Source organism: Vicia villosa, linkage group LG5 (genome assembly GCF_029867415.1).
Source record: "Vicia villosa cultivar HV-30 ecotype Madison, WI linkage group LG5, Vvil1.0, whole genome shotgun sequence".
NCBI classification, from domain to species: domain Eukaryota; kingdom Viridiplantae; phylum Streptophyta; class Magnoliopsida; order Fabales; family Fabaceae; genus Vicia; species Vicia villosa.
Window position 1 is genome coordinate 77,806,853 of NC_081184.1, and position 72,089 is coordinate 77,878,941.

General features: G+C 36.1%; 2 protein-coding genes and 1 long non-coding RNA gene across 8 annotated transcripts in view; 2 read left to right on the plus strand and 1 right to left on the minus strand.

Annotated features, from left to right (window-relative positions):
• The first annotated feature begins 32,443 nt into the window (after positions 1–32,443).
• LOC131601773 (proline-rich receptor-like protein kinase PERK8) lies at positions 32,444–58,432 on the plus strand. Of its 6 annotated transcripts, none has more exons than XM_058873666.1 (6): positions 32,444–32,579; positions 32,743–32,789; positions 34,691–34,757; positions 38,896–39,554; positions 39,653–39,779; positions 40,469–58,432. In XM_058873666.1, the coding sequence occupies exons 4-6, from the start codon at positions 38,896–38,898 to the stop codon at positions 40,781–40,783; spliced, it is 1,101 nt and encodes a 366-aa protein (XP_058729649.1). In that variant the 5' UTR covers positions 32,444–32,579; positions 32,743–32,789; positions 34,691–34,757; the 3' UTR covers positions 40,784–58,432. The 6 variants fall into 6 exon arrangements, 5 of the variants coding, with proteins under 5 accessions (XP_058729649.1, XP_058729647.1, XP_058729645.1 ...); XM_058873664.1 differs by lacking the exons at positions 38,896–39,554; positions 39,653–39,779 and adding exons at positions 34,969–37,247; positions 37,333–37,647 and having other exon boundaries at positions 40,469–40,660; XM_058873662.1 differs by lacking the exons at positions 38,896–39,554; positions 39,653–39,779; positions 40,469–58,432 and adding exons at positions 34,969–37,247; positions 37,333–37,647; positions 37,788–37,909.
• Positions 58,433–67,784: 9,352 nt separating this feature from the next.
• On the minus strand, positions 67,785–68,222 carry LOC131604877 (uncharacterized). Its single transcript, XM_058877292.1, has one exon. The coding sequence runs from the start codon at positions 68,220–68,222 to the stop codon at positions 67,785–67,787; it is 438 nt and encodes a 145-aa protein (XP_058733275.1).
• A 2,427-nt stretch (positions 68,223–70,649) lies between these two features.
• The window catches only part of LOC131606776 (uncharacterized), a 1,850-nt gene continuing 410 nt past the window's right edge, over positions 70,650–72,089 (plus strand). Inside the window, exons 1-2 of the long non-coding RNA XR_009285029.1 lie at positions 70,650–71,045; positions 71,309–71,980. This is a non-coding gene — a long non-coding RNA (uncharacterized LOC131606776). The remainder of the gene's footprint in view (positions 71,046–71,308; positions 71,981–72,089) is intronic.

A 72,089-nucleotide genomic window follows, 5' to 3' on the forward strand; every position in this document is an offset into this window, starting at 1 on the left:
TGACTTTCAAATGCTCAAAAACACACAAGAAGAAAGCATGCAGTCTCTTTCCTAAACAATGACTCTCAAACTAGGGTTTTGATCCTTTCAAGGTAAAATCAAGTTCTGACAATTCAAGTGGACCTCATAACCTCTCATATGCCTCAAAGGACCCTCATGCCAATTTTCAAGCTCTGGTTCAAAAGATTGCTCACCCAATGGCCCAAACGATCGATAATCGACTGGTTGACCTAAAAGTCAAACTTTGGTCAAACCACAGTCAAAACTTCTGGTTTTTGGTCAACATCCTCATCAGGAAGTATCATTCATCATTTGATCAAGGTTTGATCATGATTCATCAGGAAAAGATCATAAATCAACAATTTCGAGAGTTTCTAAATTAGGGTTTCATAGGAAAAGTCAACCGAACTTTGACCGGCCATAACTTTCACATGGAACATCAAAAATTTCCCATCCAAAGCTCATCTTGAAGAAAATTGAATTCTCTACAACTTTGTCTCTCACGTGCCAGGTCCAAAACTTCTTCATTTGGAAGATACAAGCCAATACATTAGAGGTCCCTCTAAAGGATCGCGAAAAAGCCATTTTTTCTCAAAGCTCATAACTTGGACATGGTAGACTCAATTGAGATGAAACCAAAAGGAGCCCTTAGAGGACTCCTTGAGCTTTCTAAAAAGTCCAAGAACACTGTCATATGATCAGTAGTAAAGGAGATACGAGGCTTAGAAGTTGGTCGAATTTCAGGAAATACACTAAACCTTAATTGGCCAATCTTGGACTTTTAAGTTAATGGGCCTATGTTTTGGACTTAAAACATGATTATGACTTCACAAAAGACCCATAAACTCATCCTCATATTTTTGTGACTATTATTTAATTTATTTAGATTTTTATTTCATAAAAAATCAAATTAATTAAGTAAAAAACACAAGAATCATGAAACAAATTAAGGAGGTTTATTTTCAAATCATATGGAGGCCCAAATAATGCCACAATAGGGTACAATTTTCGTTTGCATGGGCATGGGAAGAAAGATCCAACTTTAGAAAGAAAATACATGGTTTTTTTTATAAAATTTTCTTTCTCTCCATAACCTAAGGTCCAAGCCCACAAGTTGCCCTAATATGACCATATATATATATGCCTAACAAGCTCAGACTAGGGGAGGACGAAAAATCGTAGCCTCATAGAACTCTCCAAAGCTTCCAACTTCACTCAAAAAGTTAGAGCACGCAAGAATAATTCGGTGGCCGTTCTCCTTCGATTTTAAGCGTTGCAACACACTTCTGAGATCACCAGCACCCGTCCCCAGCCACTTGGAAAGATCGGAACGCGTTAGATCACCACTTTCGCGGCTGCACCATCCTGGTAATATGTTGATTTCTTAAGCTCTTTATTTAAGCATCATGGACTGATTACATATGCATAAACTTATTCATGAAGGCCTTTAGAGCCTGTTTGACGTGTTGCTCGCAAGATATAATGCAGGGATGTCGAATTGCCATTGTTAGGGCTTTCAAGGTCCTCTTCTTCGAACTGCCATGTAAAGGCGTTTTCAGACGATATAAACACCCCCATTGAAATCGCAGGCATCAAATTAGTGGGAATAGGTCCTTTGGATGCACTCATGTTTGTTTTTTTTGCAGGTTTAAATTCTGGAATTTATAGCTACTAAAACTATCGTAGCAATTTTGTAGCAATTTTGTGGCTGGTGTTTCGCAGGTTTAATGAAGAAGATGATGACCTAGCCATGACTTTCTGGGGATACGTGCGCGTGCGTGATTGGGCGATCAACGGTTGCTGAATCTCTCCCTACTTCTCATTGGTTACGCATGCAACATATGGGGCCCGATGGACTTTTCTTTGACTCCACCAATAATTATCTTGTTTCTACTTATTTAATGTCATCAAGTTCTCTAACAGATTAAACGTTTCAGTTCATCTGGCAATATGGACACGCCATTCCCTTCCATGACCTGGGTTCGATTCCCAGGTTTTCACAAAATTATTTTACAATTTATTTGTGTACAAATCAAATGCCACGCTCAAGAGGGAGACCACTGTGCACCGTCAATGTGAGGCCGTCAGATCCTTGTGCTATCAAATCCGACGCTCCAAAACGCACATCCACCATACACCACACAAGCCAACCACACTAAATTCCAGCTAAGTGCTTTTTTAATTCACTTATTTATTTTAATTACATAACCTATTTTTCTACTTATTTATTTCTTTTCTAAACCTTAACCTTTTATTTTTTTAAACCATATTTTATTTATTAAATAGATGTTTTCATAACCTTTAATTTTTAATCGAACTTTCGACTATATATATGTTTCATATAGTAATTTATTCATTTTAAATCCGTGGCTTTAAACCCTGATTTTACTTTAGACATTTTTAGCATGATAACTAATCACTGTCAAACGTTTTTAGCCTTATAAACTCTCTAGGTCACAATAAATTTTCTTTGGTAGGGTTTGTAAATCTTTTAGGGTTTGTTCAATCCCATTCATTTATTTTATTTGCTCTTTTGGATAAAATATGGTTTATACTTTAAGGAATTTTAATACACTAACGCATTTTTTTCTTTATGCCTAATTTTCAGGGTTAATCAGAGATCTTCAGACTGCGCGCCACGCCAATCAAAAAGCTAAGTTCTGACCCCTCTTTTATTATTATTTAAATTATTTTTATCTTTGATTTTAATTTTTGCCTTATGGTTTAAATTACTTTCAACTGTCAAAGAATTATTCATACACTTACCACTGTCCTTTTTCGTATTCTCAAATGATTGGGTTCGAGGAAGATCAAGGCTGAAGATTCGAGGAAGATCAAGGCTGAAGACTGCAATTTAATTTTATGTTTTAATTTCCCCCATCCCCTACAGGCGTTTATTGTAATAGCGTAGGAAATTTTATTTCTGCCTTTACTTTATTTTAACTGCGTGGTTAGTAATCTTAGGGAGTGCAAGCCTTTAACAGAAGTAGATAACTAACTACAAGATAAATATTATCTGAATACAATCACGTGATTGGTGCACACACCTCACCTTTAGGGTAATCTCCTCTGTTGCCTGCCTTTGTTGCCCGTTGCCTTATAATTCTGTTGCCTCTAATTGTACTAAATAGTCAAGTCCTCGATTCCGAGGATACCTAAAGCAAGGTTGCCTAATGAGATTAAAAATCGCCTAGTCCCTCGAAGTTGCCTCGCTAAAAGACGATTGTCCCAATTGCTAAGATATCCTCGCATGATGCCTAAGAAAATCAAATGACTATTATATCCTTCCCTTAGACTACCTGCCCTCTTTATGGCAAGGGACAGTCTTATGGCAAGCGATTGCTCGATGACCCTTTAAACATCCAATTGAAAGACTTCCTGCCCTCTCATGGTATGGATAGATCCTTTCGCCTGAAAAGCTAAAAGAACTTTTTTTCTAACTTAGGGTAGTTGCCATTAATTGCTTGCTCGAAATTCAAAACTCTTTTCCTACTCATTTTTCAAATACTTTCAAAACAAGGCTACGCTTATTTACAAGCTAAAGTCCTTAACGAATCTTTTTCTTATTCACACCCTACTTTTCAAACAAATCAAAACAAAGTGAGCTAAGCAATTAAGAGCCCATGGATAACCATGGATGCAAAGGGTGCCTTACACCTTCCCTTTGCATAACTTACCCCCCGAACTCAAAATCTTTTCAAAAGGTCTTTCCTGTTCTTTTAGCCTTTCCTAAAATTGGATAAAATAAAAGTCGGTGGCGACTCATGCTTAACCGCGACATTTCGATAAAAGTCAGTTCACCGTATTACAGAACTGGCGATTCTGCTGGGGATGCTTTCGAATAAAAGAGGGGTTACCTTAGAGCTAGGATCACTTTAAATTTGTTTGACTTGTTTGCTTTATCTTTAAAGGTTGTTTTGGGTATTCTACTGTGTGAAAGGTCCTACACCTGGATCTAATGTACCTTAGGTATGTGGCATGAGACCAGGGAGGCTGTACGACATGTATCGTTATGGTTGAACTGGTGGCCACCGTTAGTGCGACACTTTGGTTTGTCCTGATGGCCCTTGAATATGATCGAGGAGACATTTGGCTACCGCATGGTGTCACAAGCACTAATTCGCCCTTAGAACCTTAGTTGAATTTGACTTTGGCCTATAGGAAGTAGCGAGATAGCTGGCTTTGGATTCCTGACTGAAGCCGGTTGATACTCAATGCTACACTCGTTGAGATTGGACTATAGGGATGCTTTTGGCTGGCCGATCGAGTGCCATGTTGAGACAATGCCCGCGAGAAAGATCAGGGATATGAGCACCATAGAACCCGGTTACTATCCTAGGACAGGTTGAACCAACTTAACTTCAGTGGGGAGGGTACTTACCTACGGACTTCAAGCAAGCCTCTAAACCTAAGGACACTTGTGTGACTTGCTTGTGTGTGCTACTAACCCTTTCGTTTCCTTGCAGGTTTTTCTTGTAGGACTTGTTTGTCCTTATTACCTTACGTTTTGCCTGATGCATTGCATCCGCATAACATCATGACATCATAAGCATAACATGATTTAACTAACCCTTTCAAGGATCTTAGGGATTTAGGGCGCACAATTTCAGGTACCTCTAACAAAGGTTGATGTCCTAATCAAGGGGCAAGAGGATTTATTTTCATCTAGCCACATACCTTCCAATTCGGAGACTCAGTACCTATCAAGGGGCAAGAGGATTTATTTTCCTCTAGCCATATACTTTCAAATTCAAAAGTACAAGTATCCCGAATCAGAGGCGATGACCCACTCGATATGGTGAGCTTGATTCTCAAAAAAGGACGTTCAAAGACAAAATTCAGAATCCTTCAAACAAAAACGCAACCAACTCATTTTCTAATGCTGCTAACTAGATTCCTAAAGATCCTTGAAAACATTTCATTTGCATTCATAACATCCCATAACAGGTTTCCTATGATGGATTTCTCATTCTTCCTCGCTGTTTATTTCAGCATCATGAATCTTGAACAATCAGTTAAGGATCTCCAAGCTCAAAACACCGAGTTCCAAGCCTTGATTCTGAATTTGTCCAAGGGGCAAGAAGAGTTGAAAGCTATGCTGACTAAAAAGAAGAAGAAGAAGGGTAAGAAGACTCAGGTGAAAAAGCTTAGATCGATCTTGCAACTCAGGGATGCTGAACCCTCTGAAGACAGTGATGAGGATGAGCAAGATGATGATGCTAGTATCAAAACCGATGCAAAAAGTAACCATGATTATGCCAAACCCTCTGAAGAAGAAGAGGACTATCACCATGAGGATGAACATCCTGATGACAAATACAAGATGTTAGAAGAGCGTCTGAGAAGCGTGGATATTCAAAAGGTACCTGGGCTGGATTTTGAAGAGCTTGGACTCGTTCCTGGGGTCGTTATTCCTCCAAAATTCAAAACTCCCGCCTTTGCTAATTATGATGGAGTATCCTGTCATAAACTACACTTGAGGTCTTATGTGAGAAAGATCCAACCTCATACTAGAGACAAAAGACTGTGGATCCACTTCTTCCAAGAGAGTCTGTCTGGGACTCAACTCGAATGGTACTATCAACTGGAGGGTACCAACATCCACACATGGGAAGATCTGGCTACTGCTTTCTTCAGGAAATACGAATATAATTCTGACCTTGCACCAACTCGTATGCAACTACAAAGCATGTCTATGGGTTCTAACGAAAGTTTCAAGGAGTATGCTCAAAAATGGAGAGATCTAGCTGGAAGAGTCAAACCTTCCTTGGCTGACAGAGAAATGGTAGATATGTTCATGAATACCCTAACTGGCCCTTTCTATAGTCATTTGCTGGGAAGTTCATTATCTGGATTCACCGAGCTTATACTGACTGGGGAACGTGTTGAAAGCGGTATCCGAAGCGGTAAGATCCAAGTGGCTACATATTCTAATACCGCAAAGAAAGCGCACAATGAGAGGAATGAATCCAATACTGTGGGATCAGTCCTAGCCTCTAATCAAGTGCTGGTACGACAAAAGGGCAACCAGCGTAAACATGGCGCATCTAAAAGACAATTCACAAAGATCAACATAACTTTGGCTGAAGCGTTACAACAGTTGCTGAAAGCAGGGTTGATTACTTTAAAGGATCCTCCTCTGAAGCCTAATACCGCATCCCATCAATATAACCCTAATGCAAAGTGCGCTTATCACTCCGACAGCATTGGACATGACACTAATGATTGTTGGCCGCTGAAGAACAAAATCCAGGATATGATTGACGCTGGAGAAATTGAGTTCGACTCTCCTGCAACCATGCCTAATCACAACAAGAGTGCTAATACTGTGGATGGCTAGAAGGGTGGACTTTAAGATCATTAGTTTTACTTTCAGTTGCAATTTCTTTTTCTGTTTGTTTAAACATTCGACTTATGATAGACACTATTTGTTTAAATAATCATCATCAGTGCATTGCATATGCTTGTCTTGAATAAACTATTTCGCTATTATTCGTTTTAAACTGTATTCTTTACTTTGCATATGTTTTTATTCAACTCCTGCTAAGCTGTAAGCCTTTTAAGGGAGGATGACGAAAACGATACCGCAACCTCATACAGTATGATTTTGAACGGACTATGCTGACGATGTACAGGCATTGTTTCAATTCCTAAACAGTGGAGATATAAGGATGTTAATCCCTCGTCAACCCTTTTTGAGCCTAAGTTGTAGGAGTTTTCTTTCTTGAATAATTCAAAACCTTTGATTATAACCTGGGGCAGGGTAATTCTCAGTTAATTTGGCTGTGCATTCTATTTTAAGAGAATCATTCAGTACACCTTTCAACAAAGGTTTCAATCACAAGCGTTCATCCGCACACATCAAAGAAGTGTTGGAGATGTCAATCAAAAGTCAATGATGGTTCATCAATCATTAAGCAAGGCAGTCAATATCTTTCAAAAAAAAATGAAAAAACATATATACAAAGAAAAGCCTGCTAAGTCAAAAATCAAAAAGAAGACTTAGGCAAAAATCAAGGCATCCCGCTGACTGTAAGCTCGAAATAGACAGTTCAGGCAAAAGTTAGGGATATCAAAAAGATGAAAAGAGAAGTCAATGAATTCCTGAACAACACAATGTTGTGACTACCAAAAGGAAGAAGCGACTGCCATCTTAAAAGTTCTCTTTGCTTGTGAAACACCATCATTATCAAAAGTACAAATCCAAAAGTCTCTTGGAACTTGAATGCATAAGTTGAATTAACTGAGCTTAGGACTGAAGATCATCACGAAGAGGGGTGAGTACAAATAAACTTTGAGCCTTTATCCTTTGTTTCTTAAACCGTGAACCAAGCCACGTTATAACCCTTGAAAGTCCTAATTGAAGCATGGTTAGTTCGAAAGCATACTGTCATAACAAAGGTATCCCGACTCCTTAAAGTTTACCACAAATGCTAAGTTGATATCTCGTTCTACAAACCTCACGTTGTTACAAATATCATGTTTTTACAAATATCACGCTTTTACATCTCATGCTAATGTTTTTCAAAAAACTCAAGACAAACGTATGCATTGCATCTCATGAATTCATTATTAAACAATTTCTGCTACATAATTTCGAATGTTAGCAACAGAAAGAATTTGCTCAGGGTACAACTAATGACTGAAAGTTATCCCGACAAACAATATTACTCCAAGAAGCAATGTCTACAAGAGGCATGACACGTTTTTCCCAATCAATCTGGGGCAATCAAGTCAAGATTCTGAGAATCTCTCAAAAGCAAAAACAGTCAGGGGAGTCGTCCTAAGATTATGATTACTAGGTGCATGTTGCCCATAGTGCACATCTCATAAAGTCCTCGCAAGGCGAATCTTTCCAAAGTTCTTACTAACAGGGGCAAATCTATACAAGTCCAGTTTGACATCCTGATCAATACTCAGTGACGTGTCCTAATCAAATCCAGGAATAGTAGTTACTATAATACTGGGGGCAATGTTCAAGGCATCCATGCCTTCCCACAGCTCCGATTTCACAAGATCATATCCCCACAGAGCAATTCTCAAGAAGATATCTTCAAACATACTCGTCCCGACAAAGACATGACTCTCCAACAGAGTTTACATCTTCCACACTACCTCCTCCAACATGGTCTATTCATCTTCTATCCCCAGTCAGGGTACATCAAGGATCAATCATTCAAATTGCTTTCATCCCCAAGCAGAAATCATAAATCCCCAGCTACACATCTTTAAAACAAGATCAAATATCCAAGTCATAATGATACAGAGATTCATTTTCTCAGAATAACATCAGTCATACATCATATACATCACATGTATATTCATACATTGCATACATTACTTCATGATAAACATACAGGTTTCTCATTTATTTGGAGAGACTTCTCATATAATACATGCATCATGACATTGCATATTTCTAAACTTTGTTTTCAGGTTCCGCCTAGACAAGCATTCCTCTCAGATATAATCGAGCTGAAAACTTCATCAAATAACTTATCAACTATAACGTGCAAGCACTCTCTATCAGATATGGTCTAATGCATGACTCGTTCTGGTATTCTCAGTCAGATATGGTCTAATGTATGACTCGTTCTGGCATTATCCTTCAGATATGGTTTAATGAATAACTCGTTCTGACATCCTTCATCAGATATGGTCTAATGTATGACTCGTTCTGGCATTATCCTTTAGATATGGTTTAATGAATAACTCGTTCTGACATCCTCCATCAGATATGGTCTAATGTATGACTCGTTCTGGCATTATCCTTCAGATATGGTTTAATGAATAACTCGTTCTGACATCCTTCATCAGATATGGTCTAATGTATGACTCGTCCTGGTATTCTTCCTTAGATATGGTCTAATGTAGGACTCGTTCTGACACCCTCCAACAGATATGATCTAATATTCTCCTTCAGATATGGTTTAATACATGACTCGTTCTGACGTCCTTTATCATATATGGTCTAATGCATGACCCGTTATGGTATTCTATTTACAAGATCTAATTCTATCATCACGAACGGTGTAGACGCGATCATCTCTCCAAGATCTAATTCAGTTACTACGAATAGTGCTGACACGATCAACCTTCCAAGATATAGCTCTATCATCACAAACAAGGTAGACACAATTCAGAAACAATCCAAGATCTAATTCAGTTACTACGAACGGTGCTGAAACGATCGACATTCGAAGATCTAATTCTATCATCACGAACGGTGCTGACACGACCAATCTCCAACAATTACTTCTCAAATACCGTGGATTCAGTCTAACGTATGACTCATCCTAATTATATCCTTCAGATACAGTCTAACGTACGACGTATTCTGACTCTCAAGTCTATCAAGTCCATCTCCATCATACATCTTCTCCAAACACCTGGATGGCATCTTTAAGCCCATCTCTGACAAAAGTCCCTACTTCAGCTAGGGCAAATTTCTTGATATTCTAGTGTTCAATCATCTTCCACCTTCAGATTCCGACTGGCATACAAACCACTCTACATCTTCAGGTTTAAGAAAATTGAACAGGGGCAGCTGTCATACCCCAAAATTTGCCCAACATATTTATTCCATCTGACTTTCAAATGCTCAAAAACACACAAGAAGAAAGCATGCAGTCTCTCTCCTAAACAATGACTCTCAAACTAGGGTTTTGATCCTTTCAAGGTAAAATCAAGTTCTGACAATTCAAGTGGACCTCATAACCTCTCATATGCCTCAAAGGACCCTCATGCCAATTTTCAAGCTCTGGTTCAAAAGATTGCTCACCCAATGGCCCAAACGATCGATAATCGATTGGTTGACCTAAAAGTCAAACTTTGGTCAAACCACAGTCAAAACTTCTGGTTTTTGGTCAACATCCTCATCAGGAAGTATCATTCATCATTTGATCAAGGTTTGATCATGATTCATCAGGAAAAGATCATAAATCAACAATTTCGAGAGTTTCTAAATTAGGGTTTCATAGGAAAAGTCAACCGAACTTTGACCGGCCATAACTTTCACATGGAACATCAAAAATTTCCCATCCAAAGCTCATCTTGAAGAAAATTGAATTCTCTACAACTTTGTCTCTCACATGCCAGGTCCAAAACTTCTTCATTTGGAAGATACAAGCCAATACATTAGAGGTCCCTCTAAAGGATCGCGAAAAAGCCATTTTTTCTCAAAGCTCATAACTTGGACATGGTAGACTCAATTGAGATGAAACCAAAAGGAGCCCTTAGAGGACTCCTTGAGCTTTCTAAAAAGTCCAAGAACACTGTCATATGATCAGTAGTAAAGGAGATACGAGGCTTAGAAGTTGGTCGAATTTCAGGAAATACATTAAACCTTAATTGGCCAATCTTGGACTTTTAAGTTAATGGGCCTATGTTTTGGACTTAAAACATGATTATGACTTCACAAAAGACCCATAAACTCATCCTCATATTTTTGTGACTATTATTTAATTTATTTAGATTTTTATTTCATAAAAAATCAAATTAATTAAGTAAAAAACACAAGAATCATGAAACAAATTAAGGAGGTTTATTTTCAAATCATATGGAGGCCCAAATAATGCCACAATAGGGTACAATTTTCGTTTGCATGGGCATGGGAAGAAAGATCCAACTTTAGAAAGAAAATACATGGTTTTTTTTATAAAATTTTCTTTCTCTCCATAACCTAAGGTCCAAGCCCACAAGTTGCCCTAATATGACCATATATATATGCCTAACAAGCTCAGACTAGGGGAGGACGAAAAATCGCAGCCTCATAGAACTCTCCAAAGCTTCCAACTTCACTCAAAAAGTTAGAGCACGCAAGAATAATTCGGTGGCCGTTCTCCTTCGATTTTAAGCGTTGCAACACACTTCTGAGATCACCAGCACCCGTCCCCAGCCACTTGGAAAGATCGGAACGCGTTAGATCACCACTTTCGCGGCTGCACCATCCTGGTAATATGTTGATTTCTTAAGCTCTTTATTTAAGCATCATGGACTGATTACATATGCATAAACTTATTCATGAAGGCCTTTAGAGCCTGTTTGACGTGTTGCTCGCAAGATATAATGCAGGGATGTCGAATTGCCATTGTTAGGGCTTTCAAGGTCCTCTTCTTCGAACTGCCATGTAAAGGCGTTTTCAGACGATATAAACACCCCCATTGAAATCGCAGGCATCAAATTAGTGGGAATAGGTCCTTTGGATGCACTCATGTTTGTTTTTTTTGCAGGTTTAAATTCTGGAATTTATAGCTACTAAAACTATCGTAGCAATTTTGTAGCAATTTTGTGGCTGGTGTTTCGCAGGTTTAATGAAGAAGATGATGACCAAAGCATGACTTTCTGGGGATACGTGCGCGTGCGTGATTGGGCGATCAACGGTTGCTGAATCTCTCCCTACTTCTCATTGGTTACGCATGCAACATATGGGGCCCGATGGACTTTTCTTTGACTCCACCAATAATTATCTTATTTCTACTTATTTAATGTCATCAAGTTCTCTAACAGATTAAACGTTTCAGTTCATCTGGCAATATGGACACGCCATTCCCTTCCATGACCTGGGTTCGATTCCCAGGTTTTCACAAAATTATTTTACAATTTATTTGTGTACAAATCAAATGCCACGCTCAAGAGGGAGACCACTGTGCACCGTCAATGTGAGGCCCTCAGATCCTTGTGCTATCAAATCCGACGCTCCAAAACGCACATCCACCATACACCACACAAGCCAACCACACTAAATTCCAGCTAAGTGCTTTTTTAATTCACTTATTTATTTTAATTACATAACCTATTTTTCTACTTATTTATTTCTTTTCTAAACCTTAACCTTTTATTTTTTTTAAACCATATTTTATTTATTAAATAGATGTTTTCATAACCTTTAATTTTTAATCGAACTTTCGACTATATATATGTTTCATATAGTAATTTATTCATTTTAAATCCGTGGCTTTAAACCCTGATTTTACTTTAGACATTTTTAGCATGATAACTAATCACTGTCAAACGTTTTTAGCCTTATAAACTCTCTAGGTCACAATAAATTTTCTTTGGTAGGGTTTGTAAATCTTTTAGGGTTTGTTCAATCCCATTCATTTATTTTATTTGCTCTTTTGGATAAAATATGGTTTATACTTTAAGGAATTTTAATACACTAACGCATTTTTTTCTTTATGTCTAATTTTCAGGGTTAATCAGAGATCTTCAGACTGCGCGCCACGCCAATCAAAAAGCTAAGTTCTGACCCCTCTTTTATTATTATTTAAATTATTTTTATCTTTGATTTTAATTTTTGCCTTATGGTTTAAATTACTTTCAACTGTCAAAGAATTAAAGATCAAGGCTGAAGATTCGAGGAAGATCAAGGCTGAAGACTGCAATTTAATTTTATGTTTTAATTTCCCCCATCCCCTACAGACGTTTATTGTAATAGCGTAGGAAATTTTATTTCTGCCTTTACTTTATTTTAACTGCGTGGTTAGTAATCTTAGGGAGTGCAAGCCTTTAACAGAAGTAGATAACTAACTACAAGATAAATATTATCTGAATACAATCACATTGGTGCACACACCTCACCTTTAGGGTAATCTCCTCTGTTGCCTGCCTTTGTTGCCCGTTGCCTTATAATTCTGTTGCCTCTAATTGTACTAAATAGTCAAGTCCCTCGATTCCGAGGATACCTAAAGCAAGGTTGCCTAATGAGATTAAAAATCGCCTAGTCCCTCGAAGTTGCCTCGGTAAAAGACGATTGTCCCAATTGCTAAGGTATCCTCGCATGATGCCTAAGAAAATCAAATAACTATTATATCCTTCCCTTAGACTACCTGCCCTCTTTATGGCAAGGGACAGTCTTATGGCAAGCGATTGCTCGATGACCCTTTAAACATCCAATTGAAAGACTTCCTGCCCTCTCATGGTATGGATAGATCCTTTCGCCTGAAAAGCTAAAAGAACGTTTTTTCTAACTTAGGGTAGTTGCCATTAATTGCTTGCTCTAAATTCAAAACTCTTTTCCTACTCATTTTTCAAATACTTTCAAAACAAGGCTACGCTTATTTACAAGCTAAAGTCCTTAACGAATCTTTTTCTTATTCACACCCTACTTTTCAAACAAATCAAAACAAAGTGAGCTAAGCAATTAAGAGCCCATGGATAACCATGGATGCAAAGGGTGCCTTACACCTTCCCTTTGCATAACTTACCCCCCGAACTCAAAATCTTTTCAAAAGGTCTTTCCTGTTCTTTTAGCCTTTCCTAAAATTGGATAAAATAAAAGTCGGTGGCGACTCATGCTTAACCGCGACATTTCGATAAAAGTCAGTTCACCGTATTACAGGCGGTCCAGGCAAAAATTAGAGACATAAACAGAATAAAATACCCGTTGGACTGAAAACCCGAAAGGGCGGTCCAGGCAAAAGTTAGGGATTCATGGCAAGTAACTACATCAGACAAGACTTGATCGACAGCACTCATCTGTTTATCATGAAGTTCGACACTTTTCAACAGAAGCCTTTGCTCAGGAATTCCCAGTTGAGAGAGAGGATGGGGTCATTACGTTTCAATGTACCTTTTCCACAAAATTACCACTTTCCAAACTTTGTAATAATCCATGGGGTCTTGCCTTTTGCAGGCTACCATTCTATTAAAAAAGTTTGAGCCTTTACCCTTTATTTGGCAATCTTATTTCTTTCATATCTCTCAAAATGTCATTTATTGTTGATAGTAATTTTTGAAACAAAGAGAAAATTGATTTCAACAAGATCCTTTTGAAAATTATAAAAGAATTTTTTTACTTTGATTCATGAGTGCATTACAAGGAATGAATATGTTGATGTATTCATATGCAGAAGAATGTATTCCACTCAATGCATCTTTGGCCTGGTTTGAATATGGTTTAGAACTCAATTACTGTGTTCTCTCCACTTCAATGTTCTCTAGCCATCAAGAGATTGTTATAGCAGTTTCTGCTCTGGTGTTCAGCTTGAGACATGCTTGATTATGTCATTTTCGTACACCATATCTTCACCGTCAGTGGTACGACGATACATCTCTTTCTACCTCCAGTGGGACGTTGGTAGTTCACCTTCAGTGGAACGTTAGTGTATTTTGTTATCTTCATCGTCAGTGGTACGTCGATGTATTTCTCCTTCTACCTCCAGTGGGACGTTGGTAGTTTACCTCCAGTGGAACGTTGGTGTATTTTGTTATCTTCATCGTCAGTGGTACGTCGATGTATTTTTCTTCAATACCTTCAGTGGAACGTGGATATGTGTTATTGTTAGTGGTACGGCGATACATCTCTTTCTACCTCCAGTGGGACGTTGGTAGTTCACCTTCAGTGGAACGTTGGTGTATTTTGGTATCTTCATCGTCAGTGGTACGTCGATGTATTTCTCCTTCTACCTCCAGTGGGACGTTGGTAGTTCACCTTCAGTGGAACGTTGGTGTATTTTGTTATCTTCATCGTCAGTGGTACGTCGATGTATTTCTCTTTCTACCTCCAGTGGGACGTTGGTAGTTCACCTTCAGTGGAACGTTGGTGTATTTTATTATCTTCATCGTCAGTGGTACGTCGATGAATTATCTCTTTCCATATCGTCAGTGGTACGTCGATGAATTATCTCTTTCCATATTGTCAGTGGTACGTTGATGAATTATCTCTTTTCATGTCATCAGTGGTACGGTGGTATATTTCTCTTCATGCCTTCAGTGGAACGTTGGTATATGTTATCGTCAGTGGTACGGCGGTACATCTTTTCATATCGTCAGTGGTACGATGGTGTGATTTCTGTTAATGGAAGATTGGCATTCTAATTCAGGATGCATATTTTCTCATCCCTAGTGAAAGAGGATGTTCCCCTTTTCTCATCCCCAGTGAAAGAGGATGCTATAACCTCTCTGACGCGAAGTGTTTTCCCCAGAGAAGTTTCTTTTCCCACCAAAGTTCCGTCTCTCCAACAAAATCTTGTTTCCCCAGTGGAGCTTCTAAGACGTTTGTTTCCCCAGCGGAGTTATAGCAAGACATTTGTTTTCCCCAGTGGATCACTTGTTACTCCCCAGTGTTGTCATGCTTTATTATCATCACATGCATTCATTAACATTGCATTGCATCTTAGGATCAAAAACTGTGTTTTATATATTTAAGTCTCTTCGATTTTTGTCAAAACGAAGATTTCCAATCATCGTATCTCCATATCGAAGAAACTTAAATAGGGGCATCTGTCATACCCCAAATTTTGACCCTAAGATCATACATCAATTGCATTCAATCATCAATCAAGAGCACCATTGTGAAGCTTTATCTTTGATACTGTGATTATCTCTGAGGGGAATTATCGAGCATTTATAGCCTTTTTATTTGTTTATACTAACCAAAAATCAAAAATATATGTTTTGTCTCTTTTGTTTATATTTTACAGGTGAAAGATCGGGCAAAAATCAAAACAGTGCAAGAAAACAGTTTTTGAAAATTTGAAGGTGGAAATCGATTTACCCCTGTGGGAAATCGATTTCCTGTGCGCAAAATTTAAAAAAATATAAGGAGGGAAGCTTGACATCATTTTGGCACCTTTTTATTTGATCATTTTATCAATTTTCCACCTCATCAAAATTAACTCATTCATTAAACCCACTTTAACCTCATTTTACCATTTTTACCATTTAATTGCCACTTTAATCACCAATTAAACACAAGTTAATCACCAAACACAAAAAGACCAATTTGCCACTACTCTTGCTCCAATTCTATAAATAGAGCCCTCTACTCTCTCATTTCTCAAGCTTGGAGAGCCAAAAAATTGCTTGCAAATTCATTTCTCACCCTTTCCAAAACCCTCACCCAAAGTTCATTTTCATAAGATTAGTGAGGTTCACATTGAATCTTGCTAATTTTGAACTAAGCCTCCTACATTTCTCTCTTTTCTTTGATTGTTCATCTCCATATTTGAAGGATCTACACTTTGTGCTTGTTCTTGAAGCTACTTCAACACTTTAATTCAAGAATTGGTAAATTCCTCAATTCTAAGATGTAGATCTTTGTTGCTTGTGTTCAATGCATCTTTGATGCTATATTGGTGCTATTTGATGGTGATTTGATGGAAAATTCGTGCTCCAATGGATATGTGATCATAAGGTGTTTGTATGTTTGCCTAAATCAAGTTTCAAAGTTCATAATGCTGTTTTTTTGAAAACTGTGCGCAGGAAATCGATTTCCTACAGAGGGAAATCGATTTCCACTCTGTTTTTTGTGCCAGATCTGAACTCTGCACTCAGGAAATCGATTTTCTACAGAGGTAAATAGATTTCCAGTAAGGCAGAATGCTTATTTTTGTGGTTTTTGACTTGTTTTTGGTTCTAACTCATCTTCTACTCCTTTCTTTTGATATTTTCTTTGAATCACAAGTTAGAGGCCTAATTTCTCTCTAATTTCAATGGACTTAGGGCGTCGATAGGATAAGAATCCAAATCCGCAATATTAAGTGATTGAAATTTTGGATGAAAGGAGCTTTTAATGTGGTTCCATCTTTTACTTCTTTTTATTTTGGTCGATGAAAGTCTTAATGCCTTGAGAATTCTTATGGATTCTTGGTGAAGACTAGATCACTCACCTATTTTCTTTTCGTGCGGTATTGCTTTCGGAAGGCGATCTACATATCGTTCTTCTCGCATGCATTAGCACATAAATTTTTGACCGGCCTCGTTGTAGGGTGATTTCTACATAAATCACTTGGCGATCTGCTTAACATAGCGCAATATTTCGTGTCCCGAATAAAAAGATCCAACATGGAAGAGAATTGTATGCGGTTGATTTAAGACTTGTGGAGGTTTTTATCGTGTAGTCGCTATGATTTTATCAAGCTTCTGATAAACCCCATTGAATTTAAATCCGAGTACATCATTCACTCACCATAGATCTTCCTACTAACTTTGATAACATACTTGAAAAGTTTCAAGATGGTTATCTTTAACATCTAACAACTAACTTTAATTTCCGCACCTTTACTATACCGCTCTTTATATTTCTCGCTTTATCGCTTTATTTTATCATTTCATCATATTTACTTTCCGCCATTTTCTCTTTGTCCACTTGGACATATGTTTATGCTTCCGTTATTTTTCTTTTGTCCACTTGGACCATACTTTACTTTTTTTGCTAAAACACTAATAAATAACCGAAAATCTAAAAAATACATAAGGCTCTCTTTGGACTATCGGTTACTATCCCTAGCATTTTGGAGATTCGGACTTATGGACCTAGTACCTCTGGACCCATTCTATTACTACCCTGTGATTGTTCTGTCTGTCTGGCATTGTACTGTTGTATGTTTATGTGTGCAGGTATTTCCTTGAAAGTCCTTGATGGTTAATTCCAAGGCATTGATATAAGGATTTTACCAAAAAAACAGCCGTCACTCTGCCCGATTTTCGTCAGAATTTTAATGCGCTTAATGCAAAGTGGTGCTAAGACAATAAGTTCATCTGGATCCCCAAGTGTTAATGTGTTGGTATTGATAAATCTTAAGGATGGGAAAACTACATTGACTCTTAATGTCAAGTGTTGGCTTCTTATTTGGTTAGACCATTTCTTTCCTTAGCTTTTATTTTATGCACTAGGTTAGCCTCTTCATCTCCTCCTACTTCTTAGATTTTCAAAATCTTCTCCCTTTTTCCAAAATATTCTTATGTTTACAAACCTTTTCAAAACCTTTTCTCAAAAAATATCTTTCGCCCTTAGTGGCTTTTCTTCAAAAGTTTAGACACCGTTAATTGTCGAAACGAGTGGTTATACCCCACGATTTTGAAATTGATTGATAATAATGAGATCTTTTCCGCGTGAGAGAGCTAGTGGCATACTCGTTGATTTTATCCGAGTTGGAGCCCTTCTTTCATTTGCGATGCAAAGAACTTGTTTGTTCTCATGCTCAAGATCAATGGCTGAGTATTTCTCTCTAACGACAACAAAGTGTTTATTCGTTTTAAAAAACGTTTTTCCCAAAAGCGGAACTACATTAGCTGTGACTTCTCCATTGCACCGAGGAGGTATGTAGGCCCAAAGCTTAACGCTTTGCCGAGCTTATTTTAAAAATAAAACAAACCGTTTTTTAGCACACACACAACACAGATTTCCAAAAAGGTTCCCGTGGAGTACCACGGATATGAGGGGTGCTTTAAACCTTCCCCTCATATAATCAACACCCGAACCTGAGTTCTCTTTCTTGTTTTAAAAACAAAACTTTGGGTTTTACGTTCTTTTCCCTTTTCCTTTGAAAAAATAAAGCGCGGTGGCGATTTCAAACGGAATATTGATTCGAGTCGATCCCATGGCTTTGATGTCAGATTTTCCCCGCTACACAACCTCGAAAAATCCAGTTTTCTGCTGCAGAATCACATTTTTCTCAAGCTTTTGACTCATAAAAATGGAAACTTTCACGTTTCTCAACCAAATGCAAAAGTTTAAAGATCAAAGTTGCTTAGAATTTCACAAGGAATTCAACCATGTGCTCAAAACAAATTAATATTGTGTGTAGCTTTCACATTTTCGATAAAACCATAAATAAGCAAGTTTTTAAAAAGCTATTTTAAATGACAAATCAAGATCAAACAATGCCTAATTTAATAGGACTTTAAGTCACACCAATCATATGAATAATAAAGACTAAAAAATGAGCACAAATGATAGCCTAAACTATGAGTTTCAAGTTAAATATTTTCTTACCAAACAGGAAGAGATGGTAACCACTTTAAATGATGTTCCAGCAATAAAGGAAGGGTTCTATGAGCTTCCTTGAACCTCCCTGGTGTTATTGATGTGCTTACCTAGCTTTGAACTGCTCTCAATCTCTTTGCCCAACTCAACACGCAAATACAACGAATGAAAATGGAGGATGGTGGCGGAGATGTTACAGAGGTGGTGTAAGATTTTGGATAGCTTCTATATGGTGTATATGAAGTGTTTGGATGGTTGGTTTACAAAGAACTTGAGAGAAACTCAGAACTTGCAAGTTTGAGCTAAAAATGACAAAGTGGAGGAGTGACTTTTGAGATTTTTGCTTGGGTATTTTGAGGGTAGTGTTTATGATGTACAACTTCTAAACGATGATTAGAAGCTGCTGGAAAGCTTGGTTGACACCCAGAACTTATGGAACTCAAAATGACTTGAAAATGCAAAGTTGGAAAGAAGGAGAATTTCAAGTTGGGGGTCACTTGGAGGATTCTGGTGTGTTTGTTGCAAGAGGCAATGACCTCTATTTATAGGCACAAAATGTGGTTTGTGGAGGGAAAAATCAGATCACATGTCTTCATAATTTTCAAATTGTGTACTTTTGCTTCTTTGTGAAGAAATGTGAAAATTGTAGTTTCAATAGTACTTGGCAAGCTTTAATCACAACTTAGGGAAGCTTTTATGAGTTTTAGGTGGTTTCTTGTTGGGTTTTGGTTGCTTTTGGTGCATACGAAACAAGTTGGAAGCTTAAGTAGAATGGACTTTGTGATTAAAGTCACTTTTCCAAAATCGAAGTCATGGCTTTATGCTTGAAATGACATTATGCATTGGTTAAGACTTGAACCACTTGGTCCATAGCTCAAAATCAAGTATAACCTTATGAATTTTGTGTCTTGAACAAGTTATAGGAGCTATAAGAAAGGAATCTTTCATTTAAAAATGGTTTTGCTTCATAACTTCTTCATGTTTATGGAGTTTTTCAAGTGTTATGGAGCCTTCTTTGCAAAATCATATCACATAGCTCAAGCCATGGATTTTCATGCTATTGGTCTCTTTGGAAATCCCTTGATACATACTTCAAGTCACTTGTTAAAAGTTTTCTCAAAATCCTTTGGGATCAAGGAGAAAAATGGCCATAAAGTTAAGAAAAATCTAAATGAAAACAATTAAAATTTCTCCAAGTATTTTTGAAAATAATCTTCAAAATTCCATATCTCTCAAAATAATCATTTTTGATGAAAACTAGAGTGGAGACAAAGTTGTTTGTTTGATTAAGATCAACAACTTTCATGTTGGGATATTTTTGAGTATGTAGGCAAATTTTGAAGCTCCCAAAATTAGGTTAAAATCACTTAAAACCATAATTTTGACTTTTGTTGACTTTTTTATTCTTGATGAATTTTCTTGATTTCTATTGGTCAGATATCTTCTACAATCATATGATGATGATTTGAATCCTTAAAAGTTCATGGTTGACCATTTTTCTCAAAAGTCAAAGGTTGACCCACACAATTGAATTTTTCCAAATGAATTGTAGTTTTGTGGATTCAATATGAATCAAGGTATCCTCTTCAAATGAATGATGTCAATGGGTTATAATATTGATTTGGATGCCCTTGAATCATGGTTTGAGCCTTGGATCCATGTCCTGATTAAAAGTCAACCCTATAGTGGAATTAGGTCAAAACCCTAATTTGGGGCCTCAGGTGATCTTGAGAGTTGTTGATCTTGACTACTAGGAACCTCGTATGGTAGCTGTCATAAAGTCTGTGGACAACAAGGCCTGGAGAGCTGTGGAAAACGGATGGAAACATCCTGAGAAGGTTATGGAAGATGGAGCCACTGTTCTAATTCCTGAAGAACAATGGAGCAAAACTGAGGAAGAGCTAGCTTTGGGCAATTCCAAGGCACTAAATGCTTTGTTCAATGGAATTGACAAAAACATATCCAGACTTGTGCAGCACTGTGATCTAGCTAAAGAATTTTGGGATATTCTCAAAATAACTCATGAAGGCACATCCGAGGTGAAGATGTCTAAACTTCAAATGCTTACGACCAAGTTTGAAAATCTCAAGATGAAAGAGGATGAAACCATTCATGAGTTCTACATGAATCTCCTTGAGATTGCAAATCACTCAGGAGCCTTAGGAGAAAAAAATGTCTGAAGAAAAACTGGTCAGAAAGATCCTTAGATCACTGTCTAAGAGATTTGTTATGAAGGTGACTGCTATAGAAGAAGCTCAGAACATCAGCAACATGAAGCAGGACGAACTCATTGGTTCTTTACAAACCTTTGAGAGAGTATTTGTGATTCTGTTGAAAGAAGAATAAGAGCATAGCTTTTTTTTCCAACACAGAAGATAATTCAAGAGAAAGCAATGGTAGAAGTGATGAAAATTTATCAGAAGCCATAGCCATGCTTGGAAAACAATTCAACATGTTCATTAAAAGGGTTAATCAGAAGTCCAGACCCAATGTCAAGAACACTTCCAATGACATCAGCAAGACCTATGATCCTAGCAGAAGATTAAGAGCTGAAGAGAAGCCCAATCAAGGAAAAGGGGTTCAGTGTCATGGATGTGAAGGATATGGACACATTAGAGCTGAATGTCCTACCTACCTCAAAGAGCAAAAGAAAAGGCTGTCTGTCACCTGGTCTGAGGGAGATTCAGATAGTGATAGTGAAGAGAAATGTGCTGCACTAACTAGTGTATGTACACCTAAATACAAATTCGGTAAAGAGGATCCTACCTTTGAAGAACTGTCAGCCTCATACAATGAGCTATATGTCAAGAGTATTGAATTATGTAAAATAATGGAGAAGCAAAGGAAAATTATAGAAGAGTTGGAAGTTGAGAAGAAAGAACATCTGGCAACCATAGTACATCTCAATGGTGAAGTCAGCACACTCAAATTCAAACTAGATCAGATGTCAAGATCGATCAGAATGCTGAACAATGGAACCAACTCCCTGGAAAAGATTCTGGAACTTGGACAGGAAGTAGGGAACATGTCTGGGTTAGGATTTATGGATAAATCTGAATCCAATTTAGGATGCAAAAGGTCAGAACCTTAAGCTCTCCATATCAACCAGATGTCAGGACCGATGTCACGACATCATGGAAAGAGAAACTGGAACCAAACAAAGAAGAAATTTTAAAGATGGAGATGCCACTACTATGGAAGGTTTGGTCACCTAAAACCATTTTGCTACAAACTGTTTGGTTACCCCTTTCAAATAGATCAAGACAAGCCTAAGCAACATGACCCTATCAAGAAACAACAATGGGTTGCCAAAGTTTCTTCCTTAATTTCTCACACCTCCTTGAGGGTATCAACTAAAGGAGACTGGTAATTTGATAGTGGATGTTCAAAACACATGACTGGAATGAAAAACATGTTAGAAGATATCAAGCTGCATTCCACTAGCTATGTGACTTTTGGTGATGGAGGTAGAGGAGAGATCAAAGGGGTAGAAAAACTAGGACATTCTGGAGCCCCTCAATTAGACAGTGTTCTGCTGGTAAAAGGACTAGCTGCAAACTTAATCAGCATCAGCCAACTGTGTGATCAAGGTCTAAGAGTCAGATTTACCAAAGATAAATGTATATTCACTAATGAAGAAAATGTAGAGGTCATGAAAGGAGTCAGATCCAAAGACAACTGTTACTTGTAGGAACCCAAAACCGCAAGTCGTTCATCTATATGTTCCATGGCAAAAGAATAAAAAAGAGGTGAGACTGTGGCATCAAAAATTGGGTTATCTACATCTGAGAGGAATGAAGAAGATCATAAATAAGGAAATTGTGAGAGGAATTCCAAAACTAGAGATTGGTGAAGGTAAAGTATATGGAGAATGTCAGGCTAGCAAACAAACCAAGACGTCTCATCCAAAGATTAATCAACTCACTACTTCCAAAACTTTCGAACTATTACATATGGATCTAATGGGACCAATGTAGGTAGAAAATCTTGGAGGGAAAAGGTATGCATATGTGGTGGTTGATGATTACTCCAGATACGCATGGATAAGCTTCATTAGAGAAAAATCAGATGTGTTTGAGGTGTTTAAGGATCTATGCACCAGACTGTAAAGAGAAAAGGAAAGTGTTGTAATCAGAATAAGGAGTGATCATGGAAAGGAATTTGAGAATGCCAAATTTGTTGAATTATGCTCGTCTGAAGTAATCAGTCATGAATTTTCTTCACCTATTACACCTCAACAAAATGGAGTAGTAGAAAGGAAAAATAAGATTATACAAGAATCAGCCAGAGCTACGATCCATGCAAAGAAGCTGCCTATGTACTTTTGGGCTGAAGCTATGAACACAACCTACTATGTTCATAGCAGAGTAACATCGAGGAAAGGAACCTCATCTACTCTTTATGAACTGTGGAGAGGAAAGAAACCAACAGTTAAGTACTTTCATGTGTTTGGTAGCAAGTGCTACATCTTGACAGATCGTGACCAAAGAAGGAAAATGGATTCCAAAAGTGATGAAGGTATATTCTTGGGATACTCCACAAACAACAGAGCTTATAGGGTATTCAACACCAGAACACAAGGCTTGATGGAATCCATCAATGTTATTGTTGATGACCAACATGGAGAATTCGATGTCATAGAGAATGTCGGAACATTCCTTGAAATTCAGGATGAGAGGTCAAACCAACCCGAAGTGAGTAATGAGCCTCCCTCAGAACCTGAACCTGAAGCAATCAACAAAGATCCATCTATCAAAATTCAGAAATATCATCCCAAGGAACTTAACATAGGAGATCTCAACAGTGGTATAGTGACCAGATCAAGAGGCACCATTGCCAACCCTTGCTTTGTGTCCAAAATTGAACCAAAAAATGTGAAGGAAGCCTTGACAGATGAATTTTGGATCAGTGGTATGCAAGATGAACTTGCACAGTTCAAAAGAAATGAAGTATGGGAACTAGTACATAGATCAGAAGGAAAAAATATCATTGGTACCAAGTCTGATGAACAAGGAGTCATAACTAGAAACAAAGCCAGACTAGTAGCACACAGATACACTCAAGTAGAGGGAGTAGACTTTGATAAGACTTTTTCTCCTATAGCAAGACTTGAATCAATCAGATTACTACTAGGAGTAGCCTCCATCTTGAAGTTCAAGTTATATCAGATGGATGTAAAAAGTGCCTTTCTGAATGGATAGTTGAATGAAGAAGTATATGTAGAACAACCTAAAGACTTTGTTGATCCAAATCTGCCTGATCATGTCTACAAACTAAGAAAAGCTCTCTATGGCTTGAAACAAGTTCCCAGAGCATGGTATGAGAGATTAACTGAATTTCTAACCACTAATGGATATAAGAAAGGAGGAATAGACAAAACTCTCTTTGTAAAGAATGAAGATGGAAGGATCATGATTGCATAGATATATGTGAATGACATAGTGTTTGGAGGAATGTCAGATGGAATGGTAAAACACTTTGTCAGTCAAATGCAGACTGAGTTTGAAATGAGTATGGTTGGAGAATTAACATACTTCCTTTGACTTCAAATTAAGCAAATGGAAGACTCCAGTTTTTTGTCTCAAAGCAAATATGCCAAGAACACAGTAAAAAAGTTTGGAATGGATAATGCGAGTCACAAAAGAACTCCTGCACCAACACACCCAAAGTTATTTAAAGATGAAGGGGGCATAAGTGTTAACCAGAGTTTGTACATGAGCATGATTGGAAGCTTGCTATATCTAACAGCCAGCAGACCAGATATTGCATTTGCAGTTGGAGTATGTGCCAGATATCGAGCTGAACCAAAGGTAAGTCACTTAAACCAAGTCAAGAGAATCTTCAAATATGTAAATGAAACTTCTGACTATGGCATATTATACACTCACAGGTGTGATCCTATCCTGACTGGATATTGTGATGCTGACAGGGCTGGAAGTGCTGATGACAGAAAAAGCACATCTGGAAGATGTTTCTTCTTAGGAAACAATCTCATATCCTGGTTTAGCAAGAAGTAGAATTGTGTCTCGTTATCAACTGCAGAAGCAGAATACATAGCAGCTAGTAGTAGTTGTTCTCAACTGGTTTGGATGAAACAAATGTTCACTGAATACAATGTTTCACAGAATGTCATTGATATAAGTCTTCATAATCTTTCATGTACAATATGCAATCATTAGGGAAATCATGTATTTTGATATACTTCAAACCCGTTGGACACAATATCTTTTTGGTCTCATAGCAACGATCCGACAATTTGTTATCTTCTGATAACTTTTGCTTTAGGAAATAAAGTAATTTCGTGAAACTTTTATCCGACCATCCATTTTTTGCCTTCAGATTAAACAACACCGCCAATAATCGTGTAAAACTTGTGCATCCCTTATATAAAGGGATGTCTTTATCACTAAATAAGGTATCATAAATAAGAGCATTCTTAAAAGATGATTCCCCAATATCACGAAACATATCCTCTAGTAGTCGATCATCCATGTATTCATCTTCATCCACTCTTTAACTTTGTAACGCCCGACTTCCTTCTTTATCCCACCTCATCATGCCACACCCATATTATATAATTTTGACAAATACCATCACAACAAAGGTGATGGAATATTTCTTCCTTTTTACCTTTATTGGTATTCGTGCAAACAACACAAGGATAATAAAAGATACCATTATTGTCGAGAAATTTTTTATCAGCGTATTCAAAGAATTTAAGAACTCCTTTCTCATAAATCGGACCTAATCTATCGGCTTTCATCCAACTACGATCCATAACAACTTATGAAATTTATACATAAATAATAATGTGAATGACACACCAAAATCTAACCCTAAAACTAAATCAAATGCATATGCAATTCTAAACCTATAGCATATGCATATGCAAATCTAACCCAAAGCCTATGAAACATGTACTCTCATACTGAGTTGATCATATACAACATAAACGAAATATGAACAAAGCAACATCAACCCAAAAAAAAAGGAATGAAAATCAAAGATGAGGAGCACTGTACTTCCAAACTGAAGAATCTTATGCACGTAAAGAATGAAGATGTTGAAGATTTGCAATTCAAATGAACGAAGAGGGTGAATATTTGAGCTCTAAATTAGTCTTACGCCATCACTGTCGTTTCTAGTAAACTTGTTTTCCTAGGGCGTCTTATGAAAGAAATGCAGAATAAGTTTTGTTTTAATTTATCAGTAAAGCCTTTAATTGCGGTTGGACAATGCAATCATAATTGAAATTTAAGTCCTTTAACAACGGCTAGTTGAGTCCACCGTTTTTAAATCATTTTTAATTTATGTTTTAAATAATGGACTTAAGTGACACGCGATTAATGTACTCTAAAAAATAAAAAAAAATGTAGTTGCTGGGAATCGAAGTTTGCTACACATAATTTGTTAGCACCGTTTTTTAGGACAACCTTCATTAAATTACTGTTTATAAATCTAGATATTCGCGCAAAAATTTTAACCTATTACAACGGCGTATATGAATCCGTTGTAATTTTGGCGATGCACGTTTTGTACTAGTGTAAGTCAACATGTTTCACAACCCATAGTTGAGCTTTAATAAACTTCCATAAGAAGTGATACTTAAAATATTGTCGCCAACAAGATTATTTTATGCACACAACTTATTTATCTCTGGCTAGTGTTTTTTATTCAAATTAGGTTACTTTCTCTACAACAAGTTAATCTGTGACAGGACATACTATTTTTCTAGGATCATCTTTGTTCTCCCAGAAGTCCAAGAAATTGTTTATCGTTTCAAGATAAAGTTTTGAGGTTGAGTATCAAGCTTTGGTGGCATTAACATGTGAAACAATGGCTTTACACTTTGTTTCATCATTGAATATTACTTTTCACAAACCAAAATCATTATACTGTAATGATCAATTTTTTCTTTACCTACCTCACAATTCAATTAAATGAACACACCAAACATTAGTGGTGGAGCCATGTAGTACAGGGGAAGGTCATAACCACCCCTTTATTTATTTATTTTAAAAAAAAATTATATATTAGAAAATAATAAAATACCTTTTATTTTTTTCCACAATTTCTCCTCTATTATTCATTTTTCAACCATCTTGACTTAGGTTTAGCAGGGTTCTACTTCTGTTTCTCACTCTGATCTAAAACAATCTCCTCCTCCTCAAAGCTATTGAAAATTGCTCATAATCGCTGCTGTCACCATCCTATTTTGATTTTATGTTTATGTATTCTCTTCCTCCTTCTTAAAATTCAATGATCTCCTCCCCCTCCTCCTCCTCCTCCTCAAATCTACACGAAGTTGCTCATAGTTGTCATCACCACCTTGCAGCCGAAACCCTTGAAATCTTCTGTGTTTGAAAAGGTAATCTTTTTCCTTTGTGTATTTTATGTTTTAAAGGTTTTTCTTCTTTGTGTACTTTGTGAATAGAATATTTTAGAAATTCAAATCTCATTATGTTTTGATTTTGACAAACAAAGTCAAAAGTTTATCAATTTGATTTTAAGGAACAAAACTAGAAGTTTAACAATTTGATTTTGTCAAAGCCAAAAATTCACAGAATAGATGGAAGAGAATGTGTTATAGGGAATATCTGTTGTTACAAGGAAAATGGAGGTGCTTTACAGTTTTATGAAATTGTTTTATGGTTTCATGATTTTTTGGGAGAATAGATTTATTGGAGTACATTTGTTGTTGCTGCATCAATTTTTTTCATTATGTTATAGGAAAATGAGTATGTTTAGCACTATGGTTTCATGAAAATGATGATTTTATGAGAATGATTTCATGTCTTTATAGATTTATGGCTTTATGATATTGGTTTCATAGCTTTATGGCTTTACGATTTCATTCTGTTAATGTTATGAGAATGAGTTTATTGTTGTTTCTACATCAAAGTTACATCAATAATTTATTGGCACACTTGGTTTTATGAGAATTGTTTTATAGAAAAGTATGAAAAGTATGCTTCTTTATTGCATCAAATGATCATTATTATATAGAAAACTATGAAATCTATGGTTCTTATTGATTTTAGATTCTTATTGGATTTAGATTCTTTTTAATGTAGAGATATTATTTAGTGGTTCTACGTACTGATGTAGATATATTATTTAGTGTTTTTTTTTTTTTACAAAGAAATATGAATTAAATGAAATTGTTGGTGACATTCTATTATATTTTATTTTTGGATTAAATATGTTTTTAGTTCCTATAAAATTATCAAAAATTACTTTTAGTCCTTATAAAAAAAAACTCGATTTTTAGTCCCCATAAAATTACTTTTGCACTCACTTTTAGTTCCTAGAAGGACTAAAAGTGAGTGCAAAAGTAATTTTATGGGGACTAAAAGTTGATTTTTTTTTATAGGGACTAAAAACCAAAATTGAGATATTTATTGAGACTAAAAACTTATTTAACCCTTTATTTTTTCATTGGGAAATTAAAGATGAATAATAGAAAAATTAATTCTTTTTTCAAGAGGAAAGCATGTGAAATTGAAAGAGAAGAAAGAGTTGAAGAAATTATAATTCCAATATCTAAATTTGAAAAAATTCTTGTGAATCCAAGAATTGAAGAGCGTCGTGACTTTGAAAATTCTTTAGAATGTGATTCTGGAAAGCGTACTTCGATTGGCAATATCCACCAAATCAAGTGGAAGTAATACAAAGATCTTATCTAAGATGTGGTCCATATCAAATTCATTTACAAAGTTATCCTTTGTCCGGTAATAAGGATCATCCAAGAAGGTTTTAATACACTTGGTTTAGCATATTTCTCTCATGGTTAAAATATTCACCATTAGAAGATGTTGCATACTTCCTACCATGTAATCTTTTTAGCAAAAAATCAAGTGGACGTCCTAGATCACATGTCTTCATTTCTATGGGTTTTAGAAGTTGGAAGAAAGTTAGGAAGGAAAAACATTATTCCTTTCTTAAACACATAGGGAAGGTTCATTGATCACCACACAACAATGTAAGGAAAGTTTGTCAAGACTTGTTGAATCAAGATGGTCATATTATAAAGGTTATTCAAGTGCAAAGTTTGAGTCAAAGAATGAATAATCGACTACGCCTCAAGACTTCATTTGACATTGTTCGTTGATTAATACTTTAAGCTTATGCTTTTAGAGGTCACGATGAAATTAGCAATTCAAGAAATCAAGGAAACTTTCTTGAGTTCTTAAAACTTTTAGCATCTTAAAGTGATGAAATTGCAAATGTTGTGTTAAAAAATACTCCACAAAATTGCAAGTATACTTCACATCATGTTCAAACAGAGCTCTTGCAAATTCTTCCTAATATTGTGAAAAAGCATATTCATGAGGAAATTGGTGATTCCAAATTGTGTATCATTATGGATGAAACTCGCGATGAGTCAAAAAAGGAACAAATGGCTCTTGTATTAAGATTTGTTGATAAAGTTGATTTAATACAATAGAGATTTTTTTATGTGGCACATGTTAAATACACCATATCTTTAACTCTCAAGCAATCAATATGTGATATACTTTCTCGACATAACCTTTGTAAAACCTTGTTTGCAGGTAATAGAAATTTAATGAAGACACCAGCTTTTGATAATGACAACTAAGGACAACTAATGATGAATAAAGCACAATGCTTAAACGATTAAAGATGAAAACCTAAATATTATGGTTTGATGAACTTGAGCATCCGAAGAAAACAAAGCAAACCTAAGTGTTATGGTTTGTTGAAATATCCATAGAAGAAAAACAACGTGAAAAGTATCCAAAGCCTCAAGAGATCTTAAGCAGCGTCAACATAAAGATGACAAAGGGCTTGTAGGAATGAAGTTAATCTTATGATTTAGTAAGTGAGTTAAAATATGTAAGCAAAGGAATTTTTCTAAAAAAATGTATAAGGCTATAAGCACAAACACACACTAATGATACAATTCTCACTGGATGACATAAGATTAGTGGAAATAGATAGAGGGAAAAATTTGACTTATCTAATCGATTGGGTCTTTGGTCAAATTGATTAGATTAGTTCAAACTGACGCCCTAATCTATTTAGACATCACATTAATAATGTGCAACGGCTTGATATATTTTCTTTAAAACACTCACAATTCATTTATTGTAAATTCCTTTTTGGGAACACCTTTTGCATATAAGTAGATGCTCCTTTTCTCATTTCAAATCATCCAGAATCGTGTTTTGACACTACCATCTCTCACACTCTCTCTCTCTCTAAGTTTTATTTTGACTTTCTCTCATTAGATGTTATAGCCAAATGCTTTTGTGACTAAAGTACATTTCTGAGCCAGGTTACTTGTGTAATTCTGGAAAGGGTAAAATTGTAAAATTCACCAAGAGGATAATTTATATACACCTTAGTTTAATACTATCCAACTAAGAATTATTGGTGGTTCGAAGCAAAACTTGATAAAAGTTTAGGTTAGGGATTGTATGATCAGTCATAGGTTAAATATTATCTGTTATTAAAATCTTCCTTGGTTCTTGGTTAGCCTAGCTAAAACCAAGATAGGATGAAGATTAGCCTGGTTTTAAAAACTTCAAATTTAATAGGTTAGCCCGGTTAAAATCTCGGAGGTTATTTGATTATCCTGTTAAACCAGAGGAATTGAGCTCAGATATTTTGAAAATTAAAGACTAACCGCTCCAAGGTTTGTGTTCATGGAAATGAGACTAACCACTTCATTCTCAGCATCATATTGGAGAAAAGACAAAAATACCCATATCTATCTTCTTGTATTATTTGGTTGAAGGTCAACCATCATTTCCTTGTATATGGGGGCTCATGAGTATTTTCCACTAAAAGATCTTAAGTATTATTGGAAACTCTCAAGACCAAGTCCTTGGGAGAAGAGTATGTCCTTTTGATTTGACTGAACCTCTATAATTATTTGTTTTCTTCTTCTTCCCTTAACTATTTACTCTCTGCTATTTATTTTCCACTACTTATTCTTTAAAATTGTTTTTAAACTTAAGTTTAACGTGCCAAAAGTTTTCAAAAGCGATTTTTATCAAACCACACAATTCATCCCTTCTTGTGTGTGAAGTCTCAATTCCAATAAACTTGATGTTTCTAACATTCGCGACCAAGGGTATAATGGTTCTAAAACATGGGAGGAAAATGGAATGGTTTATAAGAACTCTTTATGAAGGACTAATCTTATGCATACTATGTTTATTTTTTGCTCATCGATTGCAACTTGCGTTGGTTACATCATCAAGAGAAGCCAAAGCAATCCATAAATTCTTTGAGAAGTTAATTTTTGTTGTTAATGTTGTTTGTTCTACTACAAAGCGCCATGATGAGTTACAAGCTCCCCAATTAGAAGAAATTGCATATTTGTTAGAGATTGATAAGATTGTAACTGGTAAAGGTGAAAATCAAGTTGGTACTTTGAAATGACTTAGAGATACTTGTCAAGAATCATATTAAAATTTCATTTGTAGTTTGATAAACATGTAAGAAGTAACTTGTTTAGTTTTAAAAAAGTTCTAAAGAAAGAGGAATTTATGTTACAAGAGGGAATGTCGTTAGTTCTTTCAATTACATGATGGTATTTGATTTTATATTTGTTTTGCACTTAATGAAAGAAATTATCGAGGTAACATGTTTGCTTTGTCAAGCCTTACAAAAAAAAATCAAGATGTATTTAATGTTATGCACTTGGTTCATTCAACAAAAGATCTTATTCAAGACATGAGAGAAAATGGTTGGAATATATTATTTACTAAAATGAGACCTCCTTGTGAAAAGCATTGTATTGAGATTCCCAGTCTTAATGATTTTCATTCAACAACAAGATTTGGACGCTTTTGTCTTGAAGAGAATCATGTCACAATTCAACATTACTTTAAAGTTGAAATTTTTTCACTACCATTGACAAACTATTACGAGAGTTGAATAACAAATTTAGTGAGCAAGCAATATATTTATTAATTTTTTCTTGTGTTTTGTCTCCTAAGGAAGGGTATAAAGCTTTTAACATTGATACTATTTGTTCGCTAGTTGAAAATATGATCCTATAGATTTTAGAAATCAAGAGAAAACACTACTAGAATTTTCGCTTTTAGTGACCGAAATAGTGACCGAAAAATTGCGGTCACTATAGCCACCAAAATAGCCACCGAAATTTAACAAGCTGTAGGAAAAATTTTAGACGTTGCTAAATTGGTCACAAAAAATTTAGCCACCGATTTAGCGACTGAAATTGGCCACCGATTTTGTGACCAAATTTTCATTTTCCAAAATTTAAAATACTGAAATTGGCCACTGATTTTGTGACCAAATTTTCATTTTCCAAAATTTAAAATTAATTTTAATATATATACTCAAAGACCAACATATTCTATCTCTAATAATCTTCCGTTAGTATTATCCTTTCATTTGTGAAAACATTTTCTATCTCTAATAATCTTCCGTTGGTATTATCCTTTCATTTGTGAATAGATAGATACACCTGGAACTTTTATAAAAGTTATTTTATGGAAAAAAACGTTTCCAGGAGTCGAACTAGAACCCTCTAGTTTCAAGAACACACTTGCTACCAACTAGACTGAAACATTCTTATGTTGTTTACTGAAAGCGAAGTAATATATATTGTAATCGCAAGTGATGATTAATGATTAAAACATGAAACACTTCTCCCATTTCTTTTTAACCTTGTTACTTTTATTTTAAAATATAATAATAACAGTAGCTTGATAAAACGTGAAAACCCTTCTTATTTTTACATTTTCCCTTTTCTTCCTCCAAAATGCTTCTCTAAAACCCTAGCGCCGTGTTCTCAAACCGTGAACAAATCAAGCTCTCGTTCACTCCTCCTCTGTTCTTCGTAGTTCAAGCTTTCGTTCGCTGTTAGGTAACTGCAAAACATTCAGTCCTCTCACTCCTTTCTACTTCTATGTGCATTTTTGTTTTGTTTTTATGTTTCATTTCTTCAATCATTACTATTTATTATTATTGTTGTTTCAGATTTGGATTTTGGTAACTTATCCTGTGAATTTGATTTTGGATTCTGGTAGGAACTCGTTTGGATTTTGATTCACTTTATCCCGTTTGGCTTGTCAAGGTGATTGTTCCTCATTCTATTCATGTTTTTGGATTTTCTATCAGCTTCAGTTCATGACATCTCTCTTTGTATTTTATTTTTCTTACATTTGATAATAGTTCCTTCAATAAAAATATAGATATCTCGTTCACTCCCTCCCTTCTGTTTCATCACTTCACTCACAGCAGCCATAGCCTGCATATAAAAAACAAGAACAAGTTTGCAAAATCAGAATATATAGGGACTGATTTGTAAATTTTATAGGGACTAGTTTTTTAAAATTTCGCAAAAATTACAGGATTACATGCAGCAACACCTCCATCAACCAAGTTGAATTGAGCACCATCATTTTCAAAGTGATATATATGGAGGTAGATAAGTTGGTGCAGCTGATGTTCCAATGCATATATCTGACAATTTTGCATCTAAGCTTGAAACTGCGTTCAACTTCATATAAACATATAACCAAAGTCAGTTATTTAAATATCAATAATTCAATAAAACAAAAAAGATTATAGTATAGTATATGCTTAGTACCTTAAAACTTGAGAAGGTAACAGGATGAAATTTCTTGATGTCAAAAGTTGGATAACAACATTGGTTAAAGTGTCACTTTGTCTTGTATCTTTTAATAACTCACTTGCTATATTATGTAAGAACTTTCCATCATACTTTGTACCAGGATATGTAGCATTCTAATCACTGTATACATATAATGTTATAATATTGATCAATCATAGATGTAAGACTCAATAATTTGATATTTTCTACTATAGGTAAAGTGCGTGTAATAACTATTAATCACTATAATATATATTGGTCCCTGAAAATCAACTACTGGATCATGGATTGGACCATCTTAAAATTGATTTCTGGATAAAGTAAAGAAAAGTTCCTGTCTAATATTTAAAGTGTCTGTTACCGCGGAAACGGCTGCGACAAAATAATATCAAAAGGTGTTCACACACATCGATATCGTTATTCACCGTTTTTATGATATAAAGTTCTGATTATTATAACTTGATGATGTTGAATATGGAAGGACCATATTGATGGTAGAAGTTGATAACTTGTTCAGTAGTAAATAGAGGACGAGTAGGGTCATTTGGGTGAGGAGTAGTGATTGTAATTTTTAGGAAAAAGAGAGTGGTTGCATGAATAGTAGCATGCAAAAGATGTTATAGTATAATATTGGTATCATGAAGTTAGTATCATTTATATTCTATTAATTATTTCATTTTGCTTATAATACTAATAATATATATGTGTATATTATTGACCTGAAGAGCCTTTTCCAAGTGGTTAAGAATTACTGTAGGAATAATCCCTCTAATACCACCACCATCAATACTGATTGTATTTTCAATCCACTAAATTCATGTGTCAAGCGTTTTTGGTTTTATTTCATATCATGATTTTATGCTTAATTATGATTAATTTTAGATGTTAATTAGTTGTAGTTGAATCCCATGAAAGTTCTTAGTGGATTGTCTAATAAGTTCCTTGCAATTATTAATTAAAGAAGGTTCTTCAATCTTCTGTAGCAGCAGAGGTGATAAATTTGTGTCTTCAATTTTTCTTCTTTTTCCCTAAGGGAACATTAAATGTAGACTTCCAACAATAAAATATCCCACTCCTCCTATTTGATAAACCTCCATCCCCTGTGACTTTAAACTTTGATATTTATAAATAATTATTGAATGAAATATTTATATTTGATTTTTTTTCTACTTCTCTTGCATTAACTATGTGAGTTTTTTAGGGAAAATTGTTTATTTTGTTGTTTAAAATTTTAAACAAATTAATTCTCTTACAAGTTTTTGTCTTTATGGATCATTTCTATGTGCAGAATGTGCAAGAAAATATGAACTCTAAGTTATATTTGATTCTATAATTTAAAATTTTTTATATTCACGTTGTAGAATTTGGAGTGCTCTCGATTTGTACAAGGATAGTGTGCAAGGAAAACTTTGGAAATTATTATCAAAGGTAAGATTCGTTGGTTTTCTCTTTATTGTGATAATCTCTTTTCTTTTGTACATATTAAATGTATGTAGTATGTTAATTGAAAACTCTTAGATATCTTAAATCATTAAACATTTTAAGTTTATGCATTATAGGGAGCTAATAATGCACTTTACTTTGCTTATTTATAAAAAAGTTATTTATAATAAATAAACTTTACTTGATTATATTGTAGAATATGGACATCCGCGTACGTCGTAGTTGGATGTACAATAGGCTAAATCCTCATAAGAAGGGGTACACTCCTGAATTTCTAAAAGGATTAGAGGAATTTGTTTCCTTTGCAATGAAACAACCAGGCACATCTAATAATGAAATTAGATGTCCGTGCTCTATCTGCAGAAACATTGGTTTCATACATTTCGAAGAAGCGAAAGTTCATATTTTTAAGAAAGGATTTACTCCTGATTATTGGTATTGGACATGTCATGGAGAAGTTAATCCAGAGTTGTGTGTAGAATTAAGTAGGAAACAATATGCACAAGAGGGATATAACGACCACCACAATAGATTTGAGAACATGGTTTATGATGTTTTTGGACCACAACACCAAATGCAGTGTGATGATGATTATGAAGAGTCTCCGAATATTGCTGATCAAAAGTTTTATGATTTGCTACATGCGGCTCAGAAGCCATTGTGGCCTGGATGTGATCATACTGAATTGTCTGTTGCTGTTAGATTATTGACAATTAAGTCTGAGGGAAATATTTCTCAACGGTCTTTTAATCAAATGGTGGAACTTATGAAGGAGACAAATCCTCCAAATAATTGTGTCCCTCAAGATTATTATAGGGCGAAGAAAATAGTTTCAAAACTCGGTCTCACCGCAGAAAAAATAGATTGTTGTGTAAATGGTTGTATGCTTTTCTACACCGATGAATGTAAACAATTAAAAGAATGCAAGTTTTGTAATGCACCTCGTTATGAGAAAAAAAAGATTGGTAAGGGGAGATTCAAAGAAGTTCCAATTAAGAGAATGCATTATTTACCCCTAACTCCTAGACTTAAGAGATTATATGCTTCAATGAGCTCAGCTCCACATATGACGTGGCATTATGAAACTAGACGAGAACCCGGAGTGTTGTGTCATCCATCAGATGGAGAGTCATGGAAACACTTTGATCAAGTTTACCCCGACTTTGCTGCTGAACCGAGGAACGTAAGGCTAGGTTTATGTACAGATGGTTTTGCACCATTTAACCATACAACCTCCCGTTATTCGTGTTGGCCTGTGATTGTAACCCCTTACAATCTTCCTCCTGAGCTATGCATGACAACTCCCTACATGTTTCTAACTTTGATTATCCCCGGACCAAAAAATCCAAAGAGCAAGATAGATGTGTATTTGCAACCATTGATAGATGAGTTAAAACAGTTGTGGAATGAAGGAGTGCTTACACATGATATATCTAGAAAACAAAATTTTAAGATGAAAGCTGCATTAATGTGGACAATTAATGATTTTCCGGCATATGGAATGTTGTCTGGTTGGAGTACAGCAGGAAAATTAGCATGTCCATATTGCATGAATCAATCAAAATCAAAAGCTTTTTACTTAGAGCATAGTAAAAAGTGTTCTTGGTTTGATTGCCATCGACAATTTTTGCCTATGAATCACGTGTTTAGAAGAAATAAGGATGCCTTTTACAAGGATCGAAAAGAGAAGTCTAAACCTCCACAATTATTAAGTGGAGAGGATGTGTGGGAAGAAGTTTCTTTTCTCCCTAAAATAACTGAGGTCGACCCTTGTGTATGTGATGGATTTGGCGTGTCTCATAATTGGAAAAAACAAAGTATCTTTTGGGAGTTACCTTATTGGAAAGATAATTTAATAAGACATAATCTTGATGTGATGCATATTGAGAAGAATGTGTTTGATAATGTCTTCAATACAGTGATGGACATTAAAGGCAAAACCAAAGACAATGCTAAGGCAAGAAAAGACTTGAAGGAGTATTGTCGAAGAAAGGAGTTAGAGCTACATGTACTACCTAATGGGAAAGAATTGAAGCCTAAAGCAAAATATGTTTTGTCTAATGATCAACAAAAAGGCGTGTATAAATGGATCTCTGAATTAAAAATGCCTGATGGTCATGCTTCAAATTTGCATAGATGCGTGAACTCGGAAGAACAAAAGATAATTGGAATGAAGAGTCATGATTGTCATGTGTTTATGGAGCGCTTGTTACCAATTGCTTTTAGTGCACTTCCACATAATGTGTGGAATCCTATAGCCGAGTTGAGTAAATTTTTCAAGGATTTATGCTCAACAATTTTGCGCGTTGACGATTTGTTGTTGATGGAGCAAAACATAGTGATTATAACTTGTAAGTTGGAAAAAATATTTCCACCGGGATTCTTTAATTCCATGGAGCATATTCCGATTCATCTACCATATGAAGCAAGAGTTGGGGGTCCTGTACAATATCGTTGGATGTATCCATTTGAAAGGTGATTATTTAAATTGTACAACCTTAAATCTATATTTATTATTTATTCTTAATTGGTAGTTAATATTTTATATGTTATTGTTTAGATACTTGAATAGGTTGAAACAAATGGTTAAAAACAGATCGCGTGTAGAGGGCTCAATTTGCGAGGCATATCTATGTCAAGAGACTTCTCATTTTTGTTCATATTACTTTGAGTCTCATGTGCAAACTTTGAGAAATAAAGTAGGCCGAAATGATGATGGGGTTCAAGATGATGTAGTGCCACAAACCTTTTCAATTTTTAATCATTATGGTCGTTCAGCTGGATTTTGTAAGAGCCGCTATTTGGATGATAGAGAGTTAAAAGCTGCACATTTGCATATCCTTCTAAATTGCGAAGAAGTCCAACCATATATTGAGTACGTACATTAAATTTAAAAAGAGTGATTTAGCATTTCACATTAGTTATAAAACATAATAATATTAATAATTGTATATACATATATATATATATATATATATATATATATATATATATATATATATATATATATGTTAGATGTTTTGTGAAATATTTAGAAGAAAACAATCCAAATGTATCCCAAGCTGTCATAGATGGAAGGATTTCATCTGAATTTCCTACCTGGTTTTACACATACGTAAGTGTTCCATGATTTCAACTATTATACATTATTTATCTCGTAGTTTTGGAATATAATGAATTTATCTTGCCTATTGATAGGTAAATGATAAAAAAAATAACGTGCAAAATAACATGCGTCACTTAGCATACGGTCCTAAGAGGAAGGTTCGTACTTGGCCTGTGTATTTTGTAAATGGTTTTAAGTTTCATACAAAAGAAAGGAGTGTTGGTAAAAAAACAATTAATTGTGGAGTTTGTGTCAAGGGTGATGACAAAGGAGTTGAAGAGAATTATTATTATGGCATTGTTAAAGAGATTATGCAAGTTGAATACCTTGGAGAGCCAACCATGCAATTAGTTTTGTTTAATTGTGAATGGTTTGATGTTGTTGCCAATCGTGGCATGAAGGTTCGACACCAATATGGAATTGTTGAGGTTAATCATCGTAGAAGATATTCAAAATATGATCCTTTCATATTTGCAACTAATGCTATTCAGGTGTATTATGTGCCTTACCCAGAAAAACTAAAAGAAAAGGTTGATTGGTGGGTTGCGATTAAAACAAAACCAAGAGGCACAGTTGATGATCGATACACATTAGAGGTTGCATATCAAGATTCCGCAACAACCGCAACAAGTGTAGATTTTGCAGCAAATGATGAGCTACTTGGTCATTTAAGAGATGAAGGGGAATATGAGGAAGTAGAAATAAATGTTGAGGATGAGGACGAAGATGATAATGAGGAGGACGATGGAGGCGAAAACGAGGACGATGGCAAGAATGAGGATGAATTTGATTCAGAAAATGATTTAGAAAACCATGATGATGATGATGATGATGATGATGATGAGGAAAATAGTGATGATTAAATTTTAATATTTTTTTCGTTTTATGGAGGTGATGAATTGATTACTAAACTTTATTATTATTATTCATTTTGTGTATGTGATTAATTTATTACTATAGTTTTATTGTTTTAATACTTTAAATAATTCTAATACTTTTATTTATTACTAAATGCAGATGGCAGATCAAGATAGAAGTAAAGAAAAAGCTTCCAAAAATCATCATTCTAAACATCTCAAACGTTCAAAGTTGAATCATCCTACTCAATCTCATATTGAGATATCTCAAGTAGCACCTCTTTCTAGGACATTGCATGATACACCACTTCATGAGACATCACATGATGTAACTCGTGTTCCACCTCCTTCTAGTGTGTCTCGTGTCCCCCCTTCTAATACATCTCATGTAGAACCTTCTCATAACACATTACATGTTCCACCACCTTCTAGATGGTCTCGTGTTCCTCCTTCTATGACATCCGGTGTAACACCTCCTCCTAGCACAAGTCATATTCCACCTTCTTATAACATGTCTCATGCTGCCGCTTTTAAGAAATCTCGTGTTCCACCTCCAATCAATGTCACACGTCCTCGTGTTGTACCTCCTACTAGGATATCTTCTACCACCCCATCAACTAGTGCATCTCATGTAGCACCTCCTACTAGGACATCTGATCATGATACACCTTCACCTTCAATAAGAGGGGTAATATCACCATCTAACTCACAACCATCTCATTCTGAAGGAGCACACACTCCTAGATCTAGTGAGACTGCTGTTGCATCTGAGACACAAAGCAATAACTGCAAGAGAACTCTATACCTTGATGGAAATGGGTATACATATATGTGTGTGTGTGTAGCGATACATATATTTTTAGCTATTTTATTATACCAGCAAATAAGCCTAATAAATACTAATGTCGTTTTTGTAGATTTTTACCTTCACATCCTGCTGCTAAAGAGATTGGAGATATCATCAAAAGTAATTTTTATGAAGCATGGCCCTCATGGAAAAAGATTCACATTGATAAGAGAGACATATGGTTTGCTGCGTTTAAGGTATATTTTTAATATCTATATATATACATATAACTGGTTCAGTCCATAACATCGTGCAAGAGTCTAAAAAATGAATGCGACATGGATGATGATTTCAATGAGTATTTAGTAAGATAGGCCAATATACTCATGTATTAAATCAGTTCTAGAAGTTTTAATTAATACTCATAAAATTTATTTAAAAATATGGACATTGATGATGAACTAATGCTTAGTATATGTCTAGCTATCAAGCTGGAGTCAAAGTGGCAAATTTTGCTACTTTATGAACTAGGTTAGTAAATTAATGGCAAGGTCAAAGTGAATCTCCTGCCTGCACTCGTTTTTGCATATATGCCTTGCTTTATTTAATATAACAACCTATGAAGATCTTGATATGTACTTTTAAGTATTCACCATCAATGCTCATTGAAAAGTAATATATGCATTGCTTTTGGCATTGAGTTGAAACTAATTGTATTGTTACTGGGATATTTGTTCATCAACTTATGTAAAGTGTGTATTTCCATATGTCTTTTCCTTTTAAATTATAGTGAGATTTTTTTTGTCTGCATCAATAAAGTTCCATATGTTTGAGCTTTATAAACAATTCTCAATAGTCACTACCTAATTGTACAAAAGTATTCCAACTGTATTTAAATTATTATTGTTATTTTTATTTTATATTCACTCATTGTTTATACGTACAGAAAAGATTTAATATTTGTCCACCCGATGATGCATGGGCTAGAAAGAACTTTGAAATAAGAGGTGCAGCTGTAATGAAAAACAATCTAAACAAGGTTCGTACCACAATGAATAGACCAAGATGGATTGGTTCGGATGTGTGGAATTCATTGTGCAATCAATGGGGAACTCAAGAATTTAAAAAGAAGAGAATACAAGCAAAAACAAACAGAGCATCTGATTGTGGTGGTTTTGGAGGATCCCTTCACACATGTGGCTCTATCACCTCATCCCAACATAGAGCTAATATGGTAAAGTTTCTATGCTTTCATTTGTGACTTAACAGAAGTAATTTTTCTATTAATTCACACTATAGTTTTAGAACTATAAATGATTATTAAGCTTTGGATATGTTGATAATTTTTCTATGCTTTCATTTGTGACTTATCATGAATCTTCCAGTTTTTACGACCACAACAAAGAGGTCTTTTTCAACAATAAAAATTATCAAGACTAAGTTGAGAAACAATATGGATGTTGGGTTTCTAAGAGATAGATGACAATATATATTGAACGAGATATTAGTGCAAGCATTAGTTCTGAGTCTATTATTGATGACTTTAAATAACTCAAAACGCGTAAAACATTGTTTTAAGGTACTTTTAAGTCATGTAATTTAACTTTTTGATAATCAAATTTATATTTATTTTAACTTAAATGCTTTATATAAGACTAGAAGTCGTGCGATACACGAATATGTTTTATTTAAATATTATCGATTATTATAATAAATAAAATATATTGATATGAATAATTTTATACTAGTTTTCTAATTTAAAATATAAGTAAGTTGTGTTTGATGTTTTATAGTATTATTTAATTAATTAAAATAAAACTATATAAAATAAATAAATAAAATAAATCACTTGTAAATAATATTAAATTAATAATTGAAATAAAAAGTCCACCTTCGGAAGCTACAGGTTAGTTGTGTTGTCTTAGTAGAAACTAGAGTCAAATAAGACAAGAAAGATTTTATTAGAAATAAATTGGGTTCTATGTGGAACTATCTTGATAATTACAAAGATCACGCTAATGGGAGAGTTTGGATTCTTTGGAATCCCCAACAGTGGGATATAAAGTTTATTAGTTCCACTGATCAGGTGATTCATTGTGAAGTTTACTTGAATAATGGACAATTCTCACACTACCTATCTGTTGTCTATGCTCATAATGTGTTAAGCAAGCGAAGAGAACTTTGGGAGGAGATTAGAAACAAGAAGGGGGCTTTCCAAGGGCCATGGATTATTATAGGTGACTTTAACAATGTGCTGAAAATAAATGATAGAATTGGAGGGAATGAAGTTCATATGAATGAGTATGTTGAGTTAGAGGAAATGATGCAGGATGTAGAACTCACTGAACATGAGACTGCAGGGAACTTTTACACTTGGTCTAACAAACAAAACTCTAATGTGATCTATTCTAGGATTGATCGAGCTGTGTGTAATACTATGTGGTACCTATAGTTTCCTAACAATGTTCTTGAGGTGCTGAATCCCTCGATCTCAGATCACTCACCTTTGAGACTAAGATTTGATTCAAAGGAGAAGATCCAAAGGAGAACCCCTTATAGATTCAAATTCTTGAATTGTAGCACTACTGAGCCTGATTATGATGAGGTGATGACTGCTAGTTGGAATCAACACATGAAAGGTACCCCCGGCGCAAGATTTGGTACAAATTGAAACGGCTGCAACATGTATTGAGTAAGATGAATAGAAAAATAACTGATGAGATGAAAAAATTGCAGACTAGCAGAAACGAGCTTGATGATGTTGTTGCACCCCAAAATTTGCCCTCTTCTCTGTGCTATAAGTTATGAAAAGACGTTTATTTCGTCAATCAAAATTTGAAGGAAAATAATAAAAGAGTTCCTCTGTGGTTCCAGACATGTCCTTCATCTCAATACTTATGATGCAAGTTACTTGATCAAAGTTTGGATAGGATGTTCATTAAAGTTAACTTGAAGATCGATGACTTGAATTACAAAAGTTTGGATGTTTGGTTGAATTTCGTAGCATACAAGTTGTCATGGCTCCAAGACGTCCATTAAAATGTGTTTAAATCCTCTTACTCAAAGATCATTTTCAAGGCATAATGTGATACAAGTTAATTTGGTTTGGAGATTGAATTAGAAGTTCATTAAAAAATGCAAGTTGATCGGGATTTGAAGTTTGATTCGATTGATTCCATAAATTCAATTTAAGTTCAAGATTAATTGATTGGATCAAAGGTTTTAAGCATTTGATTGGTCATAGAATTGATTCAAGTTGGAAGATTCATATGGATTTTGGAACACCAAATTTAAAGGTTCTTCATTACTCCCATTCAAAGGTCCATACAACCATCATTATATAAAATTCTACAAAGTCCAAAAATCCATTCATTACAAAAGTCCAGCCCATTTACAAAACCATACAAAAAATTACATCAAAATTGTCCCCAAGTCCATGTGTTAATCTTCGTGCTATGCCTCCAATTCTTGGCCACCTTCAAGTTACCAAGATCGGTTCTGCATATTATGAACCAAATACCTGCAAAAAGAACCGAACCTTGACACAGAGTTACACAAAACCGTTTCGGAAGTAAACCGCAGCAGAAGCAGAAATGGAACCGCACCAGAAAAGGAGAAAAAGATTTTGATAACAGACTCGGAAAAGAAAACAGAAAGTTCAGAACAGAAATTGAAAGGAGAAAAATGTAACAGAAAAGAGAGAAACCTGTAACAAACTTCTATCGATCGAGGAACCATCATCAATCTTCATCCATCTCCTTCACCGAATTCATAGCACAACCACGAATTCCTCATCCATCTTCTTCATTTTCACCATCAGTTTCCAACAATCTCACAACATAATCATCTTCATCACACTTCAATTCAACCACCGAACCTCTTGAATTTCTCTCTTCGTTTTCAATCGTAACAACTTTCTCCAATTATCTTCAACCTTTCCCCAATCTTCAATACTCTCAAAAACCTTTGAACCGGGTTCATCATCTTCAATTAATTCTCCAATAATCTTCGTTCATGAAGAACAAGCTTCAATAGAAAACTACAACACAAACTGAATCCCCAGAAATCATCCTCCACACTTCAATTCTTGATTTCGATTCATCGCACATCTACACATCACAGAATCGATCTTCTTACATGCTTCTTCAATCAACTTCATCGCGCACAACTTTGACATTGTAAACATCAGATCTTCGCATCACTTCCGCCACAAGAACCACAACACCGAGTCACAGCACCATCACCTTCAACGCGGTCCATTTCACAATACGCGGCAACTTGCATCCATCAGCATCACAAATCGTATCTACGAATCCGCATCTGCATACAACAACATCGCATCAAAAATCAGAGAGTGAGAGAGATTCGAGATCGATAGCAGAAAGAGATTGAGGACTGAGTTGAGATTCGGGGAGAGAGACGGAGAGTGATACGAGGGCGGTGAGGTCTTGGTGCCGTTCGCGGTGGCGCGAGAGGATCTTCGCCGGAGATTGAAGGAGTTTCTCCGACGCCGTTCGCGGCCATGAGTGAAGAGAGGAAAAAGAGCTGATGCGTCACACTTGTAAACCTAATTTCCCTCTTTTTATTTTGATTAAGTGATTGGATTATGATTAATGTGCATGATTAATGTTAATCTGATTACTACATGGAAATTGATTATCAAAAAATTTGATGATGGATCAAGCTCCTTGGGCTATCACCGAATTACTGTTCATGCACACTATAGGCCCGTGTCACCCTCCTTGTTTGATGCAAAACTGAACAAAAACAATCTTTGTTGGGCTTCACCCTAGGCCTGCTGCGCCCTTACTCCTTCACTCAGCATTAAACCCCCTTTTGTACATGATTTTACATTAGATTTGATTGTTTTAACTAGTTTGCTTCATATTTCTTGTAGGTAACAAAAAGACATAAAATGCTAAACCATTGTAGTTTTGTTTAACTTTTGCATGGTAAAAAATGAATAAAAACACGTAATCTTTGCTTGTTAGAATTTAAATGTTTTTGTACATAGTTTTATTCTGATTCTTGATAAAAATGTCACAAAAAACAATTTAATCTTGTTAGATTTTTGTTTAGGATTTACTTAGAATTTAATTTCTATTATCTTCTATGGCGGGTGCGTGCCTCCTTGTTATTACTGATTTGTTTGTTGAGATGTGCGAGGTACTTCGAGAGAGCCTTTGATTGCTATTCGACTTGCTTTGTGTTCCACTTTATTTGTGGGACACGAATTCGCTTCCGGTGCGATTGATTTGCATCGTGTTCCACTTTATTTGTGGGACACGAACTTATTCTTGATCTCTCATCCATGAGATGTATTCCTGTATTGTCTGGATTATATGTCTTGCAGGTTGCTTGTGTGGTTGTGTTTGATATGCACCACATAGCGGTTGTGATTTATTTTCACGCCGCATCGCTTTGACGCTTATGCTGGACTCCTGGCTTTGCTGGATGTAAGATTACGTGAAGTTTCTTAGTTCTGCTTGCGTTGCTAGCTCACTGCGGATTTGCTATCCGCTCGGTATCTCCTCCGTCCCTTTTACTCTTTCACGCACCATACGATGCCATGAGAAGTAGGGTAGGCATGCAGCATCATATTTGCCATGAGAAGTAGGACCTAGGCATTCATCTGGCCAAGCCCTCGAAAGAGGCTCTGTTTTTGTTTGTTTACTGTTTTCAGTTTATTTCCAGTTATTTTCTTGTTCAACCGTCTCGGAGGACTTTCCCCGTGGACGGTGGCTTCGGAGGACTTTCCCCGTTAGCTAGAACGGTTATTTTTTGTCTTGTTCACCCGTCTCGGAGGACTTTCCCCGTGGACGGTGACTTCGGAGGACTTTCCCCGTTAGCTAGAACGTTTATTTTCAGCTATTTGCTTGTTCAACCGTCTCGGAGGACTTTCCCCGTGGACGGTGGCTTCAGAGGACTTTCCCCGTTAGCTAGAACGTCTCCCTAGTTCCCAGGTCACTACTTCGGTAGTTTGCTTGCTTTACGAGCTGAGCTCGTTTGTGTGTTGCATTTGCATTGTTTACTACTTCGGTAGTTTGTTTGTTTCTCGAGCGGAGCTCGAATGTATGCCTTATGGTTGTGATGCTTGTTCACTATCTTTGTATCTGCTATGCCTGTTAGTATGATATCTCTGTGATGTTTGTTCACTATCTTCTTATCTGCGATGCCTGTTCGTATGATATCTTTGTGATGCTTGTTCACACTTGCACATGTATGCCTGTTACGTGTTGTTTGCGATGCCTGTTCGCATTATCACTTGTGATGCCTGTTCACACACTCACATTCGTGTATGCCTGTTACACGTCTGTTTTTGTTTGCGATGCCTGTTCGCATGTCCTTATTTGTGATGCCTGTTCACATGTCATGTTTGCTAGGATCTTTGTGACGCTCCTTGTTTGCATGCTCCCTTAGGGTGCTCGGTTCCGTTTCTCTAGGAGACGCGAATCGAGATAGAAACAGAAACTTTTTGGCCGAACTACGGCGCTCTGATTTCTCCATTGCACATTGGAGGTACGTAGGCATAGGGTACGAACACCCTAGCGAGCGAACTTTTCTCTTTTTCTTTATTTTGTTCGAACTTTTCTCTTTTTCTTTATTTTGTTCGATCTTTTCTCTTTTCCTTTATTTTGTTCGGCCTTTTCTTCTTATCTTATTTTCCTATTATTTGCATGTTTCCTCTTATTTGTATATCTTTCATTGCATGTTTCCTTTTACACATAGCATGATGCACACACACACACCCTTAGATTTAGAAAGCTAGCAAGAATGGATCCTGTGGAGTACCACAGACATGAGGGGTGCTAATACCTTCCCCTCACGTAACAGACACCCTTACCCTTTCTCTGAGACCATTGCTTGTTATTTTGGTTTTCTTCGATATTTTCCATTCCTTATTGTAGGATAAATAGATGTTCGATGGCGACTTCATTGTATTTGTTTCGATGAGTTTTCCAGTTGCTTCAGCTGGCGACTTCACTGGGGACTATCCGAGTGTCGTTCCTAGTTCTTGCTTGATTTCCTTTCTGTGGGTGTTTGTGTGTTTACGGTTATCATCATTGTATATACTGCTTGCATGCATTTGCATTTATGTGTTTACCGCTTTCTTTTCTGTGGTTGTTTGTGTGTTTATTACTCGCATCATTTGTATATATTGCTTGCATGCATTTGCATCTATGTGTTTACTGCTTTCCATATTCTGGATATAGTGCTGTGCTGGCTGGTTGTTTTTCTTGGCGGGCGGGATGTTACTGTGAGGTAAAAGGTCCATTACCCAGACCAAGTATACCTTAGATTAGCGTGGATAGTTATGTTGGCTCTCGTGGCGCTTGGCACGTAGAGTTAGCATAACATACCACAACCAGGAGAGAACTCGGTGAGGCGATCTCTGTCCGGCATGCTTATTGCCGTAGGCAGGCGCTCTCATTGTTTGTTCGAAATTCCTGGCGACCATTAGGGACATCCTGTGTGTGTTTAGGATTCCTACATGTGAGGTTTTGGGATGGGACAGGAAACCTTGGCACCTACATACCATTTACTTCTTCAGATTCGAGGTCGGACCTTTATTTGGTCTGTTCTCATTATGCTCGATATCTTGGTATTGTGAAACGACGGCGGAGCTTTGATCCTGTTACTTTTGGTTCTATTCAGACGTGGTATAACATGAGTGGTTCTATCAACGGTTAATTGGTTCTTGTTGTTCTGAAACTACGCCAAACCTTTGAACATATGCAGTGTGACTTTGCGGCAGTGCAACTGTATCCAGTATTGTGGTTCCCATCATTTTGCATCATTGCATATTTACTTTTAAGAAAATGATGTACAAAAAAATAAACAACATACATGTTCCTTTCATTTCCAATGAATCATATCTTTAAGCCTCGTGTCGAGCCTTTCCATCTCTTATTTGCTTAAAAATCGAAACACGAGGATTCCTTGGAAATTGAATGAACATGGCATTGCATTCATATCATGCATCTCATACATTTCACGCATAACAGGTGTTCAAGCTCGAGGATCTCTTATTCAGACTTGATACTCTCTTCAGGCTCGCACACTTGACTTGTTAGTGTTGTGAGCTCAAAGATTGGTCATGGAACAACTTTGTGGGGATTTTATCCAAGGTGAAAGCTCAGTTAGGTTTCCTTTTGAAGACAGGTCTTATTCTCATTTGCTTCCACGGTTGCTTTATTTGCAACTGGTTAAGCTCTGTACGGTGTGGATATCTACAAATTCTCTGCTTGAGAACGATGAAACTAGGTGTGAATTCTATCTTGAGGCACCTGGTCGTGATGTTAGTATCTATAAGTCTTTGAAATTGCTTGGGGCTCCCGCACGAGGGATAAGCAAGACATTGTCAATCTTGAGCATTGCACCATTTGCATTGCTCGAATCCCTAAAGCATTACAAATTTCGTGTGACTTCGCCAGAATCTTCTGCCAAACAATAATCAAGAGTGATCTGCAAAGGCACACCTCTCATTCTCAAGGTTCTGCTTTACATCCCGAGTCACCTCCTCTCTTGGAGTTTCCTTGTCAGTATCCTTTGCTTGTCAACAGAAATGGAAAGAGTAAGAATCAAGCTGATGTACTCCCAGTGCCTTGTATTTGAGTTACTTCCTTGTTTGTTGGAATTTAAGTTGGTTGCTTTAGATCTTCCTCACCACATATAGCTCTCCTGATCTCAATGACAACACTCAGTGTTTTCTATTTTGGGGCACCCGATCATAATGCCAAGCCTTACAAGGTGTTGAGGTGCAAAGAGTCCAGAACTTGCTCGATACGGAGATGTTTGAGTTTATTCATAATGGTTTCTACTGATCAATTCCATTTCATATGCCGCAAGTAGAATGTTTGTTCTTCCTCGAGGAGTAGCGCACGAGAATCACGTGCAACCTGTACTACCAGAGGCTTCCCTCCCAACAACTGTTGTGTGTTCCAAGTAATCAGTTTGATAGCCAAGTGTCAGATGCTATTGTTGTTCGCCGATAGCAACACAAAGTTCCTCCATTCATGATGGTGATTGCTGATCCAACGGCTATATTTAGGGCTCCCGACCGAGGGATAAGCAAGACTCCGTGTTCTTGAGTTCGCATCATTGGCAGCTCAAATCCCTAAAGCATTCACAAACTCCCGTCGCTATTTTTTGGGGCTCCCGACCGAGGGATAAGCAAGACGCCTTGTATCTTGAGTTTGTGCACCACTGACACAACTCAAATCCCTATAAGCTGGACATTTGCAACTTCTGCATGACTTTGCCAAAATCTTCTTCCAGGAAGTGATCTAAAGTGTTCTGACGTAGTGCTTGGTGTGCTTTCCACTCTGGAGGCACTTGGTCATCTGATTGAAGGTTGTCAGTCATTCAGAGACAAGGTTCAAGACCTGATTGACATTGAGGCTATTACATGCACTCTTGAGGGCCAAAATTGAAGTTCTCCTTTGACTCAACGGATCTTCCGAAGCAATAAGTCCATACGGAGAGAATCTCCTCAACGTTGGCAATTCCTAATTCATCATGCATGTTCATGTTTAAGCTTTCTTGTTTTGTTCAATATTGTTGCATGCAAAACTTGTTTATTTTTGAACTATAATCATAATGCATTGGATATGTTTGTCTTGAAAAAAATCCATTCGCTTTTTCTCTTATATGTTTCTCTGTGCTTTTTGTGATACCCAACTCTTGTTAACAAAGCATGATAACTCCGAAGGGAGGATGATGAACATAATACCAAGAACCTCAAATGGTATGCTTTTGAGTAGAACCCTGTTGATGATGTACAGGCATTGTTTCAAATTCCCAAACACTGGAGATATAAGGGAGACAGACCCTCGATAACCCCTCTGAGCCTTCGAAGTAGGAGTTTCTTTTCTCAAAATAAAAAACCCTCACATTTAACCCAGGGGCGGGTAGTATTCAGTTAACCTGATCGAGCATTCAAAATTCATCAGGAGCATGCATCTAAGGATACAACAATGGCTATCTTTCAAAATATTGAGGAAAGTCAAATCCACAATGATTATCCCTCACCTCAGGAGGTCGAGACATCAAATTTATCCCTCACATCAGGAGGTCGAGACCAAGATCAAAGTCGTTGTGGTTTATCCCTCACATCAGGAGGTCAAAATATGACGATACCACAATGGTAATTCCTCATCAATCAAGGACTCAGGCAGTCACAATCTCTTCCAACAAATCTGAGACTTAGGATTACACGACTTGTTCAAAAAAAAAGAGTGAAATAAAAAAGAAAAAAAGCCCGCTAAGTCAAATAGTTGAAAGCACGTGACTTAGGCAAAAATTAGGGCATCCCGCTGGACCTCCAAATCAAAATTCAAAAGAATTTGTCCAGGCAAAAATTAGGGAAACAAAAAAGAAAAGCAAAGCAAAAGAGAAAAAACAAGGATTAAAAAATAAGAATCCTCGCCAAAGAACAAAGTTGTGTGATCGGACACCAAAGCCAAAGGTAAAGTGACTGCCATGTCTAAAGACCTCATTGACTCCTCAATCATTTCCAAACTCCTCTTGAAAGATGAATGCTCGCATCAAGTTAACTGAACTTAGGACTGGAGAACATCATGAAGGGGGTGGGCACCAAATAATTTGAGCCTAAAAATCTTTTTTTTTCTCAAACCGTGAACTTGGCCACGTTACAACCCTTGAAAGTCCTAATTGAAGCAGGGTTAATTCAAAAGCATAATGTACATGAGAATACGGTAAGCTGACTCCTAGGAGATCCGCTAAGCGCTTGAGTTGGTATCACACCATCTTTCTTTCTTAAAAACTCGATGTTACGACATCCTTTCAAAAAGTTTCTTTAAACTTCAAGACAAACATACTCTTTGCATTAGAATTATATTTCTCATAATAAACATTCTTTGCATATGAACAAGTGCTTGACATCAAGAAAGTTTCCATCATGAACTTCAGATAAAAAGTGTATTCCTCCCGAAGGACAAATTGTCTTCAGAACTCCGTTGAGCAGAGGAAGCAATATTTCAAAGTTTGATCACCCTAACGGGCACATAAGCACTTGAATACTCTATCGAGTAAGTTTTCAATCAATGTGGGGCAATCAGGTCAAGATTTGAAGAATCTCTCAAAGTTTTGAGTAATCAGGGGCATTCACTCAAGCACAGTCGAAGTTACCTCCAATACAGATCAGGCAGGGGCATGGTGCCAAAATTCTTGATACTGGGGCAAGTCAGTTTGATATTTACAAAAGGTACTTACGAGACTAATCTCTTCAAAGTCCTTACAGGCTGGGGCAAGGCACTATGCATTGACATTCTATCCTCATCAGGAAGTGTTCAGTTTTAAGTTCAGGTGTGAGCTAAACAACTTATGAACTCGAAGGCTGTTGAAAGTCAGGGTCGTCATCCTCAGCAGCTAAAAGCTGAAAGCCCAATACTTGTTGGCATCCTTACAATCAATGTGAATCTGCAGAATTCTTTGAAAGCCAACGTCTGTTTGGTCCCTTTGAAGTCAACACTTGCTTGACCTCTTAAGCCAACTTCTTGGTTGCATCTCTTGGAGAATCAATGCATGTTTGATGCTCCAGCCGATACTTGTTTGGCGTTCTAATCACTACTTTCCTGTCAACTCAGTGAATCCATTACTTGTTTGGAAAGTTTCAAAGCTCAGTTGTCCGACAAGCTTTTGCTCTTGCATTTGCATGTTGTGAGTGGGCATCACCATCCTCTGGCTTATGAGGAAACCTTGTGAAGATGTCATGCTATATCCTGGGGCATTTTCATCTGTATATCTCGCAGGTACATTCTTTCGAGTACACCATGTCAGCGCGTTGGTGGATCTAGCCAAATGAGAGATTCTCACTCCCCAGCTGAGTACATTCAGATGAGACTTTCCTTGTTCCAAGATTCTCATATCCTCAGTAAAGTGCATTTCGATGCAATTCCCGTGCTTCAGAAGCCTTATTCCCGGCGGAATACTTTCTCCCCAGTTGAATCATGATGAATGGTATCTGATTCCTTAGCAAACTCTTAATGAGGTTCCTTGCCCGAATGCCTCATTTTCCCCAGTAGAGCGCTTCTCTCTCCAACAGATTTACCTGTTTCCCCAGGAGAGTCATCTTGTTCCCCAGTGGAGTTGTCTTAACAAAAGGTTCTTATGCTAAGTTCCTTATCCCCAGCGGGTTTCTTATCTCCTCAGTGGAGCATTATGCAGAAGTATCCATCTTCCCCAAGGAGTCTTTCCTCAGCAGAGTTTCACTTGCATCCTCACCAGAATCTGTTCTCCGGCAAGGATTTCCCCAGCGGAGTGCGTCCTACACGAGCAAGTTGGTCACTCCCCATCAAAGTTGTCTCCATGACTTGCCTTTATCTCCTCATCCCCAGTGTGTCGAGAATTTGCTTCTCCAATGAAGTTGTCAGGGTATTCCCCAAGCGGTCAATTATGATATTCATATCTTCAAGCAAGATTTACTCCCCAACCAGAGCTCGCGTCCAGACTTGATCGTCTCCAGCAGATTTCTGACCCATCTTTGCCAGCTCGTAGTTGTGACTTGTGGTCACTCATCTTGTCCTCCCCGCAGAGTTCCATAATCTCTCCAGGAGTTCTTCAGCAATTCAGTGCTCATCCGTTGTTTCCCCAAGCAGTGTTCGAATCATGCATCATTTGCATAGCATTCTCAAAAGCGTAGAGCGTCTGCCTTCTTGGGAACGTTATTCCATAAACATTCATACATGCATCATGCATAAATCATATCATATCTGTTTCTTTCTGCAGGAAAGTTTATCCAGGTTCAAATGCTCCCCAGAGAGAAATATTCGCCTAATCATTACGAGCGTTATCCTGATATTGAGATCAGAAGAGGATTGTCAATTCATCCATTGAAGACATTCCATTCCCGGCGTACACAGTTCGGAAGAGATATTTGTTCCTATCCTAGTATCCAGATTAGTTGAAGGAATCGCCTCCGGATCTCCCAAGATCTTCCTAAGGAGCTAGCCCACTGATGCCTCAGATCAGTCGGAGATATCTCCTGATGATTTAATTCATCAGAAGAGGACTGTCTATTATTCCTGATATCGCCAGGTCAGTTGAAGACACTCCTATTCCCGATGTCCCCAGATCGGTTGAGGATATTTGTTCTTATCCTAAAATTCAGTTTAGTTGAAAGAACCGCCTCCGGATCTCTAAGATCTTCCGAAGGAGCAAGCCCTCTGATGCCCCAGATCAGTCGGAAAATATCCATTCCCTGACGATTTAGTTCGTTCAGAAGAAGATATGTCTGCTCAGTCCTGATGTCCCTAGATCAGTTGAAGACAATCTTGATTCCCGATGTCCCCAGATCGGTTGAGGAGGTCCATTTTCTTCCTGATGCCCCCAGATCAGTAGAAGGCACAATCCTGATGTTTCCGATCAGTTGAGGACTTCCACCCACCTGACGATTTATTTTCGTCGGAAGAAGACTTGCTTGCTCAGTCCTGATGTCCCCAGATCAGTTGAAAGCATTCTTTAAAATTCCCGATGCCCCCAGATCGGTTGAGGATATCCATTTTCTTCCTGATGTCCCCAGATCAGTAGAAGGCACAATTCTGATGTTTCCGATCAGTTGAGGATATCCACCCACCTGACGATTTACTTTCGCCAGAAGAAGATATGTCTGCTCAGTCCTGATGTCCCCAGATTAGTTGAAGACATTCTTATTTCCGATATTCAGATCGGCCAAAGACATCTATTTCGTTTTGATACACAGATCAACCGAAGATGTCGACCTTCTCTTGGTGCCCAGACCAATTGAAGTTTTTCCCTCAGCAATGGGGTTGCCCGTTCCTTCTTATCACAAGTTGGAGCATATTTAATTGTCCAGATCAATTGAAGTTTTTTCTCCCTGCTTGCGGGGTGGTACATTCCTTCTTATTGCAAGACGGAATCTTCTATTGATCAAGAGCGCAAATTTTCGAGTTCATTCTGGTATTCAATCTCCTTCCACCTCAACGGTTCGAAACTTTCGTTTCTCACTCGCCAGGTTCAAGAAGTTTGAATAGGGGCAGCTGTTGCACCCCAAAATTTGCCCTCTTCTCTGTGCTATAAGTTATGAAAAGACGTTTATTTCGTCAATCAAAATTTGAAGGAAAATAATAAAAGAGTTCCTCTGTGGTTCCAGACATGTCCTTCATCTCAATACTTATGATGCAAGTTACTTGATCAAAGTTTGGATAGGATGTTCATTAAAGTTAACTTGAAGATCGATGACTTGAATTACAAAAGTTTGGATGTTTGGTTGAATTTCGTAGCATACAAGTTGTCATGGCTCCAAGACGTCCATTAAAATGTGTTTAAATCCTCTTACTCAAAGATCATTTTCAAGGCATAATGTGATACAAGTTAATTTGGTTTGGAGATTGAATTAGAAGTTCATTAAAAAATGCAAGTTGATCGGGATTTGAAGTTTGATTCGATTGATTCCATAAATTCAATTTAAGTTCAAGATTAATTGATTGGATCAAAGGTTTTAAGCATTTGATTGGTCATAGAATTGATTCAAGTTGGAAGATTCATATGGATTTTGGAACACCAAATTTAAAGGTTCTTCATTACTCCCATTCAAAGGTCCATACAACCATCATTATATAAAATTCTACAAAGTCCAAAAATCCATTCATTACAAAAGTCCAGCCCATTTACAAAACCATACAAAAAATTACATCAAAATTGTCCCCAAGTCCATGTGTTAATCTTCGTGCTATGCCTCCAATTCTTGGCCACCTTCAAGTTACCAAGATCGGTTCTGCATATTATGAACCAAATACCTGCAAAAAGAACCGAACCTTGACACAGAGTTACACAAAACCGTTTCGGAAGTAAACCGCAGCAGAAGCAGAAATGGAACCGCACCAGAAAAGGAGAAAAAGATTTTGATAACAGACTCGGAAAAGAAAACAGAAAGTTCAGAACAGAAATTGAAAGGAGAAAAATGTAACAGAAAAGAGAGAAACCTGTAACAAACTTCTATCGATCGAGGAACCATCATCAATCTTCATCCATCTCCTTCACCGAATTCATAGCACAACCACGAATTCCTCATCCATCTTCTTCATTTTCACCATCAGTTTCCAACAATCTCACAACATAATCATCTTCATCACACTTCAATTCAACCACCGAACCTCTTGAATTTCTCTCTTCGTTTTCAATCGTAACAACTTTCTCCAATTATCTTCAACCTTTCCCCAATCTTCAATACTCTCAAAAACCTTTGAACCGGGTTCATCATCTTCAATTAATTCTCCAATAATCTTCGTTCATGAAGAACAAGCTTCAATAGAAAACTACAACACAAACTGAATCCCCAGAAATCATCCTCCACACTTCAATTCTTGATTTCGATTCATCGCACATCTACACATCACAGAATCGATCTTCTTACATGCTTCTTCAATCAACTTCATCGCGCACAACTTTGACATTGTAAACATCAGATCTTCGCATCACTTCCGCCACAAGAACCACAACACCGAGTCACAGCACCATCACCTTCAACGCGGTCCATTTCACAATACGCAACAATACGCGGCAACTTGCATCCATCAGCATCACAAATCGTATCTACGAATCCGCATCTGCATACAACAACATCGCATCAAAAATCAGAGAGTGAGAGAGATTCGAGATCGATAGCAGAAAGAGATTGAGGACTGAGTTGAGATTCGGGGAGAGAGACGGAGAGTGATACGAGGGCGGTGAGGTCTTGGTGCCGTTCGCGGTGGCGCGAGAGGATCTTCGCCGGAGATTGAAGGAGTTTCTCCGACGCCGTTCGCGGCCATGAGTGAAGAGAGGAAAAAGAGCTGATGCGTCACACTTGTAAACCTAATTTCCCTCTTTTTATTTTGATTAAGTGATTGGATTATGATTAATGTGCATGATTAATGTTAATCTGATTACTACATGGAAATTGATTATCAAAAAATTTGATGATGGATCAAGCTCCTTGGGCTATCACCGAATTACTGTTCATGCACACTATAGGCCCGTGTCACCCTCCTTGTTTGATGCAAAACTGAACAAAAACAATCTTTGTTGGGCTTCACCCTAGGCCTGCTGCGCCCTTACTCCTTCACTCAGCATTAAACCCCCTTTTGTACATGATTTTACATTAGATTTGATTGTTTTAACTAGTTTGCTTCATATTTCTTGTAGGTAACAAAAAGACATAAAATGCTAAACCATTGTAGTTTTGTTTAACTTTTGCATGGTAAAAAATGAATAAAAACACGTAATCTTTGCTTGTTAGAATTTAAATGTTTTTGTACATAGTTTTATTCTGATTCTTGATAAAAATGTCACAAAAAACAATTTAATCTTGTTAGATTTTTGTTTAGGATTTACTTAGAATTTAATTTCTATTATCTTCTATGGCGGGTGCGTGCCTCCTTGTTATTACTGATTTGTTTGTTGAGATGTGCGAGGTACTTCGAGAGAGCCTTTGATTGCTATTCGACTTGCTTTGTGTTCCACTTTATTTGTGGGACACGAATTCGCTTCCGGTGCGATTGATTTGCATCGTGTTCCACTTTATTTGTGGGACACGAACTTATTCTTGATCTCTCATCCATGAGATGTATTCCTGTATTGTCTGGATTATATGTCTTGCAGGTTGCTTGTGTGGTTGTGTTTGATATGCACCACATAGCGGTTGTGATTTATTTTCACGCCGCATCGCTTTGACGCTTATGCTGGACTCCTGGCTTTGCTGGATGTAAGATTACGTGAAGTTTCTTAGTTCTGCTTGCGTTGCTAGCTCACTGCGGATTTGCTATCCGCTCGGTATCTCCTCCGTCCCTTTTACTCTTTCACGCACCATACGATGCCATGAGAAGTAGGGTAGGCATGCAGCATCATATTTGCCATGAGAAGTAGGACCTAGGCATTCATCTGGCCAAGCCCTCGAAAGAGGCTCTATTTTTGTTTGTTTACTGTTTTCAGTTTATTTCCAGTTATTTTCTTGTTCAACCGTCTCGGAGGACTTTCCCCGTGGACGGTGGCTTCGGAGGACTTTCCCCGTTAGCTAGAACGGTTATTTTTTGTCTTGTTCACCCGTCTCGGAGGACTTTCCCCGTGGACGGTGGCTTCGGAGGACTTTCCCCGTTAGCTAGAACGTTTATTTTCAGCTATTTGCTTGTTCAACCGTCTCGGAGGACTTTCCCCGTGGACGGTGGCTTCAGAGGACTTTCCCCGTTAGCTAGAACGTCTCCCTAGTTCCCAGGTCACTACTTCGGTAGTTTGCTTGCTTTACGAGCTGAGCTCGTTTGTGTGTTGCATTTGCATTGTTTACTACTTCGGTAGTTTGTTTGTTTCTCGAGCGGAGCTCGAATGTATGCCTTATGGTTGTGATGCTTGTTCACTATCTTTGTATCTGCTATGCCTGTTAGTATGATATCTCTGTGATGTTTGTTCACTATCTTCTTATCTGCGATGCCTGTTCGTATGATATCTTTGTGATGCTTGTTCACACTTGCACATGTATGCCTGTTACGTGTTGTTTGCGATGCCTGTTCGCATTATCACTTGTGATGCCTGTTCACACACTCACATTCGTGTATGCCTGTTACACGTCTGTTTTTGTTTGTGATGCCTGTTCGCATGTCCTTATTTGTGATGCCTGTTCACATGTCATGTTTGCTAGGATCTTTGTGACGCTCCTTGTTTGCATGCTCCCTTAGGGTGCTCGGTTCCGTTTCTCTAGGAGACGCGAATCGAGATAGAAACAGAAACTTTTTGGCCGAACTACGGCGCTCTGATTTCTCCATTGCACATTGGAGGTACGTAGGCATAGGGTACGAACACCCTAGCGAGCGAACTTTTCTCTTTTTCTTTATTTTGTTCGAACTTTTCTCTTTTTCTTTATTTTGTTCGATCTTTTCTCTTTTCCTTTATTTTGTTCGGCCTTTTCTTCTTATCTTATTTTCCTATTATTTGCATGTTTCCTCTTATTTGTATATCTTTCATTGCATGTTTCCTTTTACACATAGCATGATGCACACACACACACCCTTAGATTTAGAAAGCTAGCAAGAATGGATCCTGTGGAGTACCACAGACATGAGGGGTGCTAATACCTTCCCCTCACGTAACAGACACCCTTACCCTTTCTCTGAGACCATTGCTTGTTATTTTGGTTTTCTTCGATATTTTCCATTCCTTATTGTAGGATAAATAGATGTTCGATGGCGACTTCATTGTATTTGTTTCGATGAGTTTTCCAGTTGCTTCAGATGTTCAAACCAAACTTAATCAAGATTTGTTTAATCAGAAGCTTATACAGGGGAGCAATGAATTAATTGATGAGATTGAGTCTAAGAACGAGTTAGAGGAAAAGATTCTGATGCAAAAATTAAAAATTGACTGGCTCCAGCTTGGGGATGGAAACAACAAGTACTTCTTTGCCGATTTAAAGGAGAAAAACAGACAAAAAAATCTATCCAGGCTTGAAGATAGTGCAGGCACCTATTTAGAGAAACCTGAGGATATTGAAAGGGAGATCTTGGCTTGCTATGGGGAGTTAGTGGGCAAGGCTGCTAGCAATCTAACTCATGTGAACATTGAAGTCCTGAGAAATGGGAAGCAACTGTCTAAAGAGAGTGCAGATAGCCTTACTAAGGGTGTGTCAGAAGATGAAATTGCTCAAGCTTTAAAAAGCATTAATGATCATAAGGACCTGGTGATGATGGCTACAGTGCCAAATTCTTCAAAAGTAGCTGGCAGGTTGTTAAAAGAGATGTAATACAAGGTGTTCAAGAATTCTATATTCAGAAAAGATTATTACCTGTTATGAACTGTTCCTTAGTGACTCTTATCCCAAAATCAAGAGAAGCCAAAATAGTGAAAGAGATTGGACCTATAGCTTGTTGTTTCACCTTATACAAGATCATATCCAAATAACTTACTAAGAGATTGAGTAAAGTAATTGGAGAAGTGGTAGATGATAGTCAATCTGCCTTCATCCCCGACAGAACTATTCAAGATAACATTCTCATTGCGCATGAATTGATTAAAGGATACTCGAGAAAGCATCTATCCCCAAGGTGTACAGTGCAAATGGATGTGCAGAAAGCCTACGATACTGTAGAGTGGAGGGCTCTTGAGATGATAATGCAGGAGCTGAACTTTCTAGACGAGTTTATTGAGTGGATCATGTTATGTATCAACACAGTCTCCTACAAATACTCAATTAATGGACATACAAGTAGTATTCTGAAAGCTAAGAGAGGACTTAGACAGGGGGATCCCATATCCCCCTTACTGTTTGTTCGTGTCATGGAATACTTGTATAGATGCATGAGCAAATTGCACAACAATCCTGCCTATAGATTTCATCCCAAATGTGCAAGACTTCGTATTACAAATAACTGCTTTGCAGATGATTTGATGCACTTTACTAGAGGGGATGAACAGTCCATGGAACAAATGATGAATATATTCAAAATGTTCACTGATTCCACAAGATTACAAGCTAATCCGAGGAAATGCATGGTGTATTTTGGAGGCGTAAAAGAGGAGGATAAACAGAAAATCTTGGTTGTATCTGGTTTTGAGGAAGGAACCTTACCTTTCAAGTATCTGGGGGTGCCTCTCTCAAGTAGAAAGCTGAGTATCAATCAATGTCAGCCATTGATTGATAAAATTGTGGCTCGAGTCAATAATTTGGACATCACACTTGTTGAGCTATGCGGGTAAAAGTCAACTTGTTAAAAGCGTTTTGTTTTCCATAACTTCCTACTGGGCTCAAGTCTTTCCCCTTCCTAAGAAAATTCTGCATAGAGTGGAAACTGTTTGTAGAGTGTTCCTTTGGAGCGGAAAAAGTGAGGGTAGTAGAAAGGCTCCTATAGCTTGGGACAAAATTTGTGATCCTAAAATCGCAGGCGGTTTGAATATTGTGTCTCTTCTAGAGTGGAATAAAGTGTCAATGCTTAAACTCTTGTGGAATATACAAGCTAAGAAGGATTAATTGTGGGTATAATGGTTGGATGCATATTACATTAAAGGGAAAAACTTGGGAGAATGGAATGTCCCTGTGGATAGTTCATGGATTCTGAAACAAATCATGAAGAGTCGTGTGTTGATACTAGATGATTAGGGTTGGCAGCAGGAGCTTATATCGGAAAAATAATATGCCAAGAAATGGTACCATGCCATGAGAGGAGAGAAGTCTCAGGTGGAGTGGAGGAAAATCTTCTATCATAATCATGCCCGCCCTCGTGCCAAATTTCACACTTGGATGGTATTGATGGGGAGAATTCCCACTAAAGACAGAATTGCGAAATTTGGAGTGATAACGGACAAACTGTGTTGCTTTTGTGATGTTGTGGAAACCATAGACCATCTATACTTTACTTGTAGATTTGCTAAGCATATTTGGGGTGGAATTATGTAGTGGATCGGTTACGATCGTACACCACAAAGCTGGGGCATTGAGAGGCAGTAGATAAGTTTGGAAATTGGCATGAAAGGGTGGCGTAGGCTGCTCCTGAAGATGGCATTTGCTGAAACATGCTACATGGTTTGGAAAACAAGGAATGGGATTAAATTTCAAAAGAAGACTATAGAGAGAAATATACTGCAACAAATACAGTATATTGTTGCCATTAGAGGTAGTTTACAAAAAAGCCTTAGAAGCCATATAGATATTGAATCACTTTTGATTAGTTAAAATGCTTGGTTATTTTGACTGGCTGCCTGGATCCAGAGTAGGATCGACTATGTTTGTAACTGAGTTTTTGTGGAATAATAAATTTCTATTCTCCAAAAATAATAATTGAAATAAAAAATAAGTAGAGTTGTAAAATTGAAATATAAAAAAAACAAATCATAACCAAGAATTAAAAATTAAGTGAGAAATTATAAATTTAGAATAATTTAAAAAAATATTTATATGAAAAATTAAAACGACAAATTAAGAAATTTATATTTATATAAAGAAGTGGGTACATTTTTGATTGATTACGTTAAGAACAATAATAAATTGCCCTTTTAATAAATAATAAAAAAAAGGAAATGATGTATTCTTTGGATACTCTTTAAGTGATTAAAGTAGTAAACTTTTTTTAAAATGCATATATTTAATGTATTGAAAATGCATTGGAAATTGGAATATTCACTTTTATAAAGAATATTTTCTTTTTTTAGTATCTTAAAAAGTTCCTTGAAGGCACTCGTTAATATGACCCATAAAAAAATTAAATAGTTTATATAATGTATTCGTGGGTAATGACATGATAGTTGCTATGTTTTTGGGGTTGCATTAAAGAAATAAAAAAAAAGAAAGAGAGTTGTTTCTATTGATGAGTGTGATTAGGAGTTTGAATTTAATTATTTAATTATTTATATTGTGTAATAAAATAAAAATTATTTTAATTTAATGATTTACTTATTAATTATTATTATTATTATTATTAATTATTATCATTCATAATAAAAAAGTTAGATGAGAACTTTGACAAGTCTGCCAAGTGTCATCATTCTAGGTCTCATGCTATTTTAAAACTTTCCATTTCAAGTAATATTTCTATTTGTGTTAAATATTGAATTCTTATATTTCTTCATTTAATTTAATTAATTCAACGTGAGATACACCTAACCCCTTCATATGCTCTCTATTGATATTCATTTTCTCTTTCCCAAATTTTCTTTCTTCCACGCCGCCGCACAATAGCAGCCCAAAATTTATGGTTGTTCCTCCAAATTCATGAATGATTCATCTTCCTTCTCAACAAACCATTACTATGCGACGTTTCAGTTCAAAAAAATTGCATTCACGATGCAATTTCTTGGTTTTTTCAAGGTTTGCATCATCAATTTTAATTTCAAGGTTTTTTCTTTCAACTATTTGGATTGACTGCTTATTCTACATGTATAAATATGACCTAACTCATTTCCAGTTCTTTATCCCCTTCGATCCGTTTTTATTTTTTTCTTACGATTACGATTTTGCATTCGCGATTTTGACTTTATTTACTACACGGTAATATTGGATTTGAAATTTTTTATCTTTCATCACTTTTGTTTTAATGAATTTTTCTTCTCAAATGAAATGTTTTTTTATCGTTAATTGTTCTTCATTCAATATTGAAGTATTAGACTAAATATAGTTTCTAATTAGATTTAGTTTAATATTAATGCAATTAACAAGTGTCAGCTTGTGATAGGTTATCATGGTGACTGGATTCTAGTGGTTAGCATAAGATTACTTTCCCTCCTTTGTAAACCATTCAAATGTAAACCTATAAAACTTATCAGCTGCAACTGTAATCAGTAGTGAAGCATAATAAAGCTTTCCCCTTTCTTCTTCAATTGTTCAATCTTGTTTCACAGTAAATGCTTCATCTCAACATTCACAATATGGTATCATTCGCCATTTCGATCCTATTTCCACTGCTCCGCCATTGTTGAACACTCGTTCCTTTCATGGCTCCTCCTCGGAATCCTCCTACATATCCTGCCATGGATCATACTTCCCCGTATTTCATTCATCCAAGTGATGGTTCTGGTTCTGTTACCATTCTTCCCAAACTAACTGGCTCGAATTACCATTCTTGGGCTCGATCGATGAAGAGGGCTCTTGGTGGCAAGATGAAGATTGATTTCATCGATGGATGGCTCCTAGTCCCTGAAGATCTTTTCGATTTGTCCGTGCGTGCTTGGAATCGATGCAATATGCTCGTTCATTCTTGGATCATGAACTCTGTTTCAGATTTCGATTGCTCAATCAATCGTGTTCATGGAGAATGCTTTGGATGTATGGAATGATCTAAAATGATCGATTTGTTGTGGTTAAGTCACAAATCTTGTTAATGGATCCCCTGCCACCAATGAACAAGATTTTCTCTATGGTTATTCAACATGAATGCCAAGTTCACATTCCTATAGCTACTGATGAGTCCCAAATCTTGATTAATGTTGCTGATTCCAAGAAATTTGGAGGAAAACAAGCTCATTTCAAGCATGGGGGTAATCGTGTATGCACATTTTGTGGTAAAACCAATCACACAGTAGAAAATTGCTTCAAGAAGCATGGAGTTCCACCTCACACGCAAAATCGCTTTCAATCCACAGGTAACAATACTACTTCAGATGCAAATGATGATGGGTCTGGACCTAATAGTGCTGACACACGAGATGTCAATGCTCCTATGACTCAAGGCCAATTCAATGTCCTAATGGAGATACTTCAGAAATCCAGTCTTGGGCAAGGGTCAGGACATGCTTCTTCCAACCAAGTCACTGTTGGTCATTCATCAGCAGGTAACACATCTCTTGCATTGCATCATTATCATGATAGTCCTTGGATAATTGATTCAGGAGCTACTGATCATATATGTAGCTCCATTCATTGGTTCCATTCATATAGGAAAATTGCTCCTATTAGTGTTAAATTACGAAATGGAAATTGCATACTTGCTAAATATTCTGGTACAATCCATTTTTCCTCTACCCTCATTGTATATAATGTTTTGTTAATACCTGAATTTTGTCTAAACCTCATTTCTGTCTCGAAATTATGTATGTCTTCTAATTGTAATGTGGCATTCTTTGATTCCAAATGCACTATACAGGACACAACAACCATGAGGATGATTGGTTCTGCTGAGCAAAAGGATGGACTATAATACTTAACAATAAGGGATAGTGAGTCACAAGACAAAACACCACTTTCACATACACAAAATTCTCTTGTTTCAACTCCTAGCTTAGTTGCTAATATCTCATTACCTGACAAAGCCCTGTGGCATTTTAGATTGGGACATTTATCCCATAATCGTTTGATGTACTTACAATCTCAATTCCCTTTCATCACTTTCAATAATAAAGATGTGTGTGATGTATGTTGTTATGCTAAACATAGAAAACTGCCTTATATTGCTAGTAAAAGTAGAGCTACTCACCCTTATGAGTTAATTCATTTAGATATATGGGGTCCTCTTGCTGTCAAGTCCATACATGGTCATGCATATTTCCTAACCGCTGTGGATGACTGCAGTAGATTCACATGGATAACACTCATGAAATCCAAAGCTAAAACTAGACAGCATGTTATAAATTCTGTTAAGCTCATAGAAAACCAAAAGGGCACTACTGTTAAGACTATTAGATCTGACAATGGTCTTGAGTTTAGTATGCCTGATTTTTATGCTTCAAAAGGCATCATACATCAAACAAGTTATGTTGAGTCTCCACAAAAGAATGGTAGAGTGGAGAGGAAACACCAACACTTGTTAAATGTAGGAAGAGCCCTTCTTTTTCAATCCAAGCTTCCTAAGAAGTTTTGGTCCTATGCCATCTTACATGCTACCTTCATTATCAATAAACTCCCTACACAAGTTTTAGACAATTTATCACCTCATCATATACTTCTTAATGAATCACCTAATATGCATAGCCTCAAAGTCTTTGGATCACTAGTATATGCATCCATTCTTCATATGCATAGAACTAAGCTTGAGCCAAGAGGTAGAAAATGTGTTTTTTTAGGTTATAAAATGGGCATGAAGGGTGTAGTTTTATATGACATTAACAATCATGAAATTTTTGTTTCTAGAAATGTCATACATCATGAGCATATTTTTCCATACTCAAGTAACAATTCTGCCACTTGGGAATATCACTCCTATAATGATTCTAAAGCCATACCTCCATCAAATCTACCAAATTCTCCTCTCAACTTTGAGCAACTGTCTAAAAACATACTCCCAGAAAATTATCACAACCATTCCCTTGAACTAGAAAATCATCCCAGCCATTCCCTTGAAGATGAACAAATTTCCAATTCCCCACAAAGCACACCTAATGATATTTTAGAACAACGCAATCATAATTCTGCACAGCCTGATGTGAGTCATGAAAATGCTGCCAACTCTCATGAATCACACAAACCAATAGACACCCATACTGATCATGTTCCCCAACAAAACAGACCTACCTGAACTAAAACCATCCCTCACTATCTCTCAGATTATGTGTGTAGTGCCTCTGATGCTTCAGCAGACAAGACAGCTTCAAGTAATACTAAGGTCCTTTATCCTATTTCACATTGTGATTCATTAACTCCCTTGTCTGCATCTCATCGTGTCTTTACTTCTAATATCACACTCATCCATGAGCCAAGAACCTACAAAGAAGCATGTTTATCTGATCATTGGGTCAAGGCTATGGATTTTGAATTAGAAGCATTGGACAGGAATAAGACTTGGACCATAGTAGACTTGCCATCAAATGTTAAGCCTATTGGAAACAAGTGGGTGTTCAAAGTTAAACATAGAGCTGATGGAACTATAGAGAGATATAAAGCAAGATTGGTTGCTAAGGGATACAACCAAATTGAAGGGTTGGACTTCTTTGACACTTTCTCACCAGTGGCAAAACTCACTACAGTTCGGACTCTGCTTGCCACTGCTGCAATCAATAATTGGTTTCTGCATCAGCTGGACGTGAATAACGCATTTCTTCATGGAGAGATACAAGAAGATGTGTATATGACTATACCTGAAGGAGTTAAGAATTGTCAACCCAATCAAGTTTGTAAACTGCAGAAAAGCCTCTATGGTCTGAAGCAAGCTAGCCGAAAATGGTATGAGAAGTTGACATCGTTACTTTTGCAACAAGGTTACACTCAATCTACCTCTGACTAATCATTATTCACCTTGACAACTGACAATGATTTTATAGCTCTCCTCGTTTATGTGGATGACATAATCCTAGCTGGTACTTCTATGTCTTAATTCTCTCGAATCAAACAATCTCTAGACCTGAATTTTAGCATCAAAGATCTTGGTATGTTGAAATATTTTCTTGGATTGGAAGTTTCTCATTCCAAGGAAGGAATCTCATTATCCCAACGCAAATATTGTCTCGATTTGTTACAAGAATTTGGTCTGCTTGGATCAAAACCAGCTCCCACTCCCCTTGATCCTTCAGTCAAGCTTCATGCTGATAATGGAAAGCCATTTGAAGACATTGGAGCTTATAGGAGACTCATAGGTTGTCTACTCTATCTGAACACCACACGGCTAAACATCACTTATGCTACACAACAGTTAAGTTAATTAATACATAGTCCTACTATGGCTCATTATCATGCTGCCTGTAGAGTCATCCGTTACTTGAAAAGTAGCCCTGGCAAAGGTTTACTTTTTTGCAAAAATTTTGAGCTTCAACTCTTTGGTTTTTCCGATGCTAATTGGGCAGGGTGTCTTGACTCTAGAAGATCTATTCCAGGTTACTGTTTTTTTCTTGGATCCTCCCTCATTTCCTGGCGTGCAAAGAAACAACAAACGATATCTCGATCTTCCTCATAGGCTGAATATCATGCACTGTTATTTGCTACATGTGAGCTCCTTTGGTTGACTGCTTTAATGAAGGAACTGCACATCACATGTTCAAAAACCCATGTTCTTTACTGTGACAGCCAGAGTGCAATGCATATTGCCTCTAATCCGGTATTCCACGAACGGACTAAACACTTAGACATTGATTGTCACTTGGTTCGAGAGAAACTCCAAAAAGGATTGCTGCGTCTTTTACCTATATCTACTCAAGAACAGCTTGTTGACTTCCTCATCAAAGCTCTCTCTACCTCAACTTTCAATAAGTTTGTTTCCAAGCTTGGCATGATCAATATTCACCATGCTTAGCTTGAGAAGGGCTATTGAAGTATTAGACTAAATATAGTTTCTAATTAGATTTAGTTTAATATTAATGCAATGTACAAGTGTCAGCTTGTGATAGGTTATCATGGTGATTGCATTCTAGTGGTTAGCATAGGATTACTTTCCCTCCTTTGTAAACCATTCAAATGTAAACCTATAAAACCTATCAGCTGTAACTGTAATCAGTAGTGAAGCATAATAAAGCTTTCCCTTTTCTTCTCCAGTTGTTCAATCTTGTTTCACTGTAAATGCTTCATCTCAACATTCACAATATTCAACTTACATCAAGCCTTGGTCTGTTTAATGTGGTGGCAATGATAATTACTGTTAACATACCCGCATATCTCTTCTCGCTACCTTCTCTATTTTTCACCAGTTTGTGGGCGTATATGATTTGATGATATACTTCTAAAGAGAGTTATTGTTGTTCTCTTTTACTATTTGATTCTGTTAATTATGATGATATATAGGAATAGGAAATTGTTTCCTCTAGATTTCATCGGGCACTAGGAATTTCTTTCCTCTAAGGATTTTATTGGGCACCAGTATTTATTATTGGAACCATATTTTTTGAAGACTGTAAGGTGTTTTCGAAGGAATTTGAGCAGTACAATTCAGTCGTTGTTTCTAACAATGTACTATTTTAATTCTCTATGATTTTTATCATCGGTGTTATAGGCCCTAAAAGTTGGCTGTTAATATGGCTGTTGAGATTTACCACTACCATATGACAGAACTGGTCATTTTTTTATTTGTGTACTTTTTTAAATATCTTTTGATTATCCGACCTGCCAGGATTAATTAAGCAAGATTATGTAGAAAACTTTTCATTTCGTAGAATGAACAGCGTGGTTGAGGCTTTTGTTTTCTATTAATATTTTATTTGGCACATTTGGCAAAGTCTCTATACGTTATTCGATAAATTGTCCAAAATCTGCAATTTGAAAGCAATTGTTCTAATCATGAATATTACGTTGGTTGTGTCATATGTTTATCCTCACTGTTTCTAGATTTTAATAAGAAGATCTCCATCTGTATATAAATGCTTAGTTGTTATTATTTAAACTATGCAATTTAAGTGCATTTGTCATTACAAATTCTTTAGTAAGCGTTTAGTTTAGTGGTTTGTGTGATTTCTCCATGGTTTGTTCATTGTGAATCATTGAGATTTTGAACATGTTGGTTTTTAGTTTACTGGTTTGTGTGATTTCTCCATGGTTTGATCATTGTGAATCATTGGGTTTGGTGCATGAGTGCATCCTTATGTTATTATTTCAGGAGCTAGCTTTACTGTACTATAGTAAATATGGTGTTGATATATTATCATACGAACGAAAAAAAATGTATTGCGATTATTTCACATAGTCTTGTAGAAATAAAAACAATGATTGATAACCTTAAATAGATCTAACCTTCAATATTAACAATTCCGAAACAATCTTTTCTTATATGACAAGTTATAATATATTTCAAATAGTTTTACAATAACTTTTTTTTTTTGGAAATAAGAGACTTTATTGATCCAAAAAACAAGTTACATCAAAGCGATCCCACGGATCCAGCTACAAAGAAGACTAAAAACCTAGTACGATCTTAACAAACCATAAGACAAGCTATATGAGTTTTAAGATTTTTACAAGTCCAACCCCTATAAACAATCTTATCCAAAATCTCATGAATAATATGAGTATAATCACTAGGTTGACCAAAGGCACCTCTATTTCTATGGATCCATACACCATAGACAGTTTCGGTTACTGCTAATTTGAAGAGTCTAGCCCTCCAACCCTTTCCTTTTCCCATGTTCATAATCCATATAAATTCCTCATCCCAAGCTCTTGGACTATGATCTATCTGAAGCCAATTGAGAATAGCACACCATATCTTGCGATATTCTTCACAAGCAAAAAAGATGTGATTGTCATTCTCCTCTTTATCACAGAGATGGCAAGTAGTATTTTGAAGGAAACCTAGATGACACAACCTACTTTTAGTAGCTAGTCTCCGATGACATAAAAGCCAAAAGATCATTAAAGCACATGGTCTATCACTACAACATTTTAGGCTTTAGGCCACGGAAGAATAGGCAACGGCATAAAAAGCGTTGTCTATAAGGTAATAAACCACGGTTTTTTACTCGTTGATAAATTTCTAGATTTTTAATAAAAACCGTAGTGTATACACTTTATGCTGCGGTTTTGTAACCGTGGACAAAACAAACCGTCCCCTATTTACTTTTAACCACGGTGTTTAAATTGTTGTCACAGTCTATACTAAAGACTACGGTTTTGATATAAAAATCTTGTAAATTTAAATTAAAAATGCTTTTAAAATTGGCCACTGCAGGATTTAAACTGTGTACGTAACTATTCTTAAACAAACCAACCTTAACCACCCATACAAACTTATACTATCAGCAAGTATTTTTATATTGAGTGAACACCCATTTTGGTCCCTCACAAAAATTACAGAACCCAAATTAGTCCTCTACAAAAAATAGGACCCGATTTAATCCCTTACAAAATATAACCGGGTCATATTAGTCCTTCTGAGAATATTTTTTTCAAATCGGTTTTTTCTTCTACTTTTAAACCGTGACTGGACCGCCAAGTCGTATTTTATTTTTCATTTTTATTTTTTAAATACTAAATAGATTTTTTTTTTTAATTTTGATTTTATTTTTAAACAATTCAGATTTTAAAATATAAAAAAGATAAGATTTGTTTTGAGAAGGAATATAACTTAAGACATTTAGGTCACATCCTATGCCTTTACCACTATGTCAACATACACTTGTGACAAATAATTGACATGATTTATAGTAATATTAAACAATTCTGAATTTAAAACAAAAAATATAAATTTTGATACCTACGGGGTCTCAAACCCAAGTCCCTTAAAATTAAATGGTAGTCACTTTATTGTAAATATGAAAAGTAATCTAAGAGGGGTTGCATGAATTAGATTAATTGATATTAGTGAATTTTTCTCGATAATGAATGTTAACAATGTTTTGATTTTTTTGAAACTATTATAACAATTTCGAAAAAATTAGAACAATATTGCTAACATTTATAATCGAGAAAAATTCACTAATATCGATTAATCTAACTGATTCACCCACTCTTAAATCACTTTTCATATTTACAGTACACTTAAGTGACTATCATTAAATTTGAAGGGACTTGAGTTTGAGACCTCATGGGTACAAATTTTATATTTTATATTTTAAATTTAGAATTTTTTAATATTACTATAAATCATGCGAATTATTTGTCACAAGTGTACGTTGGCATAGTGGTAAAGGCATAGGATGTGACCTAAATGTCTTAAGTTCGATTCCTTTTCAGAACAAATCTTATCTTTTTTTGTATTTTCAAATTTGAATTGTTTAAAAATAAAATCAAAATTAAAAATAAAAATCAATTTAGTATTTAAAATATGAAAAATGAAAAATAAAATACAACTTGGCGGTCCAGTCACGGTTTAAAAGTAGAAGAAAAACCGGTTTGAAAAAAATATCCCCAGAAGGACTAATATGACCCGATCGGGTCCTATTTTTTGTGGAGGACTAATTTGGATTCTGTAGTTTTTGTGAGGGACCAAAATGGGTCTTCACTCTTTTATATTTTTATATATAAAACTGTATTTTTTTTTTACTATAGTTATAATATATTGAAGCATAAAATTTTACAACTTTACTCATTCCAATTATTCATGTCCAAAACTTAAAATGAATTTAAGATAAATCAAATATATTCAAAATGTAACGTTTGTAACTAATTATAAATATTAAAAAATACACAATTTTTTAATATTAGTAAGGTATTTAATAAAATTTATGTTAAAAATATATTCTAAAATAAATAAGATTGTAAAAGCATAAAATTTTATTTTACAATAATATATAAAACATATTTTTTTAAATAAATAAAAATTATAGTTAAATAATTTTTTTTAATAAAAATGATAAATTTCGTAAATAATATCTATAATATGTTTTTTTATGGTCATAAATATAAAAAAATAAACTGCACAAAAATAATATAAAATGAGAAATTTGAGATTTTGTGCAATTTAATGAGATACCTTTGATATTTTTTCAAAAAATATGTTTTTATACTAAAAAGAAAAAATTCAAGTTCACTAAAATAAAAGTTATATTCAGTACAAAATATATTTTTTACTAATATGAAGATATTTTTGAATATTTAGAGGATAGTTTTGAAAAATTAAAAGAAATTTATTTCAATGTAAACAAATGTATTTTTATAAAAATAAAAATTTCAAGATTTTTTTACAAAATAAAAGTCCAATCTTTTTATTTAATTCTTTACAAAAAAAATATCATTCAAAAAGGTAAATATAAGAGAACAAAAGTTACATTTAATTTAAACCAATATAAAATATCTCATCAATATTTAAATGATATGATTTGATTTAATATGTATAAAATTAATGATATTTTATTTAATATTATCAAAAATGATTTTTAGTAAAATTTTCATAACTGCCTAAAATACTGAGTTCATATTGTTTTCTTTCAAACAAAAATATTTCTCTTCAAATCCCCAAAACGGTCTCTCTTCTATTCGCGTCGTCTTCTCACCTAAACCCTAAATTTCACTTCTCACCCAAAATCATAAATTTCAAATGGTTTCTTCGCCACATACAGCAAGGAAAACTAAAGTCAACCGAAAGCTCAATTCTTTTGTCTCTATCTCTGTTTTCATCTCCTATATATTTCAAAAGAGGTCATTTTCTCCTAAGCTGCAAGGAAGACGAAAAGCAAAGGGTTTCTACACTATCGTGATCTGTCTATTGAGGGTTAGATTCCTCCATCTTCAATCAAAGGTATTTTTTTTTTCATTCTATTTTTATAAAGCTGTGGATTTTAAGTTTTGGTCTTTTACTGTTCCCTATTTTGAGTAAATTGTCTCTCTATTTATAGATTTCAAGATTAAAAAATTTCTGAAATCAAGTAGATTTATGGACCAAGAGGAACATTTGACTAGTTGTTCTGATTTACATTAGTGGCTATGTTGTCCCCTAAGTAAGTATTAAATTTCATAGGAGGAAATTGAATATGATATTTGTTTATGGTTTTTCTCAGGGAGCTGAACTTCTTCTTGGGGCAAGACAAAACTAAACAACTATTGATATGTGGTCTCTTGGTTGTGTAATGACCTAACTATTTTATCAACTGTACAAGGTATATGCTAAGTGTCAATTAAGAGATAGAAAGTATGCTTTTATTTTTCTCTTATTGATTTTGTTTCCTTGTGCCTAACCACTTTTATTATAGTGGTTGCTTTATTACACTATTCTTATCTGTCTGCCTCTGTTCTTCCCGGCTTCCACTTAGGGTGGTGATGGATAGCCTATCTGGTCTCCCTAAGCGACTATGACTAGTTATACAATTTTCTTAATTTTTATTAAAAATCTAAATGTTTCTTTCAGGTATAATATGTTATCTAAAAATTTTCAGGTATATTCTTCGCCTGAGCTTCATGAAATAATTTGCTAATAATTCTTAATTTAAGTATTAAGAATAACAAATTTAATTAGAGCATAAGTATATAATGTATAAGTTATTAGTAAGTTTAATTTCTTAAGATTTGGTGTAATATTTTTTAGTTTTGTAACATGTTATTTTGTCTTGTTTATTTGTCTTGAAACTAATCTCATTCATATGATTTTTAAGAATGGGGAAGGAGGAGTCAATTGATGTATAAAGTATAATGGTGTGTTCTTCCTCCTATGCCTCCCAAACAACAACTTATGGAAAGGTACCTAAAACCAAGATTGTGTGTTTGAATATGCAAATTTCAACTTAGCTGTATTTTACTTTTTTTGAAAATTTTTCTTTAATATTTGAAGTTTTATGTATGGTTATAA

Excerpts from the sequence above, each read along its gene's own strand:
- LOC131601773 (XM_058873662.1), top strand. The coding sequence starts at position 34,972 with ATGGACATCCGCGTACGTCGTAGTTGGATGTACAATAGGCTAAATCCT. Across the intron at positions 37,248-37,332 it reads TGGATGTATCCATTTGAAAG|ATACTTGAATAGGTTGAAAC; the intron begins GTGATTATTTAA and ends GTTATTGTTTAG. Across the intron at positions 37,648-37,787 it reads GAAGTCCAACCATATATTGA|ATGTTTTGTGAAATATTTAG; the intron begins GTACGTACATTA and ends TATATATGTTAG.
- LOC131604877 (XM_058877292.1), bottom strand. The coding sequence starts at position 68,222 with ATGATCTTTTGGCTTTTATGTCATCGGAGACTAGCTACTAAAAGTAGG.